At 47.1% G+C, this 72,089-nt stretch overlaps 1 protein-coding gene and 1 pseudogene across 14 annotated transcripts; both read right to left on the bottom strand.

Moving 5' to 3' along the window:
* Positions 1-29,703: 29,703 nt before the first annotated feature.
* Positions 29,704-34,345, bottom strand: LOC123143007 (transcription termination factor MTERF8, chloroplastic). 14 transcript variants are annotated; one of them, XM_044561762.1, is made up of 6 exons: positions 33,031-34,345; positions 31,478-31,691; positions 31,210-31,272; positions 30,932-30,964; positions 30,567-30,669; positions 29,704-30,481 (listed from the first exon to the last, which is right to left on the bottom strand). In XM_044561762.1, the coding sequence occupies exon 1, from the start codon at positions 34,208-34,210 to the stop codon at positions 33,053-33,055; it is 1,158 nt and encodes a 385-aa protein (XP_044417697.1). In that variant the 5' UTR covers positions 34,211-34,345; the 3' UTR covers positions 29,704-30,481; positions 30,567-30,669; positions 30,932-30,964; positions 31,210-31,272; positions 31,478-31,691; positions 33,031-33,052. The 14 variants fall into 14 exon arrangements, with proteins under 14 accessions (XP_044417697.1, XP_044417690.1, XP_044417691.1 ...); XM_044561755.1 differs by having other exon boundaries at positions 30,567-30,964; positions 31,188-31,272; XM_044561756.1 differs by having other exon boundaries at positions 30,567-30,964.
* A 471-nt stretch (positions 34,346-34,816) lies between these two features.
* Positions 34,817-38,625, bottom strand: LOC123143009 (uncharacterized; annotated as a pseudogene).
* Between the last annotated feature and the right edge of the window lie 33,464 nt (positions 38,626-72,089).

The following is a 72,089-nucleotide window of genomic DNA, read 5'->3' as shown; positions in this document are numbered from 1 at the left end:
AATTCCTCTTGAATTGCTCGCATACGATCTGGTGCTAGGAGTTCATCCCGCATCCGAAAGATCTAATTTGAAGAAGGGGGTCAATACATATGTATATATGAATAAATGAAACTCAACACAAATGATGTAATAAAATAAAATTATGAATATTATTGCTTACGCACTTCGTATTGTTCGTCAGAGTAGCCCCGCTCACAGGTCGTGTGGCGGATGGACTCGCAAACATAGTATCCACAGAAATCATTCCCTTATTCCTGCCACAACCACTTTACAAGAAATAGAGGTCAATCAAACTGATAAGCAAGCATGCTAAATGGTATTGATGAAACTAGCGCTTGAATCACTAGGAGATGCGCGGAACATGCTACTATAGTACTTACTTTCGGGTGTCTAAATTGCAGCTTCTTCGGCAGTCCCGGAGCTTTTTTGGTGAATTTTCTCCAAACCCTGCCAGACAAAGAAAACAATTACTTGATATCAGGAAATGAACAAAGTTGCTGATATGGTGGATAATGATCGATTTAACTTACTTCTCGACCATTTGAGTCATGTCCGCATAGTCCTGGGGATCTTTTCGTCTCGAGTCTAAGACGGTTACTACTCCCCGCTCAAGCTTAATCTCTAGGAGAATATAGTGGAAGTTGCGCACGCATGCATAAGTCATCAATTACATTACTATAACCTGGACTAATAAGGAAAACCGAATATGCACAAGACAGTAACACTCACTTGAAGTTGTAAGGAAAGAGTATTATATCTTTGTTTTCATTTATTACCAAGGATCGTAGCAAGTTGGCCTCGGTATTTTGGCAGGATATTTAACCTCAGTTGCATCTATGAGATTTGTGTTAATGAATCCAATATCACCGATTTGTCTTTTCTTCAATTCGGCGATCTTCAATCTGCATAATATAGTGAGGATAATTATAAATACATGCAATGAAAGAGCTGACCTATATAGAGAGACTTAATGACAGAAGTAGTACTACTTACAGATAGTAGCAAGTGACCGTTGATTTATCGAGGGCCTTTTGATTGAAAAACTGGAAGAACTCCTCAAATGGAACATTCAACAGTTCAATTCCAACGAGGTCATGCTCCTCTTTAACTCTCAGCATCAAAGTATCCCTCCCCCAGACTCTCTGCAGGTTTTCATGTACCAATCATGTAATCTTCTCATCATTGTTGTTAGAGATCTTTCATCTTTGACGAGAGGCTTCCCGTAATGGTATTTGTGTTCATCCACCTCCAAGAAATCATAATGTACATCGTCGGGCAGGTAATCTCCAAGATTGCTATAACCGGCCACCATCCTCGGATCATTAGCGACGATGTCGCTAGACACCTTGAGCGGGGGGCACGATTGGTTCGCTTGTTCGCCGAGCTGGGCAATTTTTTTCCCAGCTCGTCGTTCTTTTAACCTTTGATCACTAACAGTACTTCCCGACCGCTCCGCTTCGGCAAATGTCTTTCCAATAATGCGCTCATAGTTGCCTTTCGGCGGAGACTTTGGTGGTTTTGTCAGGGCAGCCAGAGTGCGCTTCGCTTTCACCGGATCTACCTTCTCCTCCGGAGGTGGATGTTTCTTTGCTTTCACCCCTTCAAAGAAGTTCTTCACTTCGGCTCGCACGATCTTCATGGTTTCCTCCTCGGTCCTCTCGTATGGTAACTTCTCTGGAGTCTTCAGAGAAGGACCGAATCTGTATTGCCTCCCGCCTCTGGCTGTACTGCTAGACACCGGCACAGCAGACGGAGCGGCTGCGGCTGTCTTCTTTCCTTGCTTACGAGGCGGAGGAGAAGGACTACGACTCGCCGGAGCAGCCGGAGCGGCGGCGGGTCTCTTCCGCCCTTGCTGACGAGGCGGAGAAGGAGGAGGCATGCTGCTCCGGCGCGCCGGCGCAGGCGGAGTGCCGCCACGCGCCGGAGAAGGAAGCTGAGTGCCCTGATCACTCGCCGGAGGAGGAGGCGGTGGAGGAGGCGGAGTGCTGCCACGCGCCGGAGAAGGAGGCTGAGTGCCCTGATCACTCGCCGGAGGAGGAGGCGGAGTGCCCTTACTCGCCGGAGGCGTCCAGTTCGGAAGGTTGATGAGCTCCTTCCGCCATAGGCATGGAGTCTTCAGAGCAGAACCCAGCCGAGTCTCCCCTTCACCGGTAGGGTGGTCAAGCTGGAGGTCCTCAAATCCCTCCGTTATTTCGTCTACCGTCACCCTAGCATATCCTTCTGGAATCGGACGACAATGAAAAGTTGCGCCGGGTTCAGGACGTCGAACAGAGCCGATAGCCGCCTTGACTTTGAAGTTCTCCCATCGCGTCATAAGGTGGCAATGTTGAGACTCCGTGATAGCATCCACGGGGTAGCTAGCAGGAGCCGTCAAGACATGCTCCGGCTGAAGCAGCTTGGTGGAAGCCACGCTGCTTCTCCACTGAGATGGCGGGGTAGCTTCGGGGGTAGTTTCGGCAGGTCGATTGCTGCGAGCTACGTCTCGTTCCTCTAGCGCTTGAACCCTTTCGTACATCTTCTGAATTTGGGTCTGCTCCACTTTTTTCCTCCTCTCCTGGCTTTTGTAACCGCCTGCGTCCGGAAAACCAGCCTTCCACGGAACGGAGCCTGGCGTGCCTCGTGTCCGTCCAGGGTGCTCAGGATTCCCGAGGGCCATTGTGAGCTCGTCGTTCTCTCTGTCTAGAACGAACGTCCCTTGGTGCGCTGCATCGATATAGTGCTGAAGCCTCTTGACTGGTATTCTCATTTGCTCGTTCGTCCAAATGCACTTCCCTGATACAGGGTCCAAGGTTCCGCCAGCCCCGAAGAACCAAGTCCGGCAACGGTCTGGCCAGTTCATTGTCTCTGGTTTGATCCCTTTATCAAGCAGATCATTCTCAGCCTTGGCCCACTTAGGCCGGGCTTTGAGGTAGCCACCTGACCCCGTGCGATGGTGAATCTTCTTCTTCGCAGCACTTTTCTTGTTTGTCGCTGACAACTTCTTACTCTTTTCCGATGTCTTGTGGGCCACAAATGCGGGCCAGTGATCTCTGATCTTCTCATATTTGCCGATGAATTCTGGTGTCTCTTCTTTGTCGACAAACGTTTTCAGCTCATTCTTCCACCTCCTGAATAGGTCTGCCATCTTCTTAAGAGCATGAGACTTGATTAATTGCTCTTTAACTGGCTTCTCCGGATCCTCCTCTGGCGGTAGGGTGAAATTTGCCTTCAGCTCAGTCCAAAGATCATCTTTTTGCATATCATTGACATAAGACACCTCAGGGTCTTCCTTCTTAGGCTTATACCATTGGTGGATGCTGATCGGGATCTTGTCCCTAACAAGAACCCCGCACTGAGCAGCAAATGCTTCCTTTGTCCGGATGGGTTCAATCGGTTGGCCGTCGCGCGCGATTGCTGTGATCTCAAACCTTTCATCCGAGCGCAACTTTCTCTTTGGGCCTCGTGTCTTTACCGAAGTTGTGCTCGATCCGGAGGGCTAGAAAAAAAAAGACGAGAGTTAATTAATATGTGTACATACCAAAACAATGAATGCATCAATTAGCTAGTCGGCACAGGCTTAACTAATATATTTACCTGGCCGGACTCTGTTCGGTCACCGGAGCCGTCACCACGGGCTCCTTCTTGCACCAGCATTGGGTCACCGGAGCCATCATAATCATGTCTTTCCTCCTCCACTCTTCGATCACCGTAGCCTGCTTCTTCACCCTATTCTTCCAGACCATCATTGTCGTTAAGATACGACAAGACATCACCTCCAGCTAAGATTATGTCCCCCAACACCTCTTCTGCTTCCTTGTCTCATCCGTGCTCCATTGTTTCTGCAAATATTACAACATGGCAATTATTACACAAACATGACAGCAGGTGGATATATTAGTGCAAACGTAGAACTAGCCTATTCCGGGTTTGGGGTGGCCTCGGCAACGCTTCAAGGGTAGGGGCGCGGCGGGAGGGGGTAGGAGACCGACATCATTTTTTTCTAGGGTTTGGGTGTCCTCGAGAGTTTTGGTCGAGCGAGAGGGCCGGGGGGTGCTCCCGTGGTATAAGTTATCACGGTCGAAGTTATCCGGGAGGGGGTTATATCGACAACGACGACATACATACATGGGAAAATAATGCTATCGGGGAGGGGGTTATATCGACAACGACGACATACATACATGGGAAAATAGTGAAGAAAAAAAGAAGAAAAAAAGAGGAGAAGAAGAAAGGAATAGAGGAGGAATAGAGAAAATAGAATATTCTATTTTCTCTTCTTCTCCTCTATTCCTTTCTTCTTCTCCTCTTCTTTTTCTTCTTTTTTCTTCTTCTTATTTTCCTTTTTCCTCTCCTTCTTTTTCTTCTTCTTCATTATCTTCCTAGCTAGATATATAATACTTTTCTAAAAATGTAACTTTTGCATATATAAAACTCCTTCTTCTTCCTCCGGACCGAACGTGGCGGCGGCATGTGGTCGGGGCGGGCCGGGGGCGTGGGGCGGCGTCGGGGCAGGGGCTCGGGCCGGGGCGGCGCGTTGGTGCAGGGACACGGGCTGGGGCGGCGCGTCGGGGCAGGGCAACGGCGCGGGGCGACGGCGACGAGGAGTGGGCGGTGATGAGGAACGGGCGGAGGGGCGGCGACGGCGAGCACGGGCAGCCGGGCGGCGTCGGCGAGCACGGGCAGCAACGGCGCGGGGCGGCGACGGCGAGCACGGGCAGCCTGGCGGCGTCGATGAGTTCGGCGTCGTCGGGGGGCAAATGTTCGATGGAACTGGAAAATTTACAAGTCCTGCTTACATACGGAGAGCATTGGTACCGGTTCATGGCACAAACTGGTACCAATGCCACCTTTAGTCCCGGTTGGTGTCACCAACCGGGACCAAAGACCTCTTTTCAGCAGCCCAAAGGGCGGGAAGCGGCGGCCTTTGGTCCCGGTTGGTGGCACCAACCGGGACTAAATTTGGGCATTGGTACCGGTTAGTGCCACGAACCGGTACCAATGCACCCCTTTAGTCCCGGTTGGTGCCACCAACCGGGACCAAAGGCCTTGTGCTGCTGTGCCCGCGTCGAAAGTTTAGCCCCACCTCGCTAGTTGAGAGGGGCGCGCAGTGGTTTATAAGCCCCACTGTCGCTCCCCTCTCGAGCTCCTCTCCATTGCAGGCTTACGGGCCTAATTGTCACTGCTATGCCTCATGGGCCTACTGGGCCTTCTGCGGGCCTAAATCCTGGCCCATCGATGGGTTTCTAGTCGTATTCAGGCCGTCGTGGCCCCGTAGGTGGTATATTTTTTATTTTTTGCCTTTTTTTTGTTTTCTTTTTTGCTTTATTTATTTTGTTTTGTTTCTACTTACAACAAAAAACTTATTTATTTTATTTTATTTTGTTTCTAATTACTTATTTCTTTTACTTTATGATATTTCTTTTTGCTATTAAAGTTTCTAACAAAAAAAGTTCTATATGAAAATTCATTTTGCTTTCAATGATTTTGAACAGAAAATACTTCGATAATTTTAGTTGCATCAATTTTATATAATTTTAGTTTCAATAATACTAGAGGTTGCTTATAATGTTTTGAACAGAAAATACTTTGATACTTTTAGTTTCATAAATTTTATTTATGTTATTAAAGTTTATTTTATTTTGTTTGTACTTATATATTTTATTAAAGTTTATACTATTTTGTTTCTAATTACTTATTTATTTTATTTGTTATTTTTCATGCACCATTTTTCATGCATTTACTGATTATTTTGAGCCATAAGACCCTAAAATTGAAAAGCATTTCAAATGAACTCTGAAAAGGTTGAAAGTTGGCATGGTATCATCATTTCATCCACATAGCATGTGCAAGAAAGTTGAGAGGGTTACAGCAAAAACTGGATGCACTTCGTGTACAAAACGGACAATCTCTTTCGAAGTATCAGGATTTCATACAGAAACTCGTCTGTTACAAAGGGATTACATTTTTTAAAACTTATTTGAACTCCTGACTTTTTGTGTGTTCAAAATGCACCATTCAAAGCCACATCATCAATTTTCAACCCTGACTTCATTTCTTATTTTTCATGCATTTATTGATTATTTTGAGCTATAAGACCCTGAAATTGAAAAGCATTTCAAATGAACTCTGAAAAGGTTGAAAGTTGGCATGGTATCATCATTTCATCCACATAGCATGTGCAAGAAAGTTGAGAGGGTTACGGCAAAAACTGGATGCACTTCGTGTACAAAACGGACAATCTCTTTCGAAGTATCAGGATTTCATACGGAAACTCGTCTGTTACAAAGGGATTTTATTTTTTAAAACTTATTTGAACTCCTGACTTTTTGTGTGTTCAAAATGCACCATTCAAAGCCACACCATCAATTTTCAACCCTTTCTGACTTCATTTCTTATTTTTCATGCATTTATTGATTATTTTGAGCTATAAGACCCTAAAATTGAAAAGCATTTCAAATGAACTCTGAAAAGGTTGAAAGTTGGCATGGTATCATCATTTCATCCACATAGCATGTGCAAGAAAGTTGAGAGGGTTACGGCAAAAACTGGATGCACTTTGTGTACAAAACGGACAATGGTATCATACTCGTGTCTTACAAAGTTGGCATGGTATCATCATAATAGTTGCGGGAGAAAGTCTTCACTTTTTCTTCGCTTGTGTCATTTGCTTATTGCGCCGTAACCATGGATAATCTTCATCGTTTATCAGGATGCTTGGGTCAGCCTTGACTTTGAAGGGAGAAATTTCATGAAACTTTTCATAATCTTTAGACATGTCTGTCTTGCCCTCCACTCCCACGATGTCCCTTTTTCCTAAAAGAACTATGTGGCGCTTTGGCTCATCGTATGATGTATTCGCTTTCTTATCTTTTCTTTTTCTCGGTTTGGTAGACATGTCCTTCACATAGATAACCTGTGCCACATCATTGGCTAGGACGAACGGTTCGTCAGTGTACCAAAGATTTTTCAGATCCACTGTTGTCATTCCGTACTGTGGGTCTACCTGTACCCTGCCTCCTGACAGATTGACCCATTTGCACTTAAACAAAGGGACCTTAAAATCATGTCCGTAGTCAAGTTCCCATATGTCCACTATGTAACCATAATATGTGTCCTTTCCCCTCTTGGTTGCTGCATCAAAGCGGACACCGCTGTTTTGGTTGATGCTCTTTTGATCTTGGGCGATCGTGTAAAATGTATTCCCATTTATCTCGTATCCTTTGTAAGTCAACAGTGAAAGATGGTCCCCTGGACAACGAGTACAACTCATCACAAACAGTGTTGGCACCTCTGAGACGTGTTTCCAACCAACTGCTGAAAGTCCTGATGTGTTCACATGTAATCCAGTCGTCGCACTGCTCCGGGTGTTTCGAGCGCAGACTGTTTTTGTGTTCATCGACATACGGGGTCACCAAGGTAGAGTTCTGTAGAACTGTGTAGTGTGCTTGAGACCAAGAATGCCCGTCCCTGCATATTATTGAGTCCGCTCCTAGCGTGCCTTTTCCAGTCAGTCTCCCCTCATACCGCGATTTAGGAAGACCTATCTTCTTAAGGCCAGGAATGAAGTCAACACAAAACTCAATGACATCCTCTGTTTGATGGCCCATGGAGATGCTTCCTTCTAGCCTAGCGCGGTTACGGACATATTTCTTTAGGACTCCCATGAACCTCTCAAAGGGGAACATATTGTGTAGAAATATGGGCCCCAGAATGACAATCTCGTCGACTAGATGAACTAGGACATGCGTCATGATATTGAAGAAGGATGGTGGGAACACAAGCTCGAAACTGACAAGACATTGCGCCACATCAATCCTTAGCCGTGGTATGATTTCTGGATCGATCACCTTCTGAGAGATTGCATTGAGGAATGCACATAGGTTCACAATGGCTAATCGGACGTTTTCCGGTAGAAGCCCCCTCAATGCAACCGGAAGCAGTTGCGTCATAATCACGTGGCAGTCATGAGACTTTAGGTTCTGGAACTTTTTCTCTGGCATATTTATTATTCCCTTTATATTCGACGAGAAGCCAGTCGGGACCTTCATACTGAGCAGGCATTCAAAGAAGATTTCTTTCTCTTCTTTTGTAAGAGCGTAGCTGGCAGGACCTTCATACTGCTTCGGAGGCATGCCGTCTTTTTCGTGCAAACGTTGCAGGTCCTCCCGTGCCTCAGGTGTATTGTTTGTCTTCCCATACACGCCCAAGAAGCCTAGCAGGTTCACGCAAAGGTTCTTCGTCACGTGCATCACGTCGATTGAAGAGCGGACCTCTAGGTCTTTTCAGTAGGGTAGGTCCCAAAATATAGATTCCTTCTTCCACATGGGTGTGTGTCCCTCAGCGTCATTCGGAACAGCTAGTCCGCCGGGACCCTTTCCAAAGATTACATGCAAATCATTGACCATAGCAAGTACGTGATCACCGGTACGCATGGCGGGCTTCTTCCGGTGATCTGCCTCGCCTTTGAAATGCTTGCCTTTCTTTCGACATTGATGGTTGGTCGGAAGAAATCGACGATGGCCCAGGTACACATTCTTCCTGCATTTGTCCAGGTATATACTTTCAGTGTCATCTAAACAGTGCGTGCATGCGTGGTATCCCTTGTTTGTCTGTCCTGAAAGGTTACTGAGAGCGGGCCAATCGTTGATGGTTACAAACAGCAATGGGTGCAGGTTAAATTCCTCCTGTTTGTGCTCATCCCACGTACGTACACCATTTCCATTCCACAGCTGTAAAAATTCTTCAACTAATGGCCTTAGGTACACATCAATGTCGTTGCCGGGTTGCTTAGGGCCTTGGATGAGAACTGGCATCATAATGAACTTCCGCTTCATGCACATCCAAGGAGGAAGGTTATACATACATAGAGTCACGGGCCAGGTGCTGTGATTGCTGCTCTCCTCCCCGAAAGGATTAATGCCATCCGCGCTTAAACCAAACCATACGTTCCTTGGGTCAGCTGCAAACTCAGCCCAATACTTTCTCTCGATTTTTCTCCACTGCGACCCGTCAGCGGGTGCTCTCAACTTCCCGTCTTTCTTACGGTCCTCACTGTGCCATCGCATCAACTTGGCATGCTCTTCATTACTGAACAGACGTTTCAACTGTGGTATTATAGGAGCATACAACATCACCTTCGCAGGAACCCTCTTTCTGGGGGGCTCGCCGTCAACATCACCAGGGTCATCTCGTCTGATCTTATACCGCAATGCACCGCATACCGGGCATGCGTTCAGATCCTTGTACGCACCGCGGTAGAGGATGCAGTCATTAGGGCATGCATATATCTTCTGCACCTCCAATCCTAGAGGGCATACGACCTTCTTTGCTGCGTATGTACTGTCGGGCAATTCGTTATCCTTTGGAAGCTTCTTCTTCAATATTTTCAATAGCTTCTCAAATCTTTTGTCAGGCACAGCATTCTCTGCCTTCCACTGCAGCAATTCCAGTATGGTACCGAGCTTTGTGTTGCCATCTTCGCAATTGGGGTACAACCCCTTTTTGTGATCCTCTAACATGCGATCGAACTTCAGCTTCTCCTTTTGACTTTCGCATTGCGTCCTTGCATCAACAATGACCCGACGGAGATCATCATCATCGGGCACTGGTTCCTCTTGATCTTCAGCAGCTTCCCCCGTTGCAGCATCATTGGGCACATCGTCTGGTTCCTCTTGATCTTCAGCAGCTTCCCCCGTTGCAGCATCACCGTATTCAGGGGGCACATAGTTGTCATCGTCCTCTTCTTCTTCGCCGTCTTCCATCATAACCCATATTTCTCCGTGCCTCGTCCAAATATTATAGTGTGACATGAAACCCTTGTAAAGCAGGTGGGTGTGAAGGATTTTCCGGTCAGAGTAAGACTTCGTATTCCCACATTTAGGGCATGGACAACACATAAAACCATTCTGCTTGTTTGCCTCAGCCACTTCGAGAAAATCATGCACGCCCTTAATGTACTCGGAGGTGTGTCTGTCACCGTACATCCATTGCCGGTTCATCTGCGTGCATTATATATAATTAAGTTTGTCAAAAACCATTACAGAACATCATGAATAGATAATTAAGTGACCAAATTAATAGAAGTTCATCATCACATTAAAACCAAAGTACATACATAGTACTCATCTAACAAAATATAGCTCTCCAGAGCATCTAATTAATTAAACCATACATTGAAACTATGTAAAACATTTCAATGCGAAAACAAATGCGATCATAATCGCAACCAAGGTAACAATTGATCCAACGGCATAATGATACCAAGCCTCGGTATGAATGGCATATTTTCTAATCTTTCTAATCTTTAAGCGCATTGCATCTATCTTGATCTTGTGATCATCGACGACATCCGCAACATGCAACTCCAATATCATCTTCTCCTCCTTAATTTTTTTTATTTTTTCCTTCAAGAAATTGTTTTCTTCTTCAACTAAATTTAACCTCTCGACAATAGGGTCGGTTGGAATTTCTGGTTCACATACCTCCTAGATAAATAAAATCTATGTCACGTTGGTCGGCATAATTTTCATAAACAATAAATGAACCAATAGTTATAAAGATAATATATACCACATACGAATCATAGACAGGACGAGGGCCGACGGGGGCGGATACCAAAACCATCGCACTATATAATAACAAGCAATAAAATAGTAAGAAAATTAGACAAGTATCTATCTAAAGTAAGAATTTTTTTTCTTTCAGAAAGAAGATAAGAACAAGAGGCTCACCACGGTGGTGCCAGCGACGAGATCGGCGCGGGCGATCGACGGCGGTGAAGACAGAAATGGGACGTGACGGGCCGCTAAACCTAGACAAATCTCGAGCAAAATGGAGCTTTGAGGTCGAGCTTCGAGAGGAGAAAGCTTAACTAGTGTGGCTCGGGCATTTCATCGAACACCTCATGTGCATAGGAGGTGAGCTAGAGCACCACAAAGCCCTCCCCTCGCCGGCCAGAGAAAAACAGAGCACTGGAGTGCTCTGCTCGCAGGCGAGGGGTATATATAGGCACCTCATTGGTCCCGGTTCGTGGCATGAACCGGGACTAAAGGGCAGCCTGTGGTCCCGGTTCAAGCCACCAACCGGGACCAATGGTGGTGGGCCAGGAGCGAGGCCCATTGGTCCCGGTTCGTCCCACCAACCGGGACCAAAGGGGCCAGACGAACCGGGACCAATGCCCCCACGAGGCCCGGCAGGCCCCTGGCCTCACGAACCGGGACCAGTGCCCCCATTGGTCCCGGTTCTGGACTGAACCGGGACTAATGGGCTGACCCGGCCTGAACCAAAGCCCTCTTTTCTACTAGTGTTGTTTGTTTTCTTTCGCCAATGTTGAACATGTCAGATGTCTATTTTTTTTGGGGGGGGGGGGGGGGGGGGGGGGGGGGATGATGTGACCATATGTGTTACGTAAGTTTTTCTTTTATCTTAGACGTAAATTCTAGAATCCAACGGTATAATTCATTTTGATGATGTGGATAAATGAGAAGGCTTGAAGAGAATGGTTTTGTGTAGCTCGGCCTACGTGGTACCCACTATCGCAGCCATCCATTCCGGGCTCGGTTCCGTTTGGATGTGTGCATCGAAGGAAAATTAGTAGCTGCCACCAGGCGCTGAAATCTTAATCTTTTGTGGGAAAGTTCAAATTTTGATGGGCCTAGGAGGGAACTGTAACAGACGTGATGTGCCTGACACATCGTTCGAACAGGTGTTACACAGGTACACGATAAGTTTGAACTGTTCCTGGAACATCGACAAGTATCCCTACGTCACATCAGTTGCATTGTAGTAAAAAAGAAATTGGTTTGCTTAAGAACACCAAATTATCAATAATATCATCCTTAGGTGCCCGTAGAGCATAAATCACTGGTCCTAAAAAGAAGACATAGTATACAATAGTTGTGACGGGAATTGCACACTCATCGGTCAGTGTGGAATACAAAACACTACTGAAGAAAGGTGGAGAGTGCTGGCGTGCTTTCGACAGGAACAGAGGGCATGGCTGAAAAGATGGCGTGGAGCGTGGGACCGCCCACGAGCCTGTGACACCAGGCGAACAAAAGGACAACTCCGATCAGTGGTGGACCCTTTAGGGTAGCATGTGTTAGAGTAGTCATTATGATATACGACTTTTAGTCCAAGTCAGTTTTGTACCCCTACCCAAGTCGGTTTGTACCCTCTTATATACTTTTGTATGCCGCACCGAATCATCAATAATCAACAGTTTTATTCAGCTTTCATGGTATCAGATACCGGTCCCAGGGTTTAGGGTATGGCTCCGCCAACGTCGCCGCCGCCGCCGCCGCCGCCGCCCGGCTACTTCGAGCGCCAGGCCGCACTCATCGCCAAGGCTGCCAACGCCGCGGCCGCTTCTCTCTCGGCCCTCACCATAGCTCCACAAAACTACCATGCACCCATCCTCGCCGCACCAATATCTCTTGCTGACACAATCTCCGACGTCAGCCCCTACATCCCATAGTTCTTGATCTCGCCGCCCACAACTACTATCATTGGAGACATCTCTTCGATCTCCACCTCGGCCGCTGCAACCTGCGCTCGCATGTCGCCGACAACTGTCTTCCCCGCCCCGACGATCCGCAATGGTTGAAAGACGATCTCGCGATCGTCCAGTGGTTCTACACCCGCATCACCACTGAGATCTTGAACATGCTCGATCACGACGGCGCCACCGCTGCCAACATCTGGCACTCCCTCCGTCAGCTCTTCCAAAGCAACACCGACGCTCGGAAAAACGCTCTCCACACCGAGCTTCGCAATATGGTGCAAGGAGACGCCCCGGTGAACCTGTTCTGCCAGCGCGTTAAGACCATTGGTGATGAGCTCCGCGAACTCGGCGATACAGTTAGCGACTCACAGCTAATCAACATCGTCGTCGTCGGCCTCAGCGAAGACTTTGACAAGCAAGCCTCGTTCATACCGATGATACGGCCCCCTCCTACCTTCGCTGAAGTTCGTTCCTTGCTACAACTCGCGGCGGAAACACAAGCTCGCAAGGACTCTCGCCCCAAGGTCTTTCATGCTGCGGCTCGTCCTCCTCTGTCGTCTACACCAGCGCCGCCTTCCATGCCGGCTCCTGCCGCCGGGCCGTCCGCATCGTCATCTGTTCAACCGCCCCCAGGCTGGCGTCCTAGTCCGAACTACCGCGGCAAAAACCCTATCTACAGGCCGCCGTCGACTCGTTCGGTTCCGCCTACGACATCACCAGCACCGAGTCCTGCACCACCCACCAGTGCTCCATCTGCGGTTGCATGGCGGCCTCCTCATGATCCTTGGACGGGGCTTGTTCAAGCATGGCCCATGCCCTGGTCCGCTCCGTCCACCCTCGGTGCTCCGCCGGCATACTCAGGTGCCTGGCAACCCGGCCTTCGGCCGCCTACTGGTGCTCCCGGGGTTCTCAACCCCCGACAGCCGGCCAATGCCTATCACGCCGCCCCGACGTATGCTCCTTATGGTCATTACACCACCGACGGCGGCGCCTACTACACACCTCAGCCGGCCCTGCTCCCGACGCCACCCCCACCACAGCCGGCCAATGCCTACTACACTCCCCAGCCGGCCCTACTGCCTTCACCATCGTATCCGCCGGCACTGCTTCCGACGCCACCCTCACCTGCGACGCCGAGCTGGGATCAAGCTGCCTTTCTCCAGGCCATGAATAACTTTGCTGCACAAGGAAACTCAGGTACGGATTGGATCTTTGATTCAGGGGCCTCTAGTCATATGTCTGCATCTAGTAATTGGTTATCTTCTTGCACTAAATCTCCTTTCCCTTCCATTATCCTTGGAGATGGATCATCTATTCCTATATATTGTGTTGGTCAGGCTCAACTTCCCTCTTCCACCAAACCTCTTTTACTTCGCGATGTTCTAGTTGCACCCGCCCTCATTAAAAATCTTATCTCTGTTCGCCAATTTACTTGCGACAATCTAGTTTCGGCTGAATTTGACCCTTTTGGTTTATCTGTGAAGGATTACCTGACCAAGGCCGAGATCGCTCGCTTCAATAGCTCCGGTGATCTTTATTCTCTTAATGGAGTTCCTGCCGCCACCCCTCCAACATCCATGCTGGCCTCCGTCGATCTCTGGCATCGTCGCCTGGGCCATCCCAACCCCGCCGTCTTAGCTTCTATGCTTAGTGAATTTACCATACCATGTAATAGGGACTCTCATAATTCTGTGTTTTGCGAGTCTTGTCAATTAGGCAAACATGTGCGTCTTCCCTTTAGTTCCTCTAGTTCTTGTAGCACTTATCCCTTTGAATTAATACATTGTGATTTATGGACCTCTCCCATTGCAAGTGTTTCGGGTTTTAAATACTACCTTGTTATCCTAGATGATTTCACCCACTTTGTCTGGACTTTTCCTCTACGCAACAAATCCGAGGTCCATTCTCTTTTCCTTAATTTTCAACGCTATGTGTCTGTTCACTTCTTCCTCCCAATTCGCTTTATCCAATGTGACAATGGTCGCGAGTTTGATAACATTAAAAATCGTACTTTCTTCTTACAACATGGCATCCTGCTTAGGTTCTCATGTCCCTACACCTCCCCTCAAAATGGTAAAGCAGAACGCTCTCTTCGCACCCTCAATGATATAGTTCGCACTCTCCTCATTCAATCATCTATGCCTCCCAAGTTTTGGGCTGAAGCCCTACACATGGCCACCTTCCTTCTAAATATTCGACCTTCTAAAACTAAACCCAACACTACTCCCTATTATTCCCTCTTTCTTTCCCACCCCGACTACTCCGCGGTTCGTGTTTTCGGCTGTCTCTGTTTTCCCAATGCCTACGCCACTTCTGCAAATAAATTGTCACCACGCTCTATCCCATGTGCTTTTCTCGGCTTCTCTGACGAGCACAAAGGCTATCGCTGTCTCGACCTTCACACCGGACACGTTCATGTCTCTCGTCATGTCACGTTTGCTGAGCACATTTTTCCTTTCTCACAACGCACTACTACACCATCCAACACCCCTAGCTCCGCAAACACCCCCTCTCCCCGTCCTTTCCAACTATATACTCCCCTACCTGCCGAACACAACTTATCACCACCACCATTAACACCCACCATAGCCAATCCCAACCATACACTCACCCCACCCGAGACGTCCCCAACACCCCTGACCCCTGCTCCCTCCCCAACACCCCGGCCCTGCTCCCACTCCACCACCCAGCCCTGCTCCCACTCCACCACCCAGCCCTACTCCTTCGTCCGACTCTTCCGCTGCGCCGGACTCACCAGTACCCACCTTACCCCCTCGTGCTATTCCTACAGCAGCCCCGATTAATGATCATCGCATGCGTACTAGGGCCAAATCAGGATTTCATCAACCCCAAAACCGCCTAAGCCTTCATACTTCTGTATCTCTCACTTCTCTTCCAAAGAATTACAAAACTGCTCTACTTGATCCCAATTGGGCCGCTGCCATGCAAGAAGAATATAATGCTTTACTTCAAAACAACACCTGGCAACTTGTTCCTCGTCCTCCCAATACCAATATTGTTTCTGGCAAATGGATTTTTCGCCAAAAGTTCCACTCCGATGGGGGCCTCTCACGATATAAAGCCAGGTGGGTTTGTCGTGGCTTTTCTCAGCAACAAGGAATTGATTACGAAGAAACCTTCTCTCCTGTTGTTAAACCTAGCACCATTCGCACCGTTCTTAGTGTTGCTGTCTCCTCTTCATGGCCCATTCACCAACTTGATGTTAAAAATGCTTTCCTCCATGGTTCCCTTCAAGAAACTGTCTACTGCCAGCAACCTCTGGGTTTTGAAAATCCATCCTTTCCAACTCATGTATGTCTTCTTCAGAAATCTCTCTACGGTCTTAAACAGGCCCCACGAGCTTGGTTTCAACGCTTCTCCTCCTTCATTCAAACAATAGGCTTCACTCCATCTCTCTCCGACACCTCTCTTTTTGTGTATCATCAAACTTCTGACACTGCCTATTTACTTCTCTATGTAGATGATATCATTCTTACCGCCTCCTCTCAAAAGTTCTTAGATCATATTGTCTCTCTTCTTAGATCTGAATTTTCTATGACTGACCTAGGACTCCTTCATCATTTCTTAAGCATTGCTGTTGTTCGAGATTCCTCCAGCCTTTTTCTTTCCCAACGCCAGTATATTCTTGATCTTCTTAATCGTGCTGGTATGCTTGACTGTCAATCATCTCGCACTCCTGTCGATACTAGTTTTAAACTTTCGGCTACCGGTGAACCCTTTTCCGATCCTACTCTCTATCGTAGCCTAACAGGTGCTCTCCAATATCTCACCATTACTCGTCCTGAAATCTCTTTTGCTGTTCAACAAGCATGTCTCTATATGCATGATCCCCGGGTTCCTCACTATAATCATGTTAAACGCATTCTTCGGTATTTAAAAGGAACTCTCAATCATGGTCTCCACCTCAATAATTCTTCTCCAAACTCGCTTACCGCATACTCTGATGCAGACTGGGCTGGTTGTCCTGACACTCGAAGGTCCACTTCCGGTTTTTGTGTTTTTCTTGGTAACAATTTGATTTCTTGGTCTTCGAAAAGACAGGTTACAGTCTCACGTTCGTCGGCCGAGGCTGAGTATCGCGCTGTGGCACATGCCGTTGCAGATACAATCTGGATTCGGCAGTTACTCTCCGAGCTACACAGGCCTATTGAGCAGGCCACTATTGTCTACTGTGACAACATATCAGCAGTCTACATGACCAGCAATCCAGTTCAACACCGACGCACAAAGCATATTGAGATTGATATTCATTTTGTTCGTGAAAATGTTGCTCTTGGTCAGGTTCGGGTGCTTCATGTTCCCTCTAGGGCTCAGTTTGCTGACATTTTCACTAAGGCACTGCCTACTAAGCCGTTTCAAGATATCTGTTTCAGTCTCAACGTCGTCGAGCCTGCCGTTGATACTGCGGGGGGATGTTAGAGTAGTCATTATGGTATACGACTTCTAGTCCAAGTCAGTTTTGTACCCCTACCCCAAGTCGGTTTGTACCCTCTTATATACTCTTGTATACCGCACCGAATCATCAATAAGCAACAGTTTTATTCAGCTTTCAGCATGCAGCAGGACTCTACAGGAGAATCGTGTTACTGTTCACCTAGGCCTGACATCACATGCTAATGACACAGGCGCGACAGGAGGTACCCGTGCTGATGCTTGAAGTAGCACAGATCTTCACGAAAGGCCGACGACACAGATATCAGGTACCACGTAGGCCGAGCTAGGCTCGAACTTTCTGAGGCTTGAAAAAGGTGCCTCCAATTAGTATATAAGATTGTTTTGCTAAGAGAGTTATAATGAAGTTTCTTCTGGTGCAATTTTTAGCTAGCAATACTTGGCTAGTATCAATAGATTTGCATGCATGGACTGGGGCAGATGGTGCCTCGGCTTTTCTAATGTTTCGCTAGAATAATTACTGCTGGTTTCTTGGAGAATAAAGTCAATCTATGCATCAACCATCAGTTTGGCATGCATCTCTCTGCTACCGGAAGTTGAGGTCCCCATGGAAATCAAGCATTATAGCCCAGTCTTTTTTGTCCATAGTCTCATTAAACTGCTGACTAAGGTTCTAGCTATCCAGCTGCAGCTATTCACTGCACGTCTTGTTCATAGCATGCACCCAAGGTTCATTAGAGGGAAGGCTATTGTGAAAAACTTTGCGCAGGCCTCGGAGCTTGTTAAATGTGTGCAGAAGAGGCCGCTACCCATGACGGTAATAAAATTGAACTTCCAAAAAGTTTTTGAGAATGTCAGTTGGGATTGCATTTTGAATATATTGCCTGTTACAACACGGCAACTTTCATGACAATTGGGAGTTTCACAAGGGGGGCTGTCACCATGTCACCTTATCATTCTTGTTGTTGCTGGTATTCTCCAACGGATGTGCATTAACACGTCTAATCATGGACTAACCCCATGAATAGCCATGGTCCTCTTCCTGGAGCTGCAATATGTAGACGACACTAATTTTGCTCAAGGGTGAATGGTCAATTGAACCGAAGGTTGATTGTCTGTTGCTTGGGAACAAACCAATCAATTTACACAAAGAAGAAGCGTGTTCACTGCTCACAATGCTGCAAAGCTTTGCATCGGGATTAACTGCTTATTTTGGGCGTTTACATCTCAACTGAAACCTCCCATCATCACACCGCGGACCTGCTAAAGTTACTCATGGAACTCTCTGTTCCAGGATAAGGCCCTGCTAGTTTTTCTTTGTTCAAAGGCTACATGTTTTCTTACACACGCATAGTCGTTCCATGTAACATTCTGCTACTGCAACATTTCTTCACTTCTTCTGTTATTTTGGTGGCCTTTGCTTTGTGGTGTAACCTGAATAAGGTCTGCCTCAGGCTGTCTTGCTCCTAGAACAATTCTCAGATATCAGTCTGGTTTTGAAATACAAAAGGTGGACAGTTGCCTCTACCTTTTTATCTAAAAAAGTGTCCAGCAAATTCAGTACACAAATGTCCTCGCACTTCCGAGATATCTACTAATCTCGCCAAGATACAACTTTGGATCTGTTGTCAACTACTCTCTCCATCCTCTAATAAGACGTTTTTACAAGCTAACATAGCTTGCAGAAATGTCCTACGTTGTGGGACGGAGGGAGTACTTGCAAACATGTGTTCACAAAATAAAAATTGAGTGTCTCAGAAGTTCAAAGTTATCCTGAGGTGGAGATAATTGTACTAGTCTGACTCAGTTCATAAGTGCTATGATGAAATCCTTGAATGATTATTTAGAGCTTTGCTACACGTGATACTACTCCATGTATAAACAATTTTGATCAGCGGGGTCACAAATCCTGATGCTTCTATGGGCTGTTTGGATCGCTTCCACAAAAAGCACCCTAGGTCAGGCACGATTCTCAGGCGTCCGATTTTGGAGGCCTAAGGCTGAGATCTCTGTCTGAGTGAATAACGGCCTGATAGTCCTCAATCCAAACACCCCCCCCCCCCCCCCCCAATTCCTATGGTGTACGTATTCGGGCTTCAACAGCACCACAAAAACAGTTTAGACTGTGCAAAACTTGTATCAACTACGTATGTGGTGTGTGTTGATGTGATTCTAGCAACGCTGAGCTCTAGCCTTTGAGCCTCCCGTGTGCATGATAGCTTCTATGTAAGTTACGACCCTCCTCCATATCCCTTCTCATGCTTAAATAGAAACACATGTTACACAACAACCATGTAATGGATGCTTGTTAAGTTTCTTTAAGAGGCCACATTTTTTGATAGAGATTTTGCATTTGTCGCTCGCATCGACGGTAAAGAGAAGAAACATGGCTAAGCAAAAACAATGTTCACAATGTAAATGTATGTATAGGCCAAAATTCATCACCTGATAATTTGGTAAAAGCCTACCTAAATCTCTAAGCTAGAAGATGAAAAGAGTAGCAACAAGATAGTCAGAAGGGGTGTGTCGTTCCGTCACAAGTCATCATTAGATCATTGTCTAATGCCTATGGTGTGGTCGCCCTTCCCACAGGTGTGTCACAAAAAACAAAGACTCAATGGGCTTTTCGCAAAAGATAGGAGGTGTTTGGACCTCGGTCACCCTCACAGTGGCAGTTTTTCTGCAATGAGTTGAAATTGGGACCAGTGTGAAACACAAATACCAGGTTAAACTGTTGATTTGACCATTTATGAGTTCATAAAGTAAAGTAAAACCCAACTGATGTGTGACACTTATCATTTCTGGTCCTGATATTTTTTACAACTAAAGTTGTCATCTGAAAAGAAGAAACAAACAAAAAAAAACTGAAACTTGCCATCTGAGAAGAAAGTTGCCATGCTTGACAACTAAACTTGCCATCCTCGTGTAACTAAAATTGCCATAAAAACATTACCTTATGTCACATTTTATACCTTGAAGGCTTGAACATCCATGTGTATCTGTGTACGAGAACTCCCATGGCTGGAGGCGTTGTATACTTACTTTTTTAAACACCCATGTTTTTCATACCTTGAACACCCATGTTTTTGGGGAGCAACTAGTTAACGAGCGCTCCTTCGGGAGCCTCGCAACGATCAGCGCCACTAGGCGCGCTCTCAGCCATTCACCACGTGTCGCGCTCTGAACGCTCCCTTCGGATTTTGTTTTTTTTATTTTTCCGCACGCGTTTTTGGCTTTTTAAATGGTTTTTTTCGGGTTTTTTGACGTTTTTGTAACATCCCAAAATTCTAAATTTTGGAATGTTATAATAAATAGATAGTTATGATTGATTGTGTGAAATTGAGTGAGTGAATTCGAAACTTTTTGAAAGTTAAATGAGAGGGAATAAAAGGACTTTCCTAAACTTTCATTTTGCTTTTGTGATCTCCGTGAATTCAAATTATTTTCACCACAAAACCCTGGAGAGAAGATGACATGACTTCTTCCATTTGTTTAAATGACAAGGGGTGTTGAAATTATTTGAATTTCATTTGAGAATATTTCCAATTCTGAAACTTTATGCAACTCAATGATTTTCACGAGCGAAGATAAAATGACTTCTTCAAAACATATGAAACATGAGTTGTGAGTTTCAAAGAATCAAATTCAAAGTCCTCTTGGAAATTATTTTAATTCGGAGTCATTTGGGTTTTATTCAAATTATTTTTCTCCAAAAATATAATACATGGAAAATAGGGTAACATGATTACCTACATCAGAAAATTGGAGAGAAATAAATTTGAATTAATTTTGGAATTTTTAAAATGATTTTTATTGGATTTTAGTAGGGCAGTAGCACTCTTTGAATTATTTGATTTTTTCTCGATTTTATTTAACTTGACAAAAATGTTCAGGTTGTAGGAAATCTTTTTCTGAAAATTTTGATATAAAATATGCCTAGGGTATATTTTATCTTATTTCGTCTTTATTTTATTTTTCGTTGTGTGTTTTAAAAAAAAACAATCTTCCTCGGACCGACCGGGCCGGCCTAGTTCGCCAGGCCACGGCCCAGCCGGCCCATGCCACGCGCCCGCGCCGTTCCCGACTCCGGCGGAAGTCCCGCCCGACCACGGCCGCGCCGTCCCCGACGCGGACTCCTCCGCCGCCTCTCCTACCCCTCCTCCACGCCACCTCCTCCCCTCTCCTATAAAACCCGAGGCCCCGGGCCCCGTTCCTCCTCCGCCGCCGCAACCGCCGCCCTCGCCGGAGCTCCCGCCCCGACGAGATCTGCCGCCGCCGCGCTCCGTTTCGACTCCCCGAGCGCCGCCGACCCCACCAACCTCACCGCCGCGCCACGCCACCCCTTCCCCGCTACTCCGCAGTCGCCGCCGACGCCCGGAGCCGTCGCCCAGTTCATCGCCGAGCCGCCGCCGTCGTCTTCTCCGGCGACGTCGACGCCCACCGCCGCGGTAAGCCACCGGCCGCCCTCGTCCGTTCGATCTAGGATGGACGGCTAGGATTAGATCTCGTCGTTTTTTTATTTTTTATTTTTTTTCCGGACCGGTACACGTTAAATAGAGAACGCTCGCTGTTTACCTCTTCGCAGCGAACACATTCGTTAGTTAGCGTTCGGTAACGAACGTTCACTTTTTAGCTTTTTCTTTTTCTGTTATTTTCGGCCAGGGACCCATCTGTGAATAATTTATTTACAGATTAGCCCCTGATCTTCAAACGTCTACAACTTTTTACTCGTTTATCCAAATCCAACGAAACCAACGCCCACTTCTTTGTTATGATCTCCTCTTTCCAGTAAAACAACTTAAACATGTTTTTGAAAGTTTTAAAATTTGATTTCAAACAGATTTGTGTTTGAACTTCTTTTGTTCATAACTTGAGTTTTATAACTCCGATTTAGTTGATTCTTTTTGCAAATTGAAGCTCTTGACCTAAACTTTCTGATAAGGCCAAATTCACATAATTTTGGTACTGTTAGAAATTGTTTTATGTTGCAAGAGTTATATGCTTGGTTTTGATGTTTTTCCGAATCGTCTTCTTCGATCTTTCTAATCTTTTGAGTGATTGCTCATGTATGATTACCATTGCTTGCTTACGATAGATTGAAACGGAGTGTGACGAGTAGAACTATCAAGAGTTATGAGTGCGAATCATCTTCATCAACAGTACAGGCAAGTTCACACTTTGATCATACTTTTCATTACCCAGTTTTTATGCATTAGTTTCAACCCTCAAACATTGCATGGTTAGGATCTGAATAACATGTGGGTATTGGAAGTAGATGAGGTAGTACCTATTGCCCTGTTTATTATCAAACCTTTGGGAGTTACTTCTACGTTTGCTTATATTGCTATGCTATGCTCGTAGATGTGGATTGGGTTTGAGTGAATTTCCATGACAGATGTGAGATTGTTAATTAATGGTTCAACTTAAGGTGGCTACTTAAATAAACATCTGGGTGGATTGAGGCACCTGGAGAACCCAGTGTTGCCTGTATTTTTGGATATCCCGGAGTACCCGTGTGATCATCCTATGGACCGTCACCCAGACTCAAAGGGATCATAAGATTATTCATGCTAGAAACTTCCGTGTGCAGCCACAAGCCATTATGGGCTCTGGCATAGTTGAGTAAGTTGTGTGAGCTCTTGAAGAGGTGGACTAGCAGATGTAGGGGGATTGTAGGTGTAACGGTCTGCCCGGAGTAGAGAGTAAATGCTTCTAAAAGACTGTGTCTCGATCATCCGTTTCTCAAACACCAAGTAGTGCGAGAAATCCAACGGAGGAGATCGAGTCTTGTGGGGAAAAGTGCGCAAACCTCTGCAGAGTGTACAAACTAATCATGATTAGCCGTGTCCCCGATTATGGACATCTTGAGTATCTAGTTCCTGGATTATCATGTGTATCTCATCATGTTACTTAATTTAAATTTGATTTGGGTTTAATCACGTCTTAATTGGGATTGAGTTGGAGGTACCGTCTCAATGTTTAACAACCACCATGATAGTTAAATAAAATTTATTCCTTTGTTGTAGGGAAAAATTGGCTTTTTGCAAAAACATGTTAACCATAGAGCTTTTTCACCAGCCAAATATGCATATAGTGATAGTTATAATTCATCATTATCCTATGGTGTGAATTTGCCAGTACATTCAATGTACTGACCCTTTGTGCCTGCAACGTCTCATGTTGCAGGAATCTTACGACGAGTAAGTGATACGTTAGGGTTACGATTTCTACACTCAACTTTGCCGTTGGTGTTGATGGGAATCCACAACCTTGTTACTTCCGCTATTTGGATTGAGGTAATAGTATTTATGTTACTTTATACATGTGATTTACCTCTGTTATAAATCCTCGAGTACTGTGTGTGTGTCAGCATACCGATCCAGGGATGACACTTAAGCACAGAGACTTGATCCATTCAGGTCGGGTCGCTACAGTTTTGGTTTTCCCCCGGTCTTTCTTAGCTTTTCGATAAAAAAATCGAAAAAAAATTGCGCGAAAAAACGCGTTTGCTTTTTGTCCCCTTTCGCGAAAGTAACGGTTTTTCTTCCGCGAGAGACAGGGCCGTGCCTTTCGGAAATGAAAAAATACGCGTTTTCTGTTTTTTTTTCTTTCATGAGAGTCACGGTTTTGCTTCCGCGAGAGGCACGGTTGTGCTTTCGCGAGAGTCACGGCCGTGCCTCTCAGAAAGGGAAAAACAAAACGCGTTTTCTGTTTTTGTTTCTTTCGTGAGAGTCACGGTTTTGCTTCTGCGAGAGGCACGGTTGTGCTTTCGTGAAAGTCATGGCCGTGCATCTAGGAAAGGGGAAAAAACGCGTTTTCTGTTTTTTTTGAGAGTCACGGTTTTACTTTTGCGAGAGGCACGGTTGTGCTTTCGCGAGAGTCACGGCCATGCCTCTCGGAAACGGAAAAAAAATGCGTTTTCTATTTTTTTTCCTTCCACGAGAGTCACGGTTTTGCTTCCACGAAGGCACGGTTGTGATTTCGCGAGAGGCACGGGCGTGACTCTTTCGGAAAGGGAAAAAACCGTGCTCCCGGTTCGGTTTTTTCGCCCGGTTTTTTTCGTCCGGTTTTTTTCGTGAAAAAAAAGTTCGTCAAAACCTATCAACATGGGATCTAGTTTTGAAGATCTCGACGCGAGGAATCCAATGGTAAAAACGGTTCGAGATTTGGACGCACGGTTTAAAAGATAAAACGTTTTAAATAAACGGATCTACGAAAAAGGGGAAAACTCCCCGGTTGCAACAAGTGGCGCGCTGCATGTGCGCCCCTTGTCCCGACCTAGGAAAGTGAAGTGTTCTTTGCAACGAGTACTCCTTAATTAGTGATTTCGATGTTTTTGAATAACTTTTTTTCTTGGGATCCAGAACGTCAGTTCGGCGAGATGTTCCCAGCCAGGCCAGAAATTCTGAGGGGCGGCCATGAAGCCTACCAAGTGGCCGCTTACTCTCACTCTCACACCACTTTCGCTGGCAAAACAGATCACGCCGCCGCTCCTCATCGTCGTGGATCTCCGGCCGCCGCCGCCGCCACCACCGTCCCCTTCTCGTTCTTGTCAATCCCGCCGCACGCGCACGCCGTGCCCATGGCTTGTCCGTCCAAGGAAAAGGAGGCAGCGGAACAGCCGTCCCCCTCCCTCCCCGACGAGCTGATCGAGGACATCTTGGCGCGGATGCCGGCCAAATCGGCGCAGCGCTGCCGCTGCCTCTCCCGCGCCTCGGCCGCCGCGCTCTCCTCCCATGGCTTCGTTGACCGCCACCTCCGCCTCGCCAACCGCCGCGACACCAGAGCATATTTGCGCAGGGCCACCTGCACTGGGTCGCATAGCCTGATAGGAAGTTCAACTTCGAGAGAATCATCATGTCCTTCTCGATCAATGACGAGGAGTTCGGGATCTTGCCGCCACCGCCCATCAAAATGTACCCCTGCGTGATAAGGGAGCTCGACGGGCGTCTCTGTGTCTTCAACGATTCCGAGGAGTTCAAGCGCTCGTATGATATCTGGGTGCTGCGTGACCACCAGGCGGGCGCTTGGGATCTCCATTGCCGCATTGACCTGGACACGCCACCACTGGCAGACACTCAGTTGATGCGCTCCCGTTCGGTCATCCTGCTTGGCAGTGTTGATGATGGTAGATGCCTCCTGCTCAGACCGGATCATGATTTGATCGGAAGCAAAAGTTTGGACTCCCACCAGCTTTTCATGTACAGACCTGCGACCGGAGATGTTGAGGACCTCCTGACCGGCGGCGGCAGACTTACTCACCACACCATGGCCCGAAGAGTTGTGGCGCCATATGAGGAAAGCCTTGAGTCCACTGGTTACCATGATACAAAATCGCAATCATGAGTAAGTGTTATTTTAGTACAAAACTAATGACATCAATTTTATGTAGTATTGTTGCTAGGTATTTGATATGGCCATAGTTTGCACATGTCTCTGAACTATCTAGTCAATTTCCAGTAATGGAAGACCTGCCACGTTCAATACTTAACTTTGATGCAACTCTCAGTTACAGCTCATTTTTGATGGGATCAAACTGGAATGTTATTTGTGTTTTTGTTACAATATATACGAATTTTAAAATTGGTGTGAAGTTCATATTTATTTATTCTTACGCACCTGCTCTTCTCTGTGGAACCAAGTCTGCAATTTGTTAGCTTGCTCATTGGTTCATCCTTGGTTGGCAGTGTGTTCATGAAATCTCTGTTTCTTTATTAATTAGGAAATTTCTTGATGAGTTTGCTGCAGCACCACATCATGCTGAATTTTGTTAAATGCTTATCAAATACTAGGTGTGTATCTGTCAGCAACATGCAGTTTTGCTGCTACTGTCTTCTATCATTCTGTAAGAGAGCCAGAATTAAGTTTTTTGGATGCAATCTTGAGCTAGTGCCGTTAGAGTAGTATCAATGGAATTTCCATGCATAGAGAGGAAGAATAATCCTTCCTTTATCTCCCATTTTGCTAGAACAGTTGCCACTTTCATGCTATTTTCGGGACATCTCATGAACAGCATAAATAATAAACATGCATGATGCTTAAGCTGTCTGTGTCACACAACAATTGCTAGTGACCCCTCCCTGTTGAATTTAATCCTCTGTCTTTTGCTACAATCTAACAAGAACGGCTGGGTGTGGAATTTACACATTTGCCAATGCTGCTTTTCGTAAGATTGTGAGCACGTGAGTCAAAATACGCCTTATATTTTTAACTTGCGCAATTAGAATATGTTTCATATTTCTGAACAAAGAGAGTATGCATAGTTTGCCTATTTTCACATCTTCCTTAAATTTTTAAAGATTCTTATAAATGACCAATGCGTTTTTGTTTATGATGTCGAATTTTAGTGAAAATCCTCTTGTCTTGAATCTTAATATGTCAAACCCTCTTTGGTCGCAAGTGGCCCTTGCTCTGTTAAATTCAATCCTATGTCTTTTCCTACAATCTAACAATAACAGTTGGGTGTGGAATGACACATTGGCCAACATGTTGTTTTTCACAAGATTGTGAGCACATGAGTGAAAATACGCCTTACATTTTTGAACTTGTAAAACTAAAATATGTTCTGTATTTCTGAACAGAGATAGTATGCGAATGATCAGTCGTACCCAGTTTGCCACTTTTTCACATCTTCCTTTAATTTTCGCAGATTTTTGAAAGTGACCATTGCGCTTTGTTTTTATGATTAGTCCGGCTTAACCCTGCCACCATCTTTTATTTTATTGTCATGTAAATGTCGTGCATATTTGTTGTATACACATGTTTTCTAACATAAAGATGAAACTTTTTAAGCCTTCTTTTCTTGAGAGTACTGCTGTAATAAGTAGGCGCCGAGAATGAATTTCATATAGGTTTTATATGTTCTTTTTTTTACACAAATAGTTCTTTTTTGCAAGGTTACATTAACATAGTTGGCTCAGCTTGTTACTATTAAAAATAATTGTTGTATAACTTCCTTAGAGAAATCCATGAACTGTTTTGATCTTAGTAGGAAGTACTTCTGTGTGAATGTCTGACTAGTTAGCTTGTTCGGTGGATGAAGCCAACAAGTTTAAAGGAGACGGCTTCTGCAATTGACTTTTTCCTTTTTGATAAATGGCAATCCACATATATGTGTTGGTTGTTACTTGTTGTCATTCGGCTTCTCAGATTATCATAAAAAACAACTATTTTTTCTTTGTGATCTTTCCTATCTTTTATATCCATGTGCTGCTGTTGCACTTAATATTTATTATTTGCTCAACAAATTCATGGCTTCATAGAATGCATGCTTTTGCAATGTATGTACCGGTAGTTCACATTTCATTGCAGTACTAATCATATCTTCAACTTGACGGTGGCAGCGACGGATGACCATATGGCGCAAGCAGGAGCTAGTTACAATTGATGGTGGTCGAGGATGGAGAAGTGAGCAGTCGATACGGCTTGGCCAGTTGCAGGGCTAGTGATTCAATTGGCTGTCGACGAAGCCGGTCAGGTCTTACTCAACACTGGCTGTCGCACAAGACTTGTTATTTCCTGTTTGGCGGCCGTTATAGGCATGTACAGGGCGTACAAGACTTGTTATATTCGTCGAAATTGGTCAACTTTTTTTTAAAATTTGTGAACTTTTATGAAAAATCGATGAACTTTTTATAATTTGTGAAATTTTTACAAAATCGATGATTTTTTTCAAATTTGATGAACGTTTTAAAATTTTGTGAAATTTATTAAAAATGATGATTTTTTTCAAATTCAATGAACTTTTATTCAAATTCGTGAACATTAAGTTTGAGATTTTTTTCCTCAAAATCCGTGAACATTTTTTAATTCACGGATTATTTTCTATTTTTGGAAATAATATAAAATCAAAATCAAAAGTGAAACTATGAATTGAAGAAGGAAATACGTGCATACAAGTATTGAACGGTGAGTACAAAATATTTTTTCTTGAAAAACTCTACAATGCTACATGACTTTTTGGAGATACATTTATTGAATTGAAAAAAATACGAGATATTAATCTGACAGTCTGACTTAAGATGTTTTTATTAGAAAATAATTTAATTCATTTTGAAAATTTCTCAAACCGTTACATTGCTAACTTCACAAAAATAAATATTAGGGTTCAGCAATAATATTTTCTAGCTACGTATCTCTTGGTGTTTCCGCAGCAACGCGCGGGAAATCATCTAGTTTTCAAAACTTTGTCACCCTCGTTCCTCCTAGCCCCGTGTCAGACCCGTTCTCATCACTGTCATCACCTGATCCGCTCCGCCATCACAGCAAGGGCGTATTCTGCCTTTGCCGTCCCTGCTCGTGCATCTGCTTCCCTGTTGATCCCAACATCACCAGTACCGACATCCATTCCTACACTTAGTGACATAGATGACCCCTACCTTGGACGATCAAGATAACCAGCCGAGTCTCAAATCATAAGAATGGTTGCCTTGGTCATGAAGGTTATTACCAGGTCATATGAGAACCATACGCTTACCAAATGGACTGCTATGTATTAACTTCTCTTGTTAATCAATATGCAAACATGCACTGAATTATCAAGCGTAAAAAAGATACATTGCAAACTCTTAACTGCTAGAACTTCAACTGCACTCAGGTACATGTAGGACTGTATACAATGCAAATTACAGCCTTCAGAAAATATAGATTGCGCTTGAATTCATTCTGTAAATTATACATGTTGTCACTAACTCACTGCAGAAGTGTAAAAGCAAGAACATTGCCACTATAAACTATATATAAAAATGGGCCAAAGCTAAAAATAGTAAAGCATGATGCAATAATACCAAAACATAAAAAAAGAACATAGCCATTGTCATTGTACAGGTCTAAAAACAAGACATTTCCAGATATTCAATTCGGTGCCTGGGTTCATCTGCACCGGGTGAACAGTAAATTCAAAAAAAAATAGTAGTCATTAGATTGTGCATCCAAGTTTGATCAGGGAGGCTGGACATCTACTAGCAAACTGAGGAACATGAGCAATCAAACTTTAGAAAGAGGTTATCTACTAACACAAAGATCAAGCACAGATTTCAGTACACATACAATGGGTAAGCTGGTTCTCACTTTCAGTGAGATTTCAATGAAATTCATTGAATTTCAGTAATTTCCGTAGACGCTGAAATATTATTGAATTTCAGTAATTTCCGTAGACACTGAAATATTTACCTTTCAACCAAAATATTTCAGCATTTTCAGTAGTACACATGAATTCAAATATATTTTAAAACATTTTAAAAAAACTCAAATATTTAATTGAATTCAAGTGAATATTCTGGCACTTCGGCTGAAATGTAAACCGAAATCGCTGGAATTCAGTGACTTCGGTTGGTGTTGAATTTTTTCTGAAACTGAAAGTGAAAACGGTGAGACATAACCACATGCTTTGAAAAAAATATTAGAAAGTTACCAGCGAAGCCAAATTGCACGGTTCATAAGTTTTGAAAGGATTCCTGACATCAAGAGGCCACTAGTGAGACCGTCCATGTGGCCTTGGCCTTGGCCCTACGTGGTGCTGGTGATCCATGGTCAGGTAAAACTATATCTATTTTTCTTTCTTATATATTTATTTCTTTATCATATAGTGGCATCGGATCAAATGCGAATAAAGAGTATAGACCCACCAACCAAACTACGTGGTGCTGTAGCCAAGTAGTGGCAAGCTAGACAATCTACTGCTATTAGATTGGTTTTGGATGAGAGAGACATCAGATGAGAAGATGTGGATTTGAAATTAAAAACATTAGGGAGTAGGAGGCACCAGGAAAGAGCGAAACGGTGCTCAATCGAAAACACGACGTCGTGGGTAGCTATAAATGAGAAAATTGGCACCAGTGGAGAACGCTATAATTCAATGTACAATTGTGAGTAGAATGAGAGCAACTAATACATCTTCAAGAGCTGCTAGTACATTCTCTCCACCTCAATAGTATTGTTTTGCATTGCATTAATAACAGACTATTACTCCAATCCTGCATGTCCCAATGAAAGTACTATGTCCTTTCTCTTCCAAGTCATGTCCAACAATCCAATCATTCTGTTGTCCGCATAGACATAGCTGGCCTTCCCCGTTCAACCCTCCTCTTCTCCTTCTACCACGCACCTGTTTAACACCCTATCTACCTCCTGGACCGCACTTGCGCTATGAGCTGTTGTAAGTATTGGAGCAGGAAGTATAAAAGAACACAGGAGGGGAGCACGACAGGGCATCGAAGAAATGAACCGTTGCTCCTTCTCCCCACTCCCGTCTCCTTCCATAGCCGGTTACTCTCCACAAGCAACCATTGTATCCTCTGCTCACGTCCAGCCATCACCGCGGCAATGGTTTGTGACAACCTGATCTTCTTCAGCTACCTTTCCTCCTTCCCCTTTTCCCTAAATCACCAGTGTTACAAGCAACATGTTCAGTTCAGGTGGCACTCCTGCTGTGTTCTCTCCTCCAAGAACAAGCCCCCTCCGCTGGCACTCCTGCTGTGTTCTCTCCTGGTCATCCTCATGGCCGCGGTGGTCTCATTGTGGCATCTGTCGTCATCCGCGTAAACATCGAGGACACGTCCCACCATGGCGCTCAGCTCAGTCGCCATCCTGTGCATAACAGTAACTGGCTCAGCCTAGAAACTAAAAGAAAATGGAACCAAAATGCGAAGCAGATCATTTAGCAGCCAGATACCTCTGTTTACAGAGGGAGTAGTATTCTTCATTTTCCCATCAGAAGCCAACCAAACCATGGAGGACGTCCACCTGGCTGGAAGACCAACCCATGCATATGAATGCTGGCGACATAAAAGAGAACGTTCTCTAAGCACAACTTCACTAATTAAATAATTAATCATGATGACTTCAGATAGTTACTATAGATGTAACTCCACCGGTGATTGCATTGCAAACCATGCAACAACAAACAGGGCATGAGCCACTAGTAAAAGGATTGAATATCCAGAGTGTGCATCAACCACAAACAATGAAATTGGTATCCGCGGACCATAACACTCTGGAAGCTAGAGAGAGAAGATCATTCCTCCACCAAAATCTCACCCTGAATTCCTCAGCATCTTTTCTTTCCCAGATCTGCACACACTTAGTTTAATGAAATGCTGGACAGATAAATTTCAGAAATAAGAATGCCGCAATCAGGTGAAACATAAATGGTTTCATCGCAAGCCTTCAACACATTAGAAACCAAGTGTACAATCTGCACTTTCAGGTGAAACAATTTTGTGCCCCTGGCATTATGCCTTTTTGTGTTAGCCCTAAATAAGAAAAATGCATTGCACAATTCATCAACGCCAACCTAATTGGAACTTGAATTTGACCTCTTTATCCGTCTTCCTGGAGTGACGAGACACCATCATCGACACCAATGGGCAGTGGTTTTGCTATAATCATTCACGCGCATCACCATGATCAAAACACAAATAACAGAATTGTCAGTAACGGGACCAAAGGGAAGCTACTGGACAAGCAATCTTTCGCAAAACGAATGAAGGAATCTCTCACAGGTAATCTATTCTGAGAAAACAGTACACTACATAAACAGCTATATCAATCAGCCATCATCTAAAAAAATGCAAAGGAAGGTACCTAAAGAATAATTACTTCAACAGCCCAGCTTAGCTTATGAAAGGCACCGCATGTGTTGCAGGTTTCCCTTACATCCCATCAAGGGCTTTGACATATCTTGATCAGATGAATACAATAGAAGACCTCTTCTATATAAAAAAACACTAACCACTGACATATTTTATGATAAGAAAGTGATTCGTCAACATAATTTGTTTAGCCCAGTCCCAATGTTCTGAAAACATAAGAACTCATGTCACACAGTTGGGGCTGTGATAATGGAAAATATTGATAAAATAGGTGTGGCTCCAAAGAGTCTAAACTGAAGCATATAAGAAACATACAGTATTTGCTTCTGGCAGCCAAGTATTAAGACATGAAGTTGTTGTGAAAAGAAACAGTTAAAAGACTTTGTTGTAAGATTGTGTTAGCTTTTATCTCTGATTCAAGTTAACTTGGCTCCTTGAGATTTCTAAACGCTTACTATTATAGCTTCACAATTGGCTTGGGTGTACCAAGTTTCAGAGTTCACCCATGACATCTGAAAGATTCAGAGTTAACTTTCAACTCTGATTCAAATTCAGTGTTCAGAGTACAAAATTTACAACAAGCTTACTGTTTACATGCATGCATAACCCGTTCAAATTGTTTACGTCCAAGTGAAGATCGAACATGTCATAGCTAGAGGAAGCACAGAGCTCAATGTACGAATTGACTACAGCAGCAGACGCTGCTAGTTATTCAACTTGTTATTATGTTCAGGTTGCCTCACACGGTTCAGCTGATGAATCCTGTAGGCAGGCACAACACCTGCGATCTCATTTATTCCAACTTCTACAGCCTCAGGTCAGGAACAAACAAATGTTGCACCATCCTCACACAGTTTGGTTCTTAAATTGAGATACATAACATGTCTACTTTTGCGACTTTACAGATAGAAATTTGCAAGAAGGGGTGGAGGGGAATGGTACATAAGACCACTATACTATTTTAACAGAATATGTTATCTATACAAATAGTGCTAATATGGAATAAAATTAGCTAAAAGATATGGCAGAAATTAATTTGGTAATGTCATGACCGTTTTCAAGGTTACCATAACATATGTTCAATTATTGTATGAAATGCACTCTGCTTTTTCAGCATCATACCATACAAGCATCGATTTCCTTTTCCCGTACAAATACCAGAGCACCTAAAATATCTATTTAGTGGTATGCATGTTCAACACAGTGACCAACTGGCCAACAACAAACACAAAACTATTTCCCGAGGAAAAAGAAGTCCAAGATTTTCATCTAAAGGAAAGTTTTGAGGCTTCAAATCATCTTCATGGCCGAAATGGGAACATGTTTTCATTGAAAGATAGGTTGAAGATTGCAATGAAAATTGCGATGGCCATTTCAGAATATAAAGATACAGAGTGCACAGTAGTAACTGATACTTCAAAGCATTTGCAGGATGCCCTGATCTCCCACTCTCAGTTACGATATGTGTGTCAATATGACATGATGAAGGACAAGTTCATAGCAGTGCTATGCTTCCTTCTCTAATGAATGACAAAATGAACATACCAATTTTCATGCCGGTCATGGTTCATGTAAATCTGAATCTAGCCGGCACCTCCCCTCTGCATGCTGCTGCATAATCTTCAGCAAGGTGTGGTGCAGCTTCCTTGTGTGGGCATATGAACTTCTCCATGAATACCTTCGGAGTCACCGCAACTGCAGAATAGTAGTCCCGGTCGCCATGTAGCAATCTGTTTTCCTTGAGAAACTTCACAACATAGTACCGGGGCCTGAGCCGACCATCCAGGCTGTAAGCGAGAAGCGCCGGCCGATGAGCAATGTACCCTGGTTCCAACCCCACCTCGGATATGAGGAACTCTGAGACACGCTGCAGCCTGTCCTTGGAATAGGTCAGCACCATCGGATTCTTGGGCAAAGCAATGCCCACCTCAGTATCCGACCACCTAAATGTCTTCTTCAGGTATTCCACCTTGGCGGTGATCTTCTCCTCGTCACAGAATCCGACAGCCTGCAACGCTTTTCGTAACATCCCAGAGCCATGTGGCACACAGAGAGCTTTGGCGCATGCCACCATTGCCCGGAGGCGCTGCTGGTTGATTGTGAGGATCATTGGCACACGGATGCACAGCTTGGCAATGTCGCAATCATGTAGCCCGCACTCCTGGAGGAACGCGACGTTGGGCTTGACCACCCTCTCGACGTCAGAACCTTGTAGCCAGAAGCCGCGTTTGAGCAACCGAAGCAAGTTGTCCATGGACCCGAAGAGATTCAGGTAGTAGTGTACAGCGGAGACGATGGATCTGCAGCGGAATTTGCCGGGGACGAGCACGGCGATGCGCGCGACCTCAGAGCGCGAGAGGCCGAGGCCGGTGAGCCCGTCGACGACGGGGGCCAGGGTTCCCTCCACTTTGGCGCGGAGTAACAGCGGGTCCTTGGCGACGGCGGTGGCGACGTCGGCGGCGGAGAGGCCGAGGCCGGCGAGGAAGGCGAGGACGGCGTCGGGCTTGGCGGGGGACTTGAGGTGGGAGAGCTTGGGGGAGGCCTTGAGGGCCTGGGCTCGGGTCAAGCCGCAGGCGGAGACGAGGTAGTCGTCGACGACGAAGCTAGGGTTTGGAGAAATGCGGCGGGCAGGCGTCGCGGCTGCGGAGAGGAGGCGGTGGAGCGGGGAGATGGCGGAGGCATGAGGGAGCAGCTGGGCGACGATGCACTTGTGTAGGCGGAGCATGGTGCGCGCGGCGGCGCCGGCGAAACTCCGGTGGGCAACTCAGAAAGGGGATCGCACCCAGTTGCGATGCCGATACTACGCACGCACACTAGAAGGAAAGGGGAAACAAATATTACTCAGCGATGCCATGATTTTCTTTCCTTCTTTACTTAATTAAAATTAAAATGAAAAGTTAACTGATTTTGTAATGTAAAAAGAGTTAACGGTAATAAGTCAATAACATCAAATATATAGACACGTTTTAGTGTTTGTTCACTCATTTCGGTCTATATCTAGTCTTTGAAATATTAAAAACATGTTATATTAGAGAATACACACGCAGTCATCGGCAGAGGTGAGGACTGAGGAAGCAGATTGACTAGTGCAGGTGGGTTGGCTCGCCGGAGAAAATGGGAGCAGCGACAGCGGTGCGTCAGCGACTCGTTCTGGCGGCGGCAATGATCGTTCGGTGGTCCATGGACCCCGACGTAATTTTTATTATGTTTGAGGTGCTTGTACTTCCGGTGAATCTATATAATAGATTGGATCCTTTTTGCAAAAACAAAACTTTGTTTAGGTTTGAAAACAATACAGGAGGGAATACAGGAAAAAAAAAGATGAGACTCCTTATTAGAAATTTGGCCTCGTTAACTTTGGCACGACAAGAAAGATAACCGGGAGTATAAATACACAAGTCATTCATCTTGATGGCGAAGTGGTGGTCATAAGCCCCAGAACCAGAATCAAAACTGAAGCAGAGTGTGCCACGCAAATCTTCTTCAAGGGTAAACCCACAAAGCTTGCTTGCACATATATATGCTGTCTTCATCTGCATTTATTTTCACAAGCCAAAAGAAGAAATTGCAGAGATGGAAATCGATTAAGCGTTTTCGGCAAAATCGAGTGTGGTGCTGCTGCACATTTTTGCTGTCAGTCAAGGAAATGCAAATGATAATTCAACAATGCATTGATTCTTGAACTGTTACCCTCAAACGTTATGTATGAATGAGGACACTGGATATAAGATAACCCTGCTGCCATCTGATAAGCTGATCGATGACTCCAAATGTATAATGATTGGGTTGTTTAATTTCCTTTTAACTGTGGCGGTACATGCTGATGCGCATTGGGTTACATACCTAGAATTCAGTCAGGACATACACATCTGTCTTTTGGAACAAGATTTCAGCAACTTACTTTTCAGATGAAACAATAACACGAGAACGCTTCAGGAACATGTAAACATGAGGAGCTGTTGCCGTAAGAAGTTTTAGAAGTGTAGCCGCTAAAATATGCAAACATGACATTCTAGCAAAAAATTAAACCACTTAGTGACATTTTAGCTTAATAACCAACTACAGGGGATGTGAATAGAGTAGTCTACACTTGTGGAAAATCATAAGTAATCGGTCTCACACACACAAAATGCCTCTCACCTGCCTGCCGTGCATTGGTCCAGCTCCTCAACTCACCGCAGCCAGATCTCAACCCTCCATCATGTGTTCCTACTCTCCACCCAGCCCTCTTACATGCCCGCCTCCTTCCCGTAACCCTGAAAGTTTCTCTGCAACCCATTCAAACCCAATGGATGTTAATCTCCTAAGAGTCTACTGATTGAAGCAAAGGATTGTGTGCGTACCTGGTACAAGCAAGGAGATAGAATCCCCACCATCCAATTAGCAAGGGTTTTAATTTCATCTTTACCAAGATAAAGCACTTTCGTTCCTGATCTGGCCAGCAAACGGAGGGCACCTCCCCATTCTTTTCTTGCTGGTCTAGTAACCCTGTGGAGATGATAAAAGAATGGAGGTCTGCTGCTGATTCCCTTGATATAAATCCCCGGGAGAGAACCCAATGCACTCAGCTGCAGAGTCGCTGGACAAGTGGAACCAAAGCACACCATCCTCGACCACATCGAAATACAACCAGGGACCAAGCATTCTGAGGAAACCAAAAAACTAGTAGTACCTTCAGAGTGAGACCGGATGCCTTTCTACGCGGGGTAAAGAGTACCAAAGAGATGAGCTAAGTAAAAGAAAAAACACGTGTAAGCACTTGATTTACGCCAGCCTAAAGAGGCTTGTTATTTGCAAGCAATTGTATTTGGAGGATATGGCAGTACAATAATAGTACATCACTACATCTACAGAAATGGTACTACTGCAGTATTCAATTTTGAGTCAGTTGTCCGTAGAATTGCAGCTAACACAAAGGGAAAAAATGATATAAGCTAGTAAACCATGAATTGATTTCACAACAGTTAATAGCAAAGATATTGCAAGAAGAATACATTCTATTTCCAGCTTACAACAACCAGACCAAGCAACCAACAAATTAGATTAAAAAAACCACATCCTCACACTGATCAGCATATTTTGGCATTCATCCCCAAAGGAGATAAGGATCCGCAACTATCATTCAAAGGGAAACGTTATGAGTTCTTTTCAAATGAAACTCTCCATATCAGATCCATGGCAAAACAGAGAACCTTCTTTCATGGAAAGATAGACTAGAGGGCTGCACGGAGAACTGCAATGGCCATTTGAGTACGAGATAATCAAGTGTCCAGATGCACTACCTAGTGATACTTACAGTGCATTTTCTGCCAAAACATACAAGATTTACCCAGCGAAAATAACAACTAGAGGATTTAGGAACAAAGATAATCAATCTTTAAAGGGAAAGAAAATCAAAAGGCCAAATATATTTCTAAGCATAATCTAAATATTTAAACATCAAACTGGTACTGACGTACAATTGAACAAAAAGACGATGAAATGAAAATGGAACATGCTAGACAAAATTCGACATGAAAGCAGATCATACTATTATTTCCAATGGGAACAAAAAGCAGGGTTGTTCTTTTGCTTTCTGGTTCTCTGGGTCCTTGTTTCAACAGAAAATTAGTACAACCTACATCCAGTTTACATGATCTTAAGCACAAGTCAGAAAGAGAAATACATTTCTGGACATCTCATCTTCAGAGATTGCCGGAGATGCTTTCTTCTCTACCCAGTGAGACATGAACTCATTGGTGTTCATGAATTGATAGCAGACAAAAAACATTCAGTTAGGAAAAAGAACACCGAAACATGAATTACCAGCTTACTAAACTAAATGAGAACTCCGGTGCACCACACACAAGTTACCAAGTTTCAAAGCCCATTCTTGGTTCATGTAAATCTGAATCAAGCGGGCACTTCCCCTTTGCAAGCTGCTGCATAGTCTTCAGCAAGGTGCGGCGCAGCTTCCTTGTGTGGGCATATGAACTTCTCCACGAATACCTTCTGAGTCACCGCGACTGCAGAATAGTAGTCCCGATCGCGATGTAGCAATCTGTTTTCTTTGAGAAACTTCAGAACGTAGTACCGGGGCCTTAGCCGACCATCCAGGCTATAATTGAGCATTGCCGGGCGATGAGCAATGTACCCCGGTTCCAACCCCACCTCGGAGATGAGGAACTCTGACCAGCTCCGTAGAAAGTCCTTAGACCTCCTCAGCACCCCTGGAGCCTTAGAAACAGCAATGACCACCTCAGCATCCGACCACTTGAACGTTGTCTTTAAGTAATCCACTTTGGCTGCAATCGTCTCTTCGCTGATGCACGCGACAGCCTGCAGAGCATACCTGAACATCCCAGAGTCCCGAGGTATGCCTATACCTTCGGCGCATGCCACCATCGCCCGAACGCGATCCGGGTTACTGGTGAACATCCTCGGCACAGCCATGCACAGCTTGGCAATATCGCAGGCAGCTAGCCCGCACTCGTGCAGGAAGGCGACATTGGGCTTGAACACACGCTCTAGGCTGCATCTGAAGAAGCCGGCGCGGTTGAGCACCCGGAATAGGTTCTCCGAGGACCCCAAGAGAAGCAAGTAGTAGTGCATCTTGGAGACGATGGATTTATAGCGGAAGGGTCTATCGGCGAGCGAGGCGAGGCGCCTGATCTCAGAAGGCGATAGACCGAGGCCGGTGAGCCCGGTGACGACGGGGGCCAGGGTTCTCTCCACGCCGGCGCAGAGTAACAGCGGGTCCTTGGCGACGGCGGTGGCGACGTCGGCGCTGGAGAGGCCGAGGCCGGCGAGGAAGGCGAGGACGGCGTCGGGATTGGAGGGGGACTGAGGTGGGAGAGCTTGGGGGAGGCCTTGAGGGCCTGGGCTCGGGTCAAGCCGCAGGCGGAGACGAGGTACTCCTCGGCGGCAAAGCCAGGGGCCGGGGAAACGGCGGAGGCGGCTGCGGCGGAGAGGAGGCGGTGGAGAGGAGAGACATGGGAGGCGTAGGGAGAAGAGAGGAGCTGGGTGAGGATGCAGCTTCGGAGCCGGAGCATGGCGGCGGGGAGGCGCCGGCGGCGAGAGAATGGCCAGTGGCGGCGCGGCGTGGTTGGTGGTGAGAGACGGAGAGGGTGGTGAGGGTTTGGAGCTGGACTCGTGCGTCGTGAGTCTGATAATGGGCTAGGATGGGCTGGGCTGGGCTGGGCTTGAGCTAGACTAGGGATTCAACGCACTGTAAATCTCAAAAACAATAATCAAGGCATCCCTCAAAAAACAAATCAAGGCAAACGCGCTTGCAAACATGAGCCATCTAAAAAAACATGAGCTCGTTCAGCGAGTGGATAATGTCAATCAATTTTTTTTGGCCGAGTCACGCAAAATGATCACAAAACATGGAGATACTTAATTACTTACTATTATGTGTCCGGCGTACATTTCCATGTGCAACAATTTTGAACCGGCGCTCTTCATTTGTCGGTTCCTTCGTCATGTTTTTATATTACGTTTTCGGGCAAATTTAACTTGACTAGATTTAGCGGAAGAGTAGTGTCCAGTACTTTTACCGCCTCGTGGCATCTTATAATGTCATGTTCAAGCTCTGGTCACTTGTGTAAAGTTCGGACTCGTCGAGTTCTGAAGAAGAGAAGAGTTTTCAAGTCTGAAACTTGCGTGTTCTTCTGTGATGATGTCTGACTGAACTAAAACTTGCTTTCTTCATCAGATTCACTCCATTGACCACATTATTGTCTTCTTGATTACTGAACCGTTACAAAGTCTGAAGAAAGTTTGTTTCTGCTGCCGTTTTAGAAAGAAGAAAAAAACACTTCTTTGCATCGACCATGCTATAGTTTTGATCCTAACTAGTAGGTGCCCTTCTCCTGTGCTACTTGCAGAAACATAAGAGTTTGAAGATATAATCAGTTGGATGCCCATGAGATAACAACCTCAATAGCAAAATTATTTTCACGGTTCCATAAAGCCCCAAATGACCCTACGCGGGGTACATCTAAGCCCACACATAATAGATGTTAATTCCGCAGAACGTCATGGTTTCCACGGAAGACCAGAGATGTCCAAACATAGCTCCACGTCAGTTTCGAACAAGTGAAGGAAATATGGTTAGCATCTTCCGGCTCAATGCAGAAAGCACAAGAGCCATCACTACTAGGACCATGTCAATGCAGCGCGTCCCGGTTCACCTGAGCCCTTTAGTCCCGGTTTGAGATACGAACCGGGACTAAAGGGTGCGATGCCCATTAGTACCGGTTCGTGGCACCAACCGGTACTAAAGGTCAGACCTTTAGTCCCGGTTCGAGCCACCAACCGGTACTAATGGGGTTTGAGGCATTAGTACCGGTTTATGGCACGAACCGGTACTAAAGGTCCCAATTTCAGTTTTGTAAAAAGCAAAAGAAAATGATAAAAACTTCAAAAAATTAAAATCCTTCCAGATGTATTTATGTTACTACATGTACTAGTTAGGAAAATTTAAAAACTTAAATTTGGACATGTTTTGCAAAAAGTGTAGGGGAAATATAAACGGCTATAATTTTTGCATACGATGTCAGAAAAAAACGTATAATATATCAAAATGTTCAGCACGAAAATCCTCAAACGGCTACTACGGCTTGTTTGCAAATTTTTAGAATCCTCAAATTCTAAAAGGAAAAAAAGTTATGCTCGCCCAAATTTCTGTTTTTTTTGAATTTTTGTTAAATCTGGTCAAACTACTTATTCAAGAAGTATTAGTGTTACTAAATAATTATTCAAGAATATTAGTGTTACTAAATAATTATTTTAGTTTTTTTGAATTTTGGTCAAATCTGGTCAAACTATGGTCAAACAATGGTCAAACTAATTATTCAAGAATATTAGTGTTACTAAATAATTATTTCAGTTTTTTTGAATTTTGGTCAAATCTGGTCAAACTATGGTCAAACTAATTATTCAAGAAATATTAGTGTTACTAAAAAATTATTTCAGTTTTTTTGAATTTTGGTCAAATCTCGTCAAACAATGGTCAAACTAATTATTCAAGAATATTAGTGTTACTAAATAATTATTTCAGTTTTTTTGAATTTTGGTCAAATCTGGTCAAACTATGGTCAAACTAATTATTCAAGAAATATTAGTGTTACTAAATAATTATTTCAGTTTTTTTGAATTTTGGTCAAATCTGGTCAAACTATGGTCAAACTAATTATTCAAGAAATATTAGTGTTACTAAATAATTATTTCAGTTTTTTTGAATTTTGGTCAAATCTGGTCAAACTATGGTCAAACTACTTATTCAAGAAATATTAGTGTTACTAAATAATTATTTCAGTTTTTTTGAATTTTGGTCAAATCTGGTCAAACTGTGGTCAAACAATGGTCAAACTAATTATTCAAGAAATATTAGTGTTACTAAATAATTATTTTAGCTTTTTTGAATTTTGGTCAAATCTGGTCAAACAATGGTTAAACAATGGTCAAACTAATTATTCAAGAATATTAGTGTTAGTAAATAATTATTTCAGTTTTTTTGAATTTTGGTCAAATCTGGTCAAACTATGGTCAAACTGTGGTCAAACTACTTATTCAAGAAATATTAGTGTTACTAAATAATTATTTCAGTTTTTTTGAATTTTGGTCAAATCTGGTCAAACTGTGGTCAAACAATGGTCAAACTAATTATTCAAGAAATATTAGTGTTACTAAATAATTATTTTAGCTTTTTTGAATTTTGGTCAAATCTGGTCAAACAATGGTTAAACAATGGTCAAACTAATTATTCAAGAATATTAGTGTTAGTAAATAATTATTTCAGTTTTTTTGAATTTTGGTCAAATCTGGTCAAACTATGGTCAAACTGTGGTCAAACTACTTATTCAAGAAATATTAGTGTTACTAAATAATTATTTCAGTTTTTTTGAATTTTGATCAAATCTGGTCAAACTATGGTCAAACAATGGTCAAACTAATTATTCAAGAAATATTAGTGTTACTAAATAATTATTTCAGTTTTTTTGAATTTTGGTCAAATCTGGTCAAACTATGGTCAAACAATGGTCAGACTAATTATTCAAGAATATTAGTGTTACTAAATAATTATTTCAGTTTTTTTGAATTTTGGTCAAATCTGGTCAAACTATGGTCAAACTGTGGTCAAACTACTTATTCAAGAAATATTAGTGTTACTAAATAATTATTTCAGTTTTTTTGAATTTTGATCAAATCTGGTCAAACTGTGGTCAAACAATGGTCAAACTACTTATTCAAGAAATATTAGTGTTACTAAATAATTATTTCAGTTTTTTTGAATTTTGGTCAAATCTGGTCAAACTGTGGTCAAACTACTTATTCAAGAAATATTAGTGTTACTAAATAATTATTGTTTTTTAAAACAATAGTTTCAAACTCAAACAGTGAAATGTGTGACTTCATGCTCAAGCTAAATTCCTGAGGGTTAATAGGATTGTCATCTTACTATTGTCAGGAAAACAACAAGTGCAGACTTGGAAACGAGGGAGAATAAAGGTGGAGCTCCAGGCTGCGGCCACGTGGACGGCCTTTAGTCCCGGTTCGTGTAAGAACCGGGACTAAAGGGGGAGGCTTTAGTAACGAACCGGGGCTAAAGGCCCTTATAAACCGGGACAAAAGACCCTTTTTCTACTAGTGATCTACATTGGATATCCAAAACGGCACATAAAGAATGGATGTAGTTACTGAGATCATGATATCCTACTCAGTGACACTTCAATATGATATGAAACACAACAAAAGTTACTAAGAGCATGATCCTAATGAGTGACACTTACATATATAAGAAATGAAACACAACAAAAGTTAGTCATAACATGAGTGACTTCACACTACATCGCTTGCCAATTAAGCCGGCCCCATGCATGGAGACGGCTTTTGAATTTAAGCACCCCACGACTGACCCCCGGTAGCTGATGAGGCAAATTAACCTACAGATTAGCCAGCCCTTTCTGTTTCCATCAAGTGCTTTCCTCTTTGGTTCGTGCAGCACCAACGCTAAGCAATATCGTAATATATATCATTTGCATGTGTAAATGTGCACCCATACATGTCCCCAAGTACATAGTACTTCCTCCATTCCGCAACGTAGTGCATATAGTTTTTTGTAAAACTAAAACATCACAAGGTTTGACTAAGTTTATTAAAAAAAATCGACAATAATAATACAAAGTAAATATAACATGAAGGTACATCTTATGTTTTATGCTATCATATGGATCTGGTATTATATATGTACATACTTTTTCTACTTATTTATTAGTCAAAATTGATAAATATGGACTTCCTAAAAAAATAGATACTACGTTATAGAACGGGGGAGTACGATCGATGTGATGCCTCCCGCACCGGGATCGGGTGAGGCGGGCCACCCAACGACGTCAGGCCGCTTCTCCCGGATCAGGGTCATGACGGCGCGGCGGATCGCCTCCAGTGACGACGCAAGGCGGTGGCGTGGTGGTGGGCGGAGGCGGCGGCGCTGCATAGCGACGTGGAAGAGCAGTGTTGCTGGCTGATTAGCGAGTCCGCACGGTCACGGCGGTCATGGTTGCAGCGGCTGGCGGCTCAGTGGTTTGGCCGCACGGGACGTGGCCGGTGGTAGCGGCGACGTCCGGCCCGGATCCTGGGGCGGCGGCCTTGGAAGGTTGCGGCAAGTGAAGCTCGGACCTCTCGTGGTGGCATGGCGTGGTGCTATCCCTGTCCAAGGCGGATCTGCGCCGGCGATCTAGTGGCTTTGGTGACGGTGATGAGCGTGTGGGACCCTCTCGGTGGCTCTCACGGTTTGGCGAGGTAGGGTGGCAGGTCTCCTCCCAGGCTCCAGTGGTAGCACACACAGGTAGTGGTCGGTGTGCCAAGACTCCCACGGTGGCAGTTGTAGGAGGGATTGACCACGGGTAGCCTCATCGGAACCCCAAAACATTCCAAGATATCGAGGCCAGCAAAGCCCCTCGCATCTTCCGGACGTACGGCCGGCTCCTTGGGCCAGCTGGTAATGGTGGCCGGCTGCCGGAAGACGGCGCACTCTCAGAAGGCGGCCTCAGGGGGCCGGCACCTAACAGGCGGCCCTGCCCTTCCTCAGAGTTTGTGCCCATTTACTACGACGAGACGGGGCGTGGCTACAGGACCACCTGCTCCCCCCGAATCCCGGAGGAGCGTGGCCATAGTGCGGGCGTACCAAACGGACACCCCTCGCCCGGCGCAGCACTGTAGCCATACGGCTCATGACGCAGCCTGCGTCAGCCAAGGCCATGCTCCCACGACGAGCGGTCGGTACGGCCCGCAGGTGGCGGGCCCTACCTGTCCGTGAGCACCAGAAGACGGCGTACCCCGGGAAGGCGGACTCGAGGGCGGGTCGGTTCCTAGTAGACGGCCCTTCCTCTCCTCGGGGTCTGCACGCCATTAATCTAATGAGGCGGAGTGTTGCTACAGTAAGCGCCCGCCAGGCGGCGGGACTGTAGCCATGCGTCCCCGGACAAGGCCTCCGTCATCAAGGGAGAGGCTACAGCGAAAGGCAACCAGCATGGCCCGCGGGCGGCGGGCCCTACTTGTCGGCCGGGTTCACGACAGCCGGCGGGACCCACCAGGCGGTGGGCCCCAGCAGCCGGCGAAGAATCCAGCGCCCCAAGACACTGGCGCCTGAGCCCTACACACGGCCGTATTACATTGTACCCCTAGGGGGGTAGGCCTATATAAACCCCCCACGTTCACCCATGCAAAGGGTTGAGCACCCACACAAACACACACACCCATAGCTAGGGAGACAAAGGAGCTAGCCTTGCCCTTCTTCCTCCTCTAGCCGAACAGCTCAAGGAGCAACCTTGTAGCTACCTATTGACATTAGTCATCATGCGGAGACCCCGCAGAGCAGGACTAGGGGTGTTATCTCCATGGGAGAGCCCCGAACCTGGGTAAGACTCGTAGGCGTTCGAGATCTTGCTCACTCCCGCTTCCAGGGCCCGACGACGTACTCCTGTCCCCATCCATGATAAGCCACCCAGTCGTGGAATTGTCACGACAGATGTCCTCGAGCTAGGACTTAGTCGTGGAGCCATCGCAACTAGGAAGCTTGAAGGGGTTAAGTGGGACAAGGAACACGAGGGTTTATACTGGTTCGGCCCCTTACGTTGAAGGTAAAAGCCTACGTCCAGTTTGAGGTGGTATTGATTAGGGTTTCGATGACTAGGGAGCTAAACAGCTATGCCTGGCTCTCGACGAGATCTTTCTTGTCCCTAAACCGCTGCCGGGTCGTCCCTTTATATAGGGAGGCTGACGCCCAGCAGCTCTCAGAGTCCCGGCCGGCTCATAAGAGTGTCCGGCTCGGACTCTCAACTATTCTTGCCTTACACTACAAGTTCTACCACAATAATGATTATAACTACGCGCCTTAAGCCACATCCGGGTCTTAAGCCCATCTGTGGCCCACCGTCTTCAAGCTTGGCGCCGGGCTTCTGGCAATGACCATAGAGTAACCCGGCCCCTCCTGGCGGGTGACTCTAAGGTCTATATCCTCAACATTAGGCCCCAGATTGATTTGAGCCGGCTCATGTCAATCTTCAATTCTTCGACAGAAAACCTCCGGCTTACCATTGTGTGAGAGCCATAACCCGGCGTGACGTCATCCTCTGGACTCCGGGTAATCCGCCGTGACGTCATCTTTCATTAAGCCCGTTTTTTACTCCACCAGATCCGCAACGGATCTTATCTTTTACTGCCATCCCGAAAATCGAGGCATTTCATGGGGCGATAACGACGCCGTGGTCTCCTCATTTCTCGCGCCCACTTTATGAGCTCGCCCTTATAAATATCCCGGCCCGACGGGCCTTCAGCCATTCTTCTCCTTCGTCTTCTTCCTCTCACTGCCCCCGTGCTGCTCGAGCTCCACCGCCGCCGCCGCGTCTCCGGTCCTCGTCAACCTTGGCCGCTGCATCACCCTGACTCGGTCCAGACAAACGGCGGCGACCTCCGCTCTTCTTCAGCACCGGTGAGTCCTCGCTACTCCGTAGGGAAGATCCGCACTAGGGCTTCGTAGTTCTTCCTCTGTTCTTCATAGTTCATCGCGGCCCTCCGTAGATTTGAATTTTACTGCCTCCTTTTGATCTTAGCCCAGTATAGAACTAGTGCGGCGACTGTTTAGTACTCATTTCAAATGCAAGTAGGCCTCCTTTTACTTCATAAAAGCCTCATTCGAGCTCAAGAACTTCCCTCGCGTCTGTTTTTAGGTCTAGAATTTTTCTTTTTCTGTTGAGCATTTGATCCAAATTATTTACCACAATGCGTGAAACTTGTTTTCACCACACTTAGTAAAAAACAGCACTTGTTGAGTCATGGCGGGTTACATTTCCGGTTTAAAGAATCCACGCGCCGTAGAATCTTCCGATTTAAAGGAGTCCATGCACCATAGAATTTTCCGGCTCATCTGTGATAAGACCGTAGATAATCAAATTATTCTCAATACCTTGGGCGGCTTAAATAACCTGGTGCCCTTAGATATATGTCATTAGTCCCCTCCATAAGCCGCCACCTTAAACCTTAACTTGTAAGTCTCCTCCGGCTCATTATTAAACCAGACATTTTTCCCTGTATCATAGGCTTCCAACAGTCATCATGCCTCCCAAAGCTCCAAAAACCTCCATCACTTGCAACTGGATGAGGTCCAATGTCACCAACGAGACGTTAGCAGAGTTTGTCAAGTCAGGCTATCTGCCCAAGAAGGACATCATGTCCTACCGTGCCCCCGACCCATCAAAGGAGAGACCACAGCCAAGGGACGGGGAGGTAGTCATTTTTGCGGATCACATGAGCCGGGGCTTCGCACCGCCCGGCTCAAAGTTCTTCAGAGACGTTCTGAATTTCTTCGATCTGCGGCCTCAGGACATAGGACCCAACTCAGTGTCCAATATCTGCAACTTTCAAGTGTTCTGCGAGGTTTACCTTGGAGAAGAGCCCAGTCTGCTGCTCTTCAGAGAGCTTTTCTATTTAAACCGCCAGAACGAGTGCGCCAACGGGCCAAGTTTGGAGCTAGGCGGCATCTCCATTCAGCGGCGGAGGGACTGCCTTTTCCCGTATGCAGAGCCGCCAAGCCACCCCAAAGACTGGAATCTGACGTGGTTTTACTGCCAAGACACGTCGCCGGCTGATGAGAGTCCGTTGCCCGGCTTTCGCCCCTCGCGTCTGGAGCCGACTCACCCACTGTCAGACAAGCTGACTCAAGCGGAGCGCCAACCTCTGCTCCCCACCATCAACAAGATCAAGGCTCTCCTGGGCAATGGTCTTAACGGAATCGACCTGGTCCGGGTCTGGATCTCCTGGCGGGTGATCCCATTGAGCCGCCGCCCCGGCTTAATGTGCGAGTACACGGGCTGAAAGGACGACCCTCAGAGACACAGCCGCAACGATCTTCCTGAAGACGTTGCAGAGGATATGACCAAGGCTCTTTTGAACGAGAGCCTGGCAGACTGCGGGAGGACCGGGTTAGCCCCCTTCTGCAAGACCAACCCAGCCCCAGCGGTAAGCCGCTGATCTGAACATCTTATTTTCTTCTGTATATAAATTTCATCTGAATCGTTTTAAGAAGTCATCATTGTACTTTTCAGGCTGATGACAAGTTCTGGCGGGTCAAATATGACCATGAGGCGGCCAAGAAGGCCAGGAAGGTGAAGAAAGCCGCCAAGAAAGCCGCCCCTCGCAAGAAAGGAAACAGGCCTACTGCTTCAGAGCTGATGCAATTAAGCGACAGCTCCGAGTCAGAGGTAACCCCTGGGCCTGTAAGTTCTTGTTGTATCTGTTGTTTATTTCTGTCCGCCTTACCAATATTTGTTCATCAACAGGACGACACCGGAGCAAGTAACCCGGTGGTTGAAGAGGTAATGTCACTTTCCTCCGACTCGGAGCCCTTGCCAAGGCTGAAAGTCCGAAGGGTAACCTGGAAAGTAAGCTTTTCACATCCTTTAGCTTATCAAGACCCTCAATTTATTTTGAAGCGACAGGTTCATGAAAGCCGGCGGCACACCCGGACCAACAAAGACACTGACCTTTCCGCCGGGTTACCTGACGCATCGAGGAAACGCCGGACCGAGGTGATCTCGAAGCTGTACCCTTTTCATCCTTTGGCAGGTGTTATACGTCAACCACTCAACTCTTCCGACTCAAATTATCAGGAAACTTCCCCCTCTTCTGGCGACTCTATGCAGTCAAGCCTGCCGGCTTTCAAGACCGTGCCCGGGTAATGCTATGCTATAATTGTATTGTCCGGAAATCGTAATACATGTGTGAATGCATAGACCACAACGTGTCCCTAGTAAGCCTCTAGTTGACTAGCTCGTTGATCAACAGATAGTCATGGTTTCCTGGCTATGGACATTGGATGTCATTGATAACGGGATCACATCATTAGGAGAATGATGTGATGGACAAGACCCAATCCTAAGCATAGCATAAAAGATCGTGTAGTTTCGTTTGCTAGAGCTTTTCCAATGTCAAGTATCTTTTCCTTAGACCATGAGATCGTGCAACTCCCGGATACCGTAGAAGTGCTTTCGGTGTGCCAAACGTCACAACGTAACTGGGTGACTATAAAGGTGCACTACGGGTATCTCTGAAAGTGTCTGTTGGGTTGGCACGGATCGAGATTGGGATTTGTCACTCCGTGTGACGGAGAGGTATCTCTGGGCCCACTCGGTAATGCATCATCATAATGAGCTCAATGTGACTAAGGCGTTAGTCACGGGATCATGCATTGCGGTACGAGTAAAGAGACTTGCCGGTAACGAGATTGAACAAGGTATTGGGATACCGATGATCGAATCTCGGGCAAGTAACATACCGATTGACAAAGGGAATTGTATACGGGATTGATTGAATCCTCGACACCGTGGTTCATCCGATGAGATCATCGTGGAACATGTGGGAGCCAACATGGGTATCCAGATCCCGCTGTTGGTTATTGACCGGAGAGGCGTCTCGGTCATGTCTGCATGTCTCCCGAACCCGTAGGGTCTACACACTTAAGGTCCGGTGACGCTAGGGTTGTAGAGATATATGTATGCGGAAACCCGAAAGTTGTTCGGAGTCCCGGATGATATCCCGGATGTCACAAGAGGTTCCGGAATGGTCCGGAGGTGAAGAATTATATATAGGAAGTCTAGTTTCGGCCACCGGGAAAGTTTTGGGGGTTATCGGTATTGTACCGGGACCACCGGAAGGGTCCCGGGGGTCCACCGGGTGGGGCCACCTGTCCCGGAGGGCCCCGTGGGCTGAAAGTGGAAGGGAACCAGCCCCTAGTGGGCTGGGGCGCCCCCCTTGGGCCTCCCCCCAGGCGCCTAGGGTTGGGAACCCTAGGGGGGGAGTTCCCCCTTGCCTTGGGGGGCAAGGCACCCCTTCCCCCCCACTTGGCCGCCGCCCCCCCTTGGATCTGATCTCCAGGGCCGGCGCCCCCCCAGGGGGCCTATATAAAGGGGGGGAGGGAGGGCAGCAGACAACAGCCTTGGGCGCCTCCCTCCTCCCCTGCAACACCTCTCTCTCTCTCTCTCGCAGAAGCTCGGCGCAGCCCTGCCGGAGACCCGCTACATCCACCACCACGCCGTCGTGCTGCTGGATCTCCATCAACCTCTCCTCCCCCCTTGCTGGATCAAGAAGGAGGAGACGTCGCTGCACCGTACGTGTGTTGAACGCGGAGGTGCCGTCCGTTCGGCACTCGGTCATCGGTGATTTGGATCACGGCGAGTACGACTCCGTCATCCACGTTCATTGGAACGCTTCCGCTCGCGATCTACAAGGGTATGTAGATGCACTCCTTTCCCCTCGTTGCTAGTAGACTCCATAGATGCATCTTGGTGAGCGTAGGAAAATTTTAAAATTATGCTACGATTCCCAACAGTGGCATCATGAGCCAGGCCTATGCATAGTTACTATGCACGAGTAGAACACAAAGCAGTTGTGGGCGTTGAGTTTGCCAATTCTTCTCCGCTACTAGTCGTTTCTTGTTTCGGCGACATTGTAGGATGAAGCGGCCCGGACCGACCCTACACGTACGCTTACGTGAGACTGGTTCCACCGACTGACATGCACAAGTTGCATAAGGTGGCTAGCGGGTGTCTGTCTCTCCTACTTTAGTCGGAACGGATTCGATGAAAAGGGTCCTTATGAAGGGTAAATAGAAATTGGCAAATCACGTTGTGGTCATACGTAGGTAAGAAACGTTCTTGCTAGAAACCTACAAACCACGTAAAAACTTGCAACAACAATTAGAGGACGTCTAACTTGTTTTTGCAGCAAGTGCTATGTGATGTGATATGGCCAGAAGATGTGATGAATGATATATGTGATGTATGAGATTGATCATATTCTTGTAATAGGAATCACGACTTGCATGTCGATGAGTATGACAACCGGCAGGAGCCATAGGAGTTGTCTTTATTATTTTGTATGACCTGCGTGTCATTAAATAAACGCCATGTAAATTACTTTACTTTATTGCTAAACGCGTTAGCCATAGAAGTAGAAGTAATCGTTGGCGTGACGACTTCATGAAGACACAATGATGGAGATCATGATGATGGAGATCATGGTGTCATGCCGGTGACAAAGATGATCATGGTGCCCCGAAGATGGAGATCAAAGGAGCATGATGATATTGGCCATATCATGTCACTATTTGATTGCATGTGACGTTTATCATGTTTTTGCATCTTATTTGCTTAGAACGACGGTAGCAAGTAGGATGATCCCTTATAATAATTTCAAGAAAGTGTTCACCCTAACTGTGCACCGTTGCGAAGGTTCGTTGTTTCGAAGCACCACGTGATGATCGGGTGTGATAGATTCTAACGTTCGAATACAACGGGTGTTGACGAGCCTAGCATGTACAGACATGGCCTCGGAACACACGCAATACACTTAGGTTCACTTGACGAGCCTAGCATGTACAGACATGGCCTCGGAACACGGAGGACCGAAAGGTCGAGCATGAGTCGTATAGAAGATACGATCAACATGGAGATGTTCACCGATCTTGACTAGTCCATCTCACGTGATGATCGGACACGGCCTAGTCGAATTCGGATCTTGTTTCACTTAGATGACTAGAGGGATGTCTATCTGAGTGGGAGTTCATTAAATAATTTGATTATATGAACTTAATTATCATGAACTTAGTCTAAATCTTTACACTATGTATTGTAGATCAAATGGCCCACGTTGTCCTCAATTTCAACGCGTTCCTAGAGAAAACCAAGCTGAAAGATGATGGCAGCAACTATACGGACTGGGTCCGGAACCTGAGGATCATCCTCATAGCAGCCAAGAAAGATTATGTCTTAGAAGCACCGCTAGGTGAAGCACCAATCCCTGAGAACCAAGACGTTATGAACGCTTGGCAGCAGCGTGCTGATGATTACTCCCTCGTTCAGTGCGGCATGCTTTACAGTTTAGAACCGGGTCTCCAAAAGCGTTTCTAGAAACATGGAGCATATGAGATGTTCGAGGAGCTGAAACTGGTTTTTCAAGCTCATGCTCGGGTCGAGAGATATGATGTCTCCGACAAGTTCTTCAGCTGTAAAATGGAGGAGAACAGTTTTGTTAGTGAGCACATACTCAGAATGTCTGGGTTGCACAACCGCTTGTCTCAGCTGGGAGTTAATCTCCCGGATGACGCGGTCATTGACAGAATCCTCCAGTCGCTTCCACCAAGCTACAAGAGCTTTGTGATGAACTACAATATGCAGGGGATGGAAAAGACCATTCCCGAGGTATATTCAATGCTGAAATCAGCTGAGGTAGAGATCAGAAAAGAACATCAAGTGTTGATGGTGAATAAAACCACTAAGTTCAAGAAGGGCAAGGGTAAGAAGAACTTCAAGAAGGACGGCAAGGGAGTTGCCGCGCCCGGTAAGCCAGTTACCGGGAAGAAGTCAAAGAATGGACCCAAGCCCGAGACTGAGTGCTTTTATTGCAAGGGAAGTGGTCACTGGAAGCGGAACTGCCCCAAATACTTAGCGGACAAGAAGAAGGCCGGCAACACCCAAGGTATATGTGATATACTAGTAATTGATGTGTACCTTACCAGTACTCGTAGTAGCTCCTGGGTATTTGATACCGGTGCGGTTGCTCATATTTGTAACTCAAAACAGGAACTACGGAATAAACGGAGACTGGCGAAGGATGAGGTGACGATGCGCGTCGGGAATGGTTCCAAGGTCGATGTGATCGCCGTCGGCACGCTACCTCTGCATCTCCCTACGGGATTAGTTTTAAACCTCAATAATTGTTATTTAGTGCCAGCTTTGAGCATGAACATTGTATCTGGATCTCGTTTAATTCGAGATGGCTACTCATTTAAATCCGAGAATAGTGGTTGTTCTATTTATTTGAGAGATATGTTTTATGGTCATGCCCCGCTGGTCAATGGTTTATTTTTGATGAATCTCGAACGTGATGTTACACATGTTCATAGTGTGAATACCAAAAGATGTAAAGTTGATGACGATAGTCCCACATACTTGTGGCACTGCCGCCTTCGTCACATTGGTGTCAAGCGCATGAAGAAGCTCCATGCAGATGGACTTTTGAAGTCTCTTGATTACGAATCATTTGACACGTGCGAACCATGCCTCATGGGTAAGATGACCAATACTCCGTTCTCCGGAACAATGGAGCGAGCAACCAACTTATTGGAAATCATACATACCGATGTGTGTGGTCCAATGAGTGTTGAGGCTCGCGGAGGATATCGTTATGTTCTCACTCTCACTGATGATTTAAGTAGATATGGGTATATCTACCTAATGAAACACAAGTCTGAAACCTTTGAAAAGTTCAAGGAATTTCAGAATGAAGTCGAGAATCAACGTGACAGGAAAATAAAATTCTTACGATCAGATCATGGTGGAGAATATTTAAGTCACGAATTTGGTACACACTTAAGGAAATGTGGAATAGTTTCACAACTTACGCCGCCTGGAACACCTCAGAGAAATGGTGTGTCCGAACGTCGTAATCGCTCTCTATTGGATATGGTGCGATCTATGATGTCTCTTACCGATGTACCGCTCTCATTTTGGGGTTATGCTTTAGAGACTGCCGCATTCACTTTAAATAGGGCACCGTCTAAATCCGTTGAGACGACACCGTATGAATTATGGTTTGGGAAGAAACCTAAGCTGTCATTTCTAAAAGTTTGGGGATGCGATGCTTATGTCAAGAAACTTCAACCTGAAAAGCTCGAACCCAAAACGGAAAAATGCGTCTTCATAGGATACCCTAAGGAAACTATTGGGTATACCTTCTACCTCAGATCCGAAGGCAAGATCTTCGTTGCCAAGAACGGGTCCTTTCTAGAGAAGGAGTTTCTCTCGAAAGAATTGAGTGGGAGGAAAGTGGAACTTGATGAGGTGATAGTCACCCCTTCCGAACCGGAAAGTAGCGCAGCGCGGGGAAATGTTCCTGTGGTGCCTACACCGACTGGGGAGGAAGTTAATGATGATGATCATGAAACTTCAGATCAAGTTACTGAACTTCGTAGGTCCACAAGGACACGTTCTGCACCAGAGTGGTACGGCAACCCTGTCCTGGAAATCATGTTGTTAGACAACGGTGAACCTTCGAACTATGAAGAAGCGATGGCGGGCCCGGATTCCGACAAATGGCTAGAAGCCATGAAATCCGAGATAGAATCCATGTATGAAAACAAAGTATGGACTTTGACTGACTTGCCCGATGAGCGGCGAGCCATAGAAACAAATGGATCTTTAAGAAGAAGACGGACGCAGATGGTAATGTGACCATCTACAAAGCTCGACTTGTCGCTAAGGGTTATCGACAAGTTCAAGGGGTTGACTACGATGAGACTTTCTCACCCGTAGCGAAGCTGAAGTCCGTCCGAATCATGTTAGCAATTGCCGCATACTATGATTATGAGATATGGCAGATGGACGTCAAAACGGCATTCCTTAATGGCTTCCTTAAGGAAGAGTTGTATATGATGCAGCCGGAAGGTTTTGTCGATCCTAAGAATGCTAACAAAGTATGCAAGCTCCAGCGCTCAATCTATGGGCTGGTGCAAGCATCTCGGAGTTGGAACATTCGCTTTGATGAGATGATCAAAGCGTTTGGGTTTACACAGACTTATGGAGAAGCCTGTGTTTACAAGAAAGTGAGTGGGAGCTCTGTAGCATTTCTCATATTATATGTGGATGACATACTATTGATGGGAAATGATATAGAATTCTTGGAAAGTATAAAGGCCTATTTGAATAAGTGTTTTTCAATGAAGGACCTTGGAGAAGCTGCTTATATATTAGGCATCAAGATCTATAGAGATAGATCAAGACGCCTCATTGGTCTTTCACAGAGTACATACCTTGACAAGATATTGAAGAAGTTCAATATGGATCAGTCCAAGAAGGGGTTCTTGCCTGTATTGCAAGGTGTGCAATTGAGCACGGCTCAATGCCCGACCACGGCAGAAGATATAGAAAAGATGAGTGTCATCCCCTATGCCTCGGCCATAGGGTCTATTATGTATGCCATGCTGTGTACCAGACCTGATGTAAACCTTGCCGTAAGTTTGGTAGGAAGATACCAAAGTAATCCCGGCATGGAACACTGGACAGCGGTCAAGAATATCCTGAAGTACCTGAAAGGACTAAGGATATGTTTCTCGTTTATGGAGGTGACGAAGAGCTCGTCGTAAAGGGTTACGTCGACGCTAGCTTCGACACAGATCTGGATGACTCGAAGTCACAAACCGGATACGTGTATATTTTGAATGGAGGAGCAGTAAGCTGGTGCAGTTGCAAGCAAAGCGTCGTGGCGGGATCTACATGTGAAGCGGAGTACATGGCAGCCTCGGAGGCAGCACAGGAAGCAGTCTGGATGAAGGAGTTCATTACCGACCTAGGGGTGATTCCCAATGCGTCGGGACCGATGACTCTCTTCTGTGACAACACTGGAGCTATTGCCCTTGCGAAGGAGCCCAGGTTTCACAGGAAGACCAGGCATATCAAGCGTCGCTTCAACTCCATTCGTGAAAGTGTTCAAAATGGAGACATAGATATTTGTAAAGTACATACGGACCTGAATGTAGCAGATCCGTTGACTAAACCTCTCCCTAGGGCAAAACATGATCAACACCAGGACGCAATGGGTGTTCGATTCATCACAATGTAACTAGATTATTGACTCTAGTGCAAGTGGGAGACTGTTGGAAATATGCCCTAGAGGCAATAATAAATGGTTATTATTATATTTCTTTGTTCATGGTAATTGTCTATTGTTCATGCTATAATTGTATTGTCCGGAAATCGTAATACATGTGTGAATACATAGACCACAACGTGTCCCTAGTAAGCCTCTAGTTGACTAGCTCGTTGATCAACCGATAGTCATGGTTTCCTGACTATGGACATTGGATGTCATTGATAACGGGATCACATCATTAGGAGAATGATGTGATGGACAAGACCCAATCCTAAGCATAGCATAAAAGATCGTGTAGTTTCGTTTGCTAGAGCTTTTCCAATGTCAAGTATCTTTTCCTTAGACCATGAGATCGTGCAACTCCCGGATACCGTAGGAGTGCTTTCGGTGTGCCAAACGTCACAACGTAACTGGGTGACTATAAAGGTGCACTACGGGTATCTCTGAAAGTGTCTGTTGGGTTGGCACGGATCGAGACTGGGATTTGTCACTCCGTGTGACGGAGAGGTATCTCTGGGCCCACTCGGTAATGAATCATCATAATGAGCTCAATGTGACTAAGGCGTTAGTCACGGGATCATGCATTGCGGTACGAGTAAATAGACTTGCCGGTAACGAGATTGAACAAGGTATTGGGATACCGACGATCGAATCTCGGGCAAGTAACATACCGATTGACAAAGGGAATTGTATACGGGATTGATTGAATCCTTGACACCGTGGTTCATCCGATGAGATCATCGTGGAACATGTGGGAGCCAACATGGGTATCCAGATCCCGCTGTTGGTTATTGACCGGAGAGGCGTCTCGGTCATGTCTGCATGTCTCCCGAACCCGTAGGGTCTACACACTTAAGGTCCTGTGACGCTAGGGTTGTAGAGATATATGTATGCGGAAACCCGAAAGTTGTTCGAAGTCCCGGATGAGATCCCGGACGTCACAAGAGGTTCCGGAATGGTCCGGAGGTGAAGAATTATATATAGGAAGTCCAGTTTCGGCCACCGGGAAAGTTTCGGGGGTTATCGGTATTGTACCGGGACCACCGGAAGGGTCCCGGGGGTCCACCGGGTGGGGCCACCTGTCCCAGAGGGACCCGTGGGCTGAAAGTGGAAGGGAACCAGCCCCTAGTGGGCTGGGGCGCCCCCCTTGGGCCTCCCCCCATGCGCCTAGGGTTGGGAACCCTAGGGGGGGGAGTTCCCCCTTGCCTTGGGGGGCAAGGCACCCCTTCCCCCCCACTTGGCCGCCCCCCCCCCCTTGGATCTGATCTCCAGGGCCGGCGCCCCCCCCCAGGGGGCCTATATAAAGGGGGGAGGGAGGGCAGTAGACAACAGCCTTGGGCGCCTCCCTCCTCCCCTGCAACACCTCTCTCTCTCTCTCAGAAGCTCGGCGCAGCCCTGCCGGAGACCCGCTACATCCACCACCACGCCGTCGTGCTGCTGGATCTCCATCAACCTCTCCTCCCCCCTTGCTGGATCAAGAAGGAGGAGACGTCGCTGCACCGTACGTGTGTTGAACGCGGAGGTGCCGTCCGTTCGGCACTCGGTCATCGGTGATTTGGATCACGGCGAGTACGACTCCGTCATCCACGTTCATTGGAACGCTTCCGCTCGCGATCTACAAGGGTATGTAGATGCACTCCTTTCCCCTCATTGCTAGTAGACTCCATAGATGCATCTTGGTGAGCGTAGGAAAATTTTAAAATTATGCTACGATTCCCAACAAATCTGAGGTATTATTCTTCTGTCCTCTTACTTACTGCATAGTTACCTTTACCATGCTAGCCCCCAAGTCGACGACTTATGATTGAGTATGTTGTAGACTTAGGTTCCGGCTTATTTCCATGAGCCGGTAGTTTGTAGATAGGAACGTTCGATATGCATTAGCCCCCAAGTGCCAAGTGTCTTTGCTTGGAAAACGCTTGGGACTTTAAATTTGTATAATAACTGTTCATGCCATAACCCGGAAATTTATGTAGGCTGCTGGCAAGAAGCTTGAGGCTGACCTCGCTGATCTTAAGAACCGGCTGAAGATGCAAGAGATGGAGACCCGGAAGGCAAATGCCAAATTTGTATCCAGCATCGCCGCGCAAGAAAAGCTGAAGACGGAGTTTGACGCTGAACGGAAGGCTTGGGCCGAAGAAAAGGCCGCGCTGGTGAACCGGGCTGAACAGGCGGAGAAGGCTCTCTCCGAGAAGACCGCCGAGCTCTCCGGCTTAAAGCGCCAAGTGTCCCAGATGGTCGCCGCCATCTTCGGTAAGTCATCTCACCGGCTTTCATCAAGTTCAGAATCTTTTTATCTTATAACTCATCCTTGTCGGCGGCTCATCTGATTCTGTTAAACAGGTCCCAGAAGTGCCAACCTCAACCAGAGTGTGGTAACCAAGCTGAAGGCCATGTACACCCTGGTGGAGCAACTCTACACCGGGTCACAGCGTGCCTTGGCTGTGGTGGCCCTATCCAACGAGGTGCCGACTCACCTGGCGGAAGTTCTTCGCCGGCTCGCCGTTCTGCCTCAACGGATCCAAGAGCTGCGACGGGCCTCCGCAAGAGCCGGAGCGATCGCCGCGCTGAGCCGGGCCAAGGCGTTCCTTCTGGAGCTAGACCCGGCAGACATCGCCCTTGGTTATCCAAGTCTGAAGGAAGACGGCACCGCCTTTGATCAGAAGGACTTCGCAGCTTGCGTGAAGGCCGTACGCCCGGTGGCCACTCTGATTGGCAATGATACGGATCTGACAAAGTATCAGCCGGGCTACGATGCAGAAAATCAGAGGATCCCTACTCCGCGCTATGAAGCCCTCAATTTGATCCCCCGGCTCGTCAGCACACCTTCGCCCCGGAGATTGACCTGGCCGGGTTAATTGACGAGGAAGCCCAATTCGAAGCTCTCAGCGGCATCGACTGGAAGTCATCAACTTTCCGGGTCTTGGGAACAGCCGGTGGAGAAGAGAGGGACGAGCCGGAGACTTCAACCCAGCAAGCGTCATAACTCTGCTGGTGGCTTATCAAACAATGCCTCACCCTTTTGGACTCAATGAGTCTTGTAATAGAGTAGGGCCAACACTTTATCTTTGTCGTGCCATCGTGCACGCTTTGAGTGCTGAAGTCTATTGAAGTTGTCTCCTTTATATTTCTCCGGATCGTAATCAATCATTTGTTTTCCTTAAGCTCACAATAGTTGCTTTTAACTATCCTGCATAGAAAGACAAATCACAAGCCCCGAGGCGGCTTACCGCCCTGAGAATCATAGGCTTAAAATATATAACCCGGAATATGAATCAAAAAAGACTGGTCCTCAGTCATATCCTTAATACAACTGTGATAACACACTTAGCGGCCTGCAAATATATTTCCGGTTTAGATAACCCGGGTAGTAAGGTTGGTACCTTAATTCCGGTTTACCTGTCTTAACACTGTAAATCAACGCTAAGCCGGCAAAATGCGACCCGGCTGTACACACTTTGAAATAATCAAAAGAAACTTGCTATACAGCAGAAGAACTTAGGGGCTTCCGGTTCGAATACGACCAGAGACCCGACCCAAAGGGGTTATGCTAAGATTCGAATACGATCATATAGCCCCCAGTGGGTGTGGCGATGCCAATCAAGAGGGTACCGACAGCTATGTTCTCTTTGGTTCGAATACGACCCATGTTTGAACAGGAAGCCCCCAAGTGATTTTAAGAATTGTTTAACGACGCTGATTCGAATACGATCCACGTCGGTTCCCAAAGGGGTTAAGCTATGATTCAAATATGATCAAAGAAAACTTCCCAATGAGCTCGGCACTTTGCCAATCAAATGGGTATCGACAGCTATGTTCTCTTTGGTTCGGATACGACCTATGTTTGAACAGGAAGCCCCCAAGCGACCTTATTACCTTTGGCTAGATTCGAATACGATCATAAGCCGGATCCTCCTTCAAGTTATCATGTTAATATTGCAATGAAAACAACACGTGCACATTTGGAGGAGAAAAAAGGACAGAGGTCCTGCTTTATTGCTTATCATAATATATACATGGCTTAGAGAAATATGTACATCATGAGAGCCGGTGGCTCAAGTGTAGTAAGGCCGAAGTTGAGCTATGTTCCACGGCCGACGGGTCTCCTCCTCCGACTTACGTGAATCTTTATGCTCCCAAACGTCGATAAGGTAGTATGACCCGTTGTGCAAGTTCTTGCTGACCACAAAGGGTCCTTCCCAAGGCGGGGATAGTTTGTGTGTATCCGTCTGATCCTGGATGAGCCGGAGCACCAGGTCACCTTCCTGGAAGACCCGGGATTTAACCCGGCGACTATGATAACGGCGCAGGTCTTGTTGGTAAATCGCTGAGCGAGCTGCAGCCACATCACGCTGTTCGTCCAACAAGTCAAGAGCATCTTGGCGCGCCTGTTCATTATCTGCCTCAACATAAGCCGCCACTCGAGGTGAGTCATGATGGATATCACTGGGGAGGACTGCTTCTGCTCCATACACCATGAAGAAAGGCGTGAAACCTGTAGACCTGTTAGGAGTAGTGCTGATGCTCCATAACACGGAGGGCAACTCCTCCACCCAACAACCCGGCGTCCGTTGCAAAGGGACCAAAAGTCGGGGCTTGATGCCCTTCAGAATCTCCTGATTAGCTCTCTCAGCTTGACCATTGGACTGAGGATGAGCCACTGAGGAAACATCAAGTCGGATATGCTCTCGTTGACAAAACTCTTCCATAGCGCCTTTGGATAGATTGGTGCCATTGTCAGTTATAATGCTGTGTGGAAAGCCAAAGCGGAAGATCACCTTTTTCATAAACTGAACTGCCGTGGCTGCATCACACTTGCTAACTGGCTCTGCTTCAACCCACTTGGTAAATTTGTCAACCGCCACCAAGAGGTGGGTCTTCTTATCTTTGGACCTCTTAAAAGGCCCAACCATATCAAGCCCCCAGACCGCAAAGGGCCAAGTAATGGGGATCATCCTCAGCTCCTGAGCCGGCACATGAGCCCGTCGCGAGAACCTTTGGCAACCATCACATTTACTGACCAAGTCCTCCGCATCAGCATGAGCCATCAGCCAATAAAACCCATGATGAAAAGCTTTGGCCACAAGAGACTTTGAGCCGGCGTGATGGCCACAATCCCCTTCATGGATCTCGCGCAAGATCTCTTGACCTTCCTCAGGAGAAACACAACGCTGAAACGCTCTTGTAACACTGCGGTGATGCAACTCGCCATTGATAACAATCATTGACTTAGCCCACCGGGTTATTTGTCTGGCCACAGTTTCATCCTCAGGCAACTCTCCCCGGGTCATGTAAGCCAAATAAGGTACTGTCCAGTCCGGTGTGATGTGGAGAGCCGCCACCAGCCGTGCCTCCGGGTCAGGGACAGCCAAGTCTTCCTCTGTAGGCAACTTAACAGAAGGGTTATACAGGACGTCCAGGAAAGTATTAGGCGGCACCGGTTTTCGCTGAGAGCCCAGCCGGCTTAAAGCATCAGCCGCCTCGTTCTTCCTGCGATTGATGTGCTCTACTTGGTAACCCTGAAAGTGCCCAGCAATGGCATCAACCTCGCGGTGATAAGCCGCCATGAGAGGGTCCTTAGAGTCCCACTTGCCTGATACTTGTTGAGCCACCAAGTCTGAGTCGCCGAAACACCTTACCCGGCTCAAGCTCATCTCCTTAGCCATCCGAAGACCATGGAGCAAGGCCTCGTACTCAGCTGCATTGTTGGTACAAGGAAACATCAATTGTAGCACATAATGGAACTTATCACCTTTAGGGGAAGCCAATACGACTCCAGCCCTCGAGCCCTCCAACTGCCTGGACCCATCAAAGTGAATAGTCCAATATGTGTTGTCCGGCTTTTGCTCGGGCACTTGTGACTCTGTCCAATCATTGATGAAATCCACCAAGGCCTGAGATTTAACAGCAGTGCGTGGCACGTATTTGAGACCATGAGGTTCGAGCTCTATAGCCCACTTAGCCACTCTCCCTGTGGCCTCTCTGTTTTGAATGATATCACCAAGAGGGGCAGAACTGACCACAGTGATAGGATAACCCTGGAAATAATGCTTAAGTTTCCGGCTTGCCATGAACACTCCATAAACAAGCTTCTGCCAATGTGGATACCGCTGTTTGGATTCGATAAGCACTTCGCTGACATAGTAAACCGGTCGCTGAACCGGATGCTCCTTACCCTCTTCCTTGCGCTCCACCACCACAGCCACACTGACGGCTTGTGTGTTCGCCGCCACGTATAGTAATAAGGGCTCCTTATCGACCGGAGCAGCAAGGACTGGGGGCTCTGCCAGCTGCTTCTTCAAATCCTCAAAAGCGGTATTAGCTGCATCATTCCAGACAAAGTTATCAGTTTTCTTCATCAACTGATATAATGGCATGGCCTTCTCACCCAAACGGCTTATGAACCGGCTTAAAGCAGCAATGCGACCCGCCAAGCGCTGAACGTCATTTATACACGCCGGCTTAGCCAGGGTGGTGATGGCCTTGATTTTCTCCGGGTTAGCTTCAATGCCTCTGTCAGAGACCAAAAAACCCAAGAGCTTGCCTGCAGGAACACCAAAAACACACTTGGCCGGGTTAAGCATCATCTTGTAGACCCGAAGATTAACAAAGGTTTCCCTTAAATCATCTATCAGGGTTTCCTCCTTTATGGACTTAACCACAATATCGTCCACATAAGCATGAACATTGCGCCCAATCTGGTTGTGAAGACAGTTCTGCACGCAACGCTGATAAGTCGCATGTGCACACTTGAGTCCAAAGGGCATAGATACATAGCAGAAGGCTCCAAAGGGAGTGATGAAAGTCGTCTTCTCCAGGTCCTTAACTGCCATTTTAATCTGATGATATCCAGAATAAGCGTCCAAGAAACTTAAGCGCGCGCAACCTGCCGTAGCATCAATAATTTGATCAATACGGGGAAGGGCAAAAGGTTCAGCCGGACACGCCTTGTTTAAGTCCGTGTAGTCCACACACATCCGCCAAGTGCCGTTCTTCTTGAGTACGACCACCGGGTTAGCTAACCACTCTGGGTGAAAGACTTCAACAATAAACCCGGCCGCCAAGAGCCGGGCCACCTCTTCACCAATGGCTTTCGGCCTCTCTTCATTAAACCGCCGAAGGAACTGCCTGACCGGCTTAAATTTCGGATCAACATTGAGAGTGTGCTCAGCGAGTTCCCTAGGTACACCTGACATGTCAGAAGGTTTCCATGCGAAGATGTCCCTATTCTCACGGATGAACTCGATGAGCGCGCTTTCCTATTTTGGATCCAGATTGGCACTGATGCTAAACTGCTGAGATGAGTCACCTGGAACAAAATCAACAAGTTTAGTCTCATCAGCCGACTTAAATTTCATTGCCGGATCTTGCTCTGTAGTTGGCTTTTTCAGAGAAGTCATATCTGTTGGGTCAACATTGTCCTTGTAAAATTTTAACTCCTCTGATGCACAAACAGACTCTGCATAAGCTGCATCGCCTTCCTCACACTCCAAGGCCACTTTCCGGCTGCCGTGAACCGTAATGGTCCCATTGTGACCCGGCATCTTGAGCTGTAAGTACACATAACACGGCCGTGCCATGAACTTGGCGTAAGCCGGCCGCCCAAATATTGCATGGTACGGACTTCTTATCTTAACCACCTCGAAGGTCAATTTCTCCACCCTGTAGTTGTGCTCATCACCAAAGGCCACTTCCAACTCAATCTTACCGACTGGATAAGCCGACTTACCAGGTACTACACCATGGAAAATAGTGTTTGACTGGCTGAGGTTCTTATCAACCAACCCCATACGGCGGAAAGTCTCATAATAGAGGATGTTGATGCTGCTGCCTCCATCCATGAGCACCTTAGTGAATTTATATCCTCCCACCTGAGGAGCCACCACCAAGGCCAAGTGACCCGGGTTATCCACCCGGGGAGGGTGATCCTCCCTACTCCACACTATAGGTTGTTCAGACCACCGCAAGTAGCGTGGAACTGCCGGCTCAACAACATTCACGGCCCTCTTATGAAGCTTCTGATCTCGTTTACACAGACTGGTAGTAAACACATGATACTGTCCATCGCTAAGCTGCATTGGATTGGTCTGATAACCCCCTGCTGCTGTTGATGACCCTGGCCGGACTGTTGATTAAAGCCCCCTTGACCATTCTGAGGGTTAGAATTTGAGCCGCCGCCCGGGCCATGAAAGCCGCCGGCGCCTGAGCCGCCGCCCGGGCCATTGTAATTCTTAAAGACCTTCATGATTGCACAATCCTTCCATAGATGGGTAGCTGGCTTCTCTCTAGAGCCATGCCTTGGACAAGGTTCATTCAACAGCTGCTCCAGCGTCGGGCCTGACCCGCCGGCTCGGGGAGGGGGCCTCCCCTTGCGCCGCTGGTTATTACCTTGTGAGCTGGCGTTGGCTACAAACTCTAGGCTGCCATCGGCCTTGCGCTTGCCTCCCCCTTGGCTTCCCGGGTTATGCTGGGGACCCTTGCCATTGCCGTTCTTCTTTCCCTTCCCTGTCCTTTCATCATCTGAAGCGGGGTCCTTGGTACCATCAGAATCGGCGTACTTGACAAGAGCCGCCATCAATGTACCCATATCATTGCAGTCACGCTTAAGCCGCCCGAGTTTCATCTTCAGGGGCACAAAATGACAATTCTGCTCCAACATTAAGACTGCAGAGCCGGCATCCATCTTATCTAATGAATGTATGATCTCCTTAACCCGGCGAACCCAATGTGCGTGGATTCACCCTCCTGTTGCTTACAATTAGTCAAATCCACAATTGACATAGACTGCTTACAGGTATCCTTGAAGTTTTGGATGAACCGGGCCTTCAGCTCAGCCCAAGACCCGATGGAATTCGGTGGTAGCCCTTTCAACCAAGTGCGGGCAGTCCCATCCAACATCATGGTGAAGTATTTGGCCATTGCCGCCTCACTAACCTCCAGCAGCTCCATGGCCATCTCGTAACTCTCGATCCAGGCTGCGGGTTGTAAGTCGGCCGTGTAATTAGGCACCTTCCTAGGGCCTTTGAAGTCCTTGGGTAGACGTTCATTGCGGATAGCTGGCACTAAGCAAGGGACACCCCCAGTCCTGGTAGGAATACCCACGTCGACGGAAGTCGTCGGATAAGCCGGGGGAGTCTGGTAAGCCGTCAACTGAGGCACCTGCTCCGCCTCTTGCCGCGCTCTGTCTTGGTCTGTTACGTGAAAGGCTCCATTATGAGCCGGGCCATGGCCAGGGGGCGGGTCATGGCGTCGGACGTTACTTGAGCCGGTCGCTGAGACCATGTGTCTGCTGTAACTCGGGCTCCGGCCTGGACGAGGGGTCGAGTGGATCCTATCCCGGCTGTAGGAGTACGCCTCTTGCTGCGCCAGTGCTGTCTGAAGGAGTTCCCTGACCCGGCGGGTTTCAATAGCCGTCGGAGAGTCGCTGTCGACTGGGAGAGCCGCCAGCCGTGCTGCCGCGGCAACCATGTTCTCCAGCGGGTTATTATAATGACCCGGTGGTATTGGCACATACTGAGGCGGGGCAGGGGCACCTGGGGAGGCCCCGTCACTTGTGGCTGAATAGGGGTCCCAGACCCAGGCACTATGACCCCTGGCGGGTTACTAGACCCTGCACCTGGCGTGTTGAAGAGGTTGCGTGGATCGTAAACCGGAGGGAGTCGGGATTGGGCCTTTTGATGCCTCCTTCTCAGGACTTCATTGGACGCGTTTTGATCCATCGTGAGCCGGAAGGACTGCGCTTGAATCAACTGGGTTTGGGCATCGAGAGCCGCCCTCTCCGCAGCCATCCTGATCCCTTCTGCTGCCAGATCCTCCTTAGCTTTCACTAGATCCAATTTTAACTGTGCCACCTCCGCATCATGCTAAGCCTGATCCGCCGGGTCGACCGTGGCAGTTAACAGGGCCGTCATCTTGTCCGTGAGATCCATTAGCACCTGAGCCGGCGAAGGCACTGGGTTTCCCGCTCCAGCAGCAGGGTTCTGAACAGGCTGCGCACCAGCCATGAAGATTCCAACCCGGCTTGGCGGCTCAAACAGGTCCGGAATACTGTCACCATCGGAACAACCCATGAGCCTGCCGTCTTGAAGTTGATACAACGAATTTGACTCATCGGTGGACGACTCGCCGTCAGAGCCGGAGGCCGTCTCAGCACCAGATCCAGATTGACCAGAGAGCCCTCCAGGGATACATCCCACAAAAGCATGCCTTACAACAGGCCGGGCCCGGGCGGGTCGTGCATGCTAAGCCGTCTCGACGAGATCGGCGCAGAGATCCGGCTCAGGGCCCGGCTCACCAATCTTGCCAATGAAAACATGAATTCCGCCGAAGGGTACCCGGTACCCGTACTCAATTGAGCCGGCGTCGGGGCCCCAGTTTGCATCGTCGATGTAGAGCTTGCCGCGACGACTCTTGGTCATCCGGCCCACAGCGTATCCCTTGAGCCCTTCGAAGCTGCCCTTCAAGAACTCAAATCCACCGTGCGCTGGCCCCACGGTGGGCGCCAACTGTCGTGGAATTGTCACGGCAGATGTCCTCGAGCTAGGACTTAGTCGTGGAGCCATCACAACTAGGAAGCTTGAAGGGGTTAAGTGGGACAGGGAACACGAGGGTTTATACTGGTTCGGCCCCTTACGGTGAAGGTAAAAGCCTACGTCCAGTTTGAGGTGGTATTGATTAGGGTTTCGATGACCAGGGAGCTAAACAGCTATGCCTGGCTCTCGACGAGATCTTTCTTGTCCCTAAACCGCTGCCGGGTCGTCCCTTTATATAGGGAGGCTGACGCCCAGCAGCTCTCAGAGTCCCGGCCGGCTCATAAGAGTGTCCGGCTCTGACTCTCAACTATTCTTGCCTTACACTACAAGTTCTACCACAATAATGATTGTAACTACGGGCCTTAAGCCACATCCGGGTCTTAAGCCCATCTTTGGCCCACCATCTTCAAGCTTGGCGCCGGGCTTCTGGCAATGACCATAGAGTAACCCGGCCCCTCCTGGCGGGTGACTCTAAGGTCTATATCCTCAACACACCCCCTGGCATATGTCGCTAGATTACCCGACATTTGGCGCCCATCGTGGGGCTAAGCTCACCATCGGGCTAAGCACACCGTCAGCCGGAGACATGTTCTGGACGGGGACCCTTTTCCTCTCCAGCGAGCACATCGCGGCCGGCCTGATCAGCTAGCCCGGCGCGCCCGCTAGTGCTTGCACCAGCATGCTGCCTGATGCGGAGGCGGCCTGCTCCGCGAATAGCATCACCGACCTCATCGGCAAGATCAGCCTCTCCGACGAGCCCGCGTCCGATACGGGAGCAGCCTGCCCCGCGAGATGCCTCGTCGACCTCCTCGGCAAGCTCTGCATCGCCAATGATCCCGCCTCCGATGTCGAGTCCGTTGGCTCCACCGACCCCTTCATCGAGCCCCTCGAGATGCTCATCGACTCCGACGCGATTTCCACTGATGCCGTCCCTGGCAACGTGGTGATCATCGACGATCCGCTCCCTCCTGTTGCCAGTGGCGCCAACGCCGGCATCATCGCGGAGGTGATGATTACCGACCGCAACGGGGACTCCCATGGAGCAGCCCACGACCCGCTGCAAGCTGCCTTACAAGGCCTCACCACCCTCGTCGCTGCCAACACTGACGGAGCGACACTGGAGGTGTTCCGCGTCAAGCTCCTCGACAGCGCCAACAAGCTGGCAACCATGAGGCGCCGTGCCGAGGCCCGCCAGCGTGAGATCGACCGCATTGTGGGTGGCACGCCGGCTGCTGACGAGCCCAGCCGGGCCGGAACGGTTCGGCAACACGGCGCGGCCATAGCCAGCATGCTGGGAGTCGGGCGCCCAGTCTACGCTACCCCAATAGAGAACTTGCGCGCCGCCCAGGCGGCAGCAGATGAGCTGGACCACCTGGAAGGCGACGAGCGGCGCAGCCAGATGGCACGCCTCGAGGAACTCCTTGACACGGCGGCCGCGTAGCAATACGCGGGCCGCCGCGTGATGGAAGCCGACAAGCAAGCCGAGAACCAAGCCCCTTGCCGCGAGCATGGGGCTACCTCTCGGTCCCCAACAGGCGGCCGCCAAGATCAGCAAGACCCGGAGCCGGCTGCTAGCCGTAGCCGGCACACCCGCCTCATGATTGTGCGCGATCAGCACGGTCGCCCATGAGCTGAGAGCCAGCGGAACGAGCGTCCGCCTCCCCCTCGCAGGGAGAGGTTGGCCTCCTCCCCGCCTGTGGATCATCCGACTCTCGGAGGACGGCTGGGCCCAGTCAGAGAGAACGACGCACGCCACCGGATCGAGCGGCTTGCTCGGTCCCTGGCCCTAGAAGAAGAAGATGCAACCGGCCCGGCCTGCTTCGGTCCCCGCATTCGCGACGAGCCCTTCCCCAAAGGGTTCTCGCTTCCCCGAGATACTCCCGACTACAACGGCTCTGTGAAGCCGGAGGACTGGCTGGTCGACTACTCCAGGGCCGTGAGCATAGCAAACGGTAACAAGCGCGTTGCCGTGAAGTATGTTCCACTCATGCTCTAGGGCATGGCCTGGACATGGCTGAACAGCCTCAAGCCGTACAACGTCAACAGCTGGCTGGACTTCGCCGATGTCTTCATTCGCAATTTCACCAGCACCTACAAGCGGCCGCCCAAGCCTCGCCAACTCTCCATGTGCGTTCAGGGTCTGACTGAGTCCACCCGCGACTACCTGACACGCTGGGCCAAGTTGCGCAACTCCTGCGAAGGGGTGCATGAGGTACAAGCCATCGAGTACTTCACCACCGGGTGCAGAGAGGGCACCTTGCTCAAGCATAAGCTCTTGTGCGACGAGCCGGCAACACTGGACGAGCTCTTGATTGTGGCGGACAAGTACGCCACCGCCGACTCCTCCATGAAGTCGGAGATTCGGGTTGACGCATCTGGGAAGGTGCTCCCGCCGGCTCCTCATACGCCGGCCGGTGACTCCAGCCGGCGCCAGCAGCCGAACGACAACAAGCGCAAGGCCCAGCAGCCGGCTTCCGGCAGCCGGCAAGTCGCGGCAGTCGAAGATCAGCAGCTGGAGGGGCAACCCGGCCCCAAGCGCCAGAAGGGCGGCAAGGCCGCTTGGTTGCCCGCCTTTTCCTTCGAGCAAGCACTTGACGCCCCGTGCAAGTTCCACAGCGGCGCGAAGCCGTCTAACCACACCACCCAGAAGTGCCACTGGCTCACCCGAATCGCCAAGGGCAAGGGCCTGCCACCTCTGCCTGCCAGCCCGCCGGGTCCGCCTTCCCAGCAGCCGGCGGCCCGACCAGTCAGCATGCTCCAAGATGAGTTCCCCGACGCCAAAGCCACCTATGTCGTCTTCGCCAGTGAAGCCGACGACAAGCACAGCCGGCGCCAGCATCACCGAGAGGTGAACGCCGTCGCCTCAGAGGTCCCCAAATTTATGCACTGGTCCGAGAGGCCCATCAGCTCGAGCCATGCTGACCACCCGGCCGTGATGCCCTTGCTGGGTGCCTACGCAATGGTGCTAGACTCAACCTTCTCAACGGAGAGGCGGGCCTGCCGTTTCTCCCGGATCCTAATAGACGGCGGTAGCAGCATCAACATCCTCTACCGCGACACCATGGAGAAGCTTGGCATCAAGGAGAAGCAGCTCCTGCCCAGTCGGACTGTCTTCCATGGCATCGTACCCGGACTATCCTGCTCTCCAATCGGCAAGATCAAGATAGACGTCATGTTCGGCAACAAGAACCATTTCTGCCGCGAGTCAATCTGGTTCAAGGTGGTTGACCTGGACAACCCCTACCATGCGCTCTTGGGCCGGCCCGCACTCGCCAAGTTCATGGCAGTGCCGCATTATGCATACCTGAAGATGAAGATGCCAGGTCCCAAGGGCATCATCACCATTACCGGAGACTACCAGAAGTCGCTCACGTGCGTCGCCGCCAGCTCCCGGCTGCCCGAGTCCCTCGTCATCGCTGAAGAGAAGCGCCTCCTTGACCGCATGGTGGTCATGGCCAGCAAGTAGCCGGACATGCCCACCGACCCCAAGGACGCGGAGACCCATGGCTCCTTCCAGCCAGCCAAGGAAACCAAGAAGATCGCCTTGGACCCGGCGCACCCGGAGAGATTTGCTGTCGTAGGCTCGAACCTCGACAACAAATAGGAAAGCGAGCTCATTGATTTCCTCCATGAGAATCGGGACATCGTCGCATGGTCCCCCAAGGACATGCCGGGTGTTCCGGCGGATTTCGCCGAGCACAAGCTTGATGTCTACTACACAACCTTCTTCTTGTAGACGTTGTTGGGCCTCCAAGTGCAGAGGTTTGTAGGACAGTAGCAAATTTCCCTCAAGTGGATGACCTAAGGTTTATCAATCCGTGGGAGGCGTAGGATGAAGATAGTCTCTCTCAAACAACCCTACAACCAAATAACATAGAGTCTCTTGTGTCTCCAACACACCTAATACAATGGTAAATTGTATAGGTGCACTAGTTCGGCGAAGAGATGGTGATACAAGTGCAATATGGATGGTAGATATAGGTTTTTGTAATCTGATAATATAAAAACAGCAAGGTAACTAATGATAAAAGTGAGCGTAAACGGTATTGCAATGCTTTGAAACAAGGCCTAAGGTTCATACTTTCACTAGTGCAAGTTCTCTCAACAGTAATAACATAACTGGATCATATAACTATCCCTCAACATGCAACAAAGAGTCACCCCAAAGTCAGTAATAGCGGAGAACAAACGAAGAGATTATTGTAGGGTATGAAACCACCTCAAAGTTATTCTTTCTGATCGATCTATTCAAGAGTCTGTAGTAAAATAACACAAAGCTATTCTTTCCGTTCGATCTATCATAGAGTTCGTACTAGAATAACACCTCAAGACACAAATCAACCAAAACCCTAATGCCACCTAGATACTCCAATGTCACCTCAAGTATCCGTGGGTATGATTATACGATATGCATCACACAATCTCAGATTCATCTATTCAACCAACACAAAGAACTTCAAAGAGTGCCCCAAAGTGTCTACCGGAGAGTCAAGACGAAAACGTGTGCCAACCCCTATGCATAAGTTCACTGAACCCGCAAGTTGATCACCAAAACATACATCAAGTAGATCACGTGATATCCCATTGTCACCACAGATAAGCACATGCAAGACATACATCAAGTGTTCTCAAATCCTTAAAGACTTAATCCGATAAGATAACTTCAAAGGGAAAACTCAATCCATTACAAGAGAGTAGAGGGGGAGAAACATCATAAGATCCAACTGTAATAGCAAAGCTCGCGATACATCAAGATCGTACCACCTCAAGAACACGAGAGAGAGAGAGATCAAACACATAGCTACTGGTACATACCGTCAGCCCCGAGGGTGAACTACTCCCTCCTCATTATGGAGAGCGCCGGGATGATGAAGATGGCCACCGATGAGGGATCCCCCCTCCGGCAGGGTGCCGGAATAGGGTCCCGATTGGTTTTTGTGGCTCTGGAGGTTTGCGGCGGCGGAACTCCTGATCTATTGTGCTCCCCGATGTTTTTAGGGTATATGGACATATATAGGCGAAAGAAGTCGGCCAGGGGAGCCACGAGGGGCCCACGAGGGTGGGGGGCACGCCCAGGGGGGTAGGGCGCGCCTCCCTGCCTTCCTCGAAGCTTCCCTGACGTCCACTCCAAGTCTCCTGGATTGCTTCCGTTCCAAAAATAAGCTCCGTGAAATTTCAGGTCAATTGGACTCCGTTTGATTTTCCTTTTCTGCGGTACTCAAAAACAAGGAAAAAACAGAAACTGGCACTGGGCTCTAGGTTAATAGGTTAGTCCCAAAAATCATATAAAACAGCATATAAATGCATATAAAACATCCTAGATGGACAATATAATAGCATGGAACAATCAAAAATTATAGATACGTTGGAGACGTATCAAGCATCCCCAAGCTTAATTCCTGCTCGTCCTCGAGTCGGTAAATGATAAAAACAGAATTTTTGATGTGGAATGCTACCTAACATATTTATCAATGTAATCTCTCTTTATTGTGGCATGAATGTTCAGATCCGAAAGATTCAAGAGAACAGTTTAATATTGACATAAAAACAATAATACTTCAAGCATACTAACAAAGCAATTATGTCTTCTCAAAATAACATGGACAAAGAAAGCTATCCCTACAAAATCATATAGTCTGGCTATGCTCTATCTTCATCACACAAAATATTTAAATCATGCACAACCCCGGTTTCAGCCAAGCAATTGTTTCATACTTTAGTATTCTCAAACTTTTTCAACTTTCACGCAATACATGAGCGTGAGCCATGGACATAGCACTATAGGTGGAATAGAATGGTGGTTGTGGAGAAGACAAAAAGGAGAAGATAGTCTCACATCAACTAGGCGTATCAACGGGCTATGGAGATGCCCATCAATAGATATCAATGTGAGTGAGTAGGGATTGCCATGCAACGGATGCACTAGAGCTATAAGTGTATGAAAGCTCAAAAAGAAACTAAGTGGGTGTGCATCCAACTCGCTAGCTCACGAAGACCTAGGGCAATTTGAGGAAGCCCATCATTGGGATATACAAGCCAAGTTCTATAATGAAAAATTCCCACTAGTATATGAAAGTGACAACATAGGAGACTCTCTATCATGAAGATCATGGTGCTACTTTGAAGCACAAGTGTGGTAAAAGGATAGTAGCATTGCCCATTCTCTCTTTTTCTCTCATTTTTTTGTTTTTTTGTTTGGGCCTTTTCTCCCCTTTTTTATGGCCTCTTTTTTTCCTCTTTTTTATTTATTTTTCGTCCGGAGTCTCATCCCGACTTGTGGGGGAATCATAGTCTCCATCATCCTTTCCTCACTGGGACAATGCTCTAATAATGAAGATCATCACACTTTTATTTACTTACAACTCAAGAATTACAACTCGACACTTAGAACAAAATATGACTCTATATGAATGCCTCCGGCGGTGTACCGGGATGTGCAATGAATCAAGAGTGACATGTATGAAAGAATTACGAAAGGTGGCTTCTCCACAAATACGATGTTAACTACATGATCATGCAAAACAATATAACAATGATGGAGCGTGTCATAATAAACGAAACGGTGGAATGTTGCATGGCAATATATCTTGGAATGGCTATGGAAAGGCCATAATAGGTAGGTATGGTGGATGTTTTGAGGAAGGTATATGGTGGGTGTATGATACCGGCGAAAGTTGCGCGGTATTAGAGAGGCTAGCAATGATGGAAGGGTGAGAGTGCGTATAATCCATGGACTCAACATTAGTCATAAAGAACTCAGATACTTATTGCAAAAATCTATAAGTCATCAAAACAAAGTACTACATGCATGCTCCTAGGGGAAGGGTTGGTAGGAGTTAACCATCGAGCGATCCCGACCTCCACACATAAGGAAGACAATCA

Source organism: Triticum aestivum, chromosome 6D, assembly GCF_018294505.1.
Source record: "Triticum aestivum cultivar Chinese Spring chromosome 6D, IWGSC CS RefSeq v2.1, whole genome shotgun sequence".
Lineage (NCBI taxonomy): Eukaryota > Viridiplantae > Streptophyta > Magnoliopsida > Poales > Poaceae > Triticum > Triticum aestivum.
Note: the sequence above shows the minus strand (reverse complement) of the source record. Positions and strands in the feature narration are given on the sequence as shown.

Coding starts and splice junctions, on each gene's coding strand:
- LOC123143007 (XM_044561750.1), bottom strand. CDS start 34,210: ATGCTCCGCCTACACAAGTGCATCGTCGCCCAGCTGCTCCCTCATGCC.